The 72,089-nt window shown below is 38.3% G+C and overlaps 1 protein-coding gene across 1 annotated transcript; it reads right to left on the bottom strand.

Annotated features, from left to right (window-relative positions):
* Positions 1–26,237: 26,237 nt before the first annotated feature.
* Positions 26,238–46,331, bottom strand: GORAB (golgin, RAB6 interacting). The gene is made up of 5 exons (XM_036067871.2): positions 46,167–46,331; positions 39,829–40,186; positions 37,258–37,359; positions 34,909–35,049; positions 26,238–28,056 (listed from the first exon to the last, which is right to left on the bottom strand). The coding sequence occupies exons 1-5, from the start codon at positions 46,300–46,302 to the stop codon at positions 27,600–27,602; spliced, it is 1,194 nt and encodes a 397-aa protein (XP_035923764.1). The 5' UTR covers positions 46,303–46,331; the 3' UTR covers positions 26,238–27,599.
* Between the last annotated feature and the right edge of the window lie 25,758 nt (positions 46,332–72,089).

Here is a 72,089-nt window from a genome sequence, read left to right as displayed (position 1 = left end):
AATTTTCATTTCTGCTAAGTATATTTTAGAAACTAAAGCTGGAATTTTTTTTTTTTTTGGACATAAATTATCTTATATTTCAGCAACCATACGATCACTAAAATAACAGACAAGTTCAGAGCATTCTGGACTTGAGCAGTGCTTTTAAAATATACTCTGCACATGACTGAAACCACAGTGACAATATTTCAAGTAATAGAAGGAAAAATGGTTTGCAGATTTACAAAGAGAAATCATATACTTCTGCAAAGTTTTACTCTCGTAGGAGTTGTCAGGCTTATGGACGAGTAAGATTGGGATAATATCACATCAAATAACTAAAGATAGGAAAATCTGGCTTAAACTGGATTTTTTTTCTAAATTGGTGCTTGAGTGTGCGTTTACATGTGTGTGTTTATGTGTTTGTGTAGGATACAGGCACACGGGTGACCATGGCATCATGATTGAGCTGTTTATTTTGTGTCTCTAAGATTTACTTCTCTTGAATTATCTATTTTATATAATTTTTAAACCTTTTTTTTTTTTTGGTGGAGAAAACATATACTTATCTAGCCACTGATTATACCTACACAATGACAAATATCAGAATGAAAACTGAAAAATCTGAATTGTTTCCCTTTACAATGCCAAAGAGCTGAGTGTCTGAAAATCATCAAGGCATTGAACTAATGGTTTCAGTTTTTACCCAAGTGTTTGGCATCATGTAGACATGGCCACAGGCTTTGTTCCCTCTTGGCTGTGGGTTCTTATCATCTGTAGATACAGGATATTTCAAAAGTATTCAGCAGAGCAATTGCAGAAGTGATTGAAATGACAATCCCCAGGCTACATACTTAAAGAGGGGAAGATCTGACCACTTTTTCTTGCAATTAGCCAAGTCAAATCATTCCAATTCACGTGTCTCATCTTATACGTCAGGTGATTTTCTCCCAAATTAGTCTTTGCACTAGTGTGTGTTAATGCCTTTATTTTTGTTTCCTGAAATTAACATGACTATTTTTAAAAATTCTATACACAATGGAGATTTAAATTTTGTTCATAAATCCTATGCACATCGTCAACAAATGGCTCTGTGTTTCTATGTCTTTTTGAGAAAAGCTCCTGATAGAGTAAAAGGAAAAGAATCTTATTTCAAATTTTACCTGAAGACAGAGTGAGCTTCATTCTTCACAGGTAAGTGTTTCAAAAATACAGAATGCCCATGAACTTGGGCAAGGTCTAAACAGGAAAAAATACTCTGATTCTACTGTCCCATTAAACTACAGAGTTAATTCAAATTTACGTAATTCAGTTTGTTAAAGGGATTGATTTGCCCTTTTATTTATTTATTTATTTATTTATTAGCATTCCTGATTTGAAGCACACTTATGAATGTGTTTTGATGTTAAATGTCCTTTCAGTCTGATCACACATGATGGAAACAGTAACACGAGCTAAATCCACTCCAGCTCCCCAAACAGTCTGTAAATAAATTAAGATAGTAACCTCTACTCTTTGGGTCTCAAAAAACTAATTCTTAAAAAGCAGCCTGGAAGAGTCTTCTGAAGGAAGTCTTCCACACAAAATGGCAGTGTTGGGCAAGTCTGCTCACAAGGGAAGGTTCTGGGGGAGCCACAAACCTTCGCAGAGCAGTGGGTCACAGGACACATGCGTTTGCATTTGTGAACATGTCACGGTGCCACTCCTCAAGCCTGCTCTCTACACGTTGCCGGAGGGCCTGACGGAGGTGGGCAGAGTGGCCCCAGAGCCGCATCTTGCCTTTGCTCTGGTCTTGGCAGAGTCAGTGCAGAGCCCAGAAGAAAGAACACTAAGAAAGAACACCGAAAACACAAAAAAACTTTTTAAAGGCAGGAAAAGAAAAAGAAAGGGTGAGGGAGAGGAAAGAACAGGCCCTCTCAGCTCCAACAGAAGCTATGCCAAGAAGCAACTAACTAAAAACAGACTGAACAGAGAGGAGAAATGAGGAAAGAATAAAATGGTTTGGAGTCAGGCTGACAAACGCACGAGAGAAAAATTCACATGGCTTTAGAGCAGTACTTGGCATCTATCTCAGAATTTCGTGTGTGTGTGTGTGTGTGTGTGTGTGTGTGTGTGTGTGTGTAGTTTTTCATTTTTATTTCTGGAAGACTAGTTTGCAATTTCTTTTTACTGAAAAAGATGAGTTATTTTCCTTCTTTAGGAATAGTGCAGAGGCCACTCCCACCTTCCTCAAAAAGTCTACCTCCTCCGACTTAATGCAATTTTTGAAAATGTTTTCTTGTGCTGAATCACTAGATTGCTTCCTACTGTCTCTAACCAAATAGAGTACTAAAACCCAAATGCCTGGGCCTACTGTCTTTCAACTAGTTTGCTAACACCCCCTTATGAAGATATAGAGGACCACTGCTTGTTTCAAAAGAAGGCAGGGTGCAGCATGGGCCAATTTTGATTCTGCATTACTTTGAATAGTCGAAGCAGCCCCAGCGCTGCGGTCTGCAAGTATTTGGTTATTAGATCTAATCCACTGATGGCTTGTGTGGTAATGAATGTCTGAAATGCTTGTCTATGATTAGAAATTTTTAATGCTGTCCTCATGGGCTCTGCTGCGCTCTCCTGCTTGTAAATGGGGGCTTAACACACTCAAATCATCCGTGGAACTGTGTGAGCTGGCAACACCCAGAGAGAAAACTTGCCATTGTGATGCTAATTTCCCTCTAACCTTTGACCAGAAGGGGTAATTATATATAATTTGCAGAAACAGTTCTTCTGGAATGAGAAAACCTAAGGGAAACACGGAAGTTTGTTTAAACTAAATTGAATACTTTTTAGATATAAATGCAGTTTGAACTGGATTATTCCTCTCTGTCCTGTGATCAAAGTACTGGGGGATTTTGACAGCTCTGAAAGCCAGGAAACAGTGTGGACATTCTTATGTGGACCTCTCTCTGCAAGGCTATAAAGACTAGACTTGATCAAGCAAAGACCCTCCAAACAGCTGCCAGGGGTTTTTGTTTTCTTCTATGACTGACGTGTTCTAAAGGCACTGATAATGATTAATCATAAATGACTGTCCAAAGTAGTGGCATTCAAACATCCTTTTTTTGTGCTTCTCCCTTGCCACTTCCCTTCCCCTCTCCCCCCTACCAACCTTAACCAAGTTGTGTCAGGACAGACACACCTGGAAAGTCAGTCTGGAGAGGTGTGTAGATGACTCCCACTTCAGGTGGCCGCCATTGTTGCTGTGAGACCCTTTTTATAAGATGCATGTTCCCTGTGCCTCTGAGAGGAGTCTCTTGAAATATTTGCTCTGTCTCATTTCCCAATTTCTAGCATTTTTTACATCAGAAGTGAGCTCTTGCAAGCGGTAAACCTTTCAGTAGTGCAGAAGAAGATGAAGTCCAAGCAGACTGATGGGAATAACAGTCAGGATTCCCAGGTATAGCACTAACCCCCTTTCTGTGGTAGATGGTGGTAGCTGAGGCACATGTATTTTAACCACTGTCAAGCAAGGAGCCAGAATGTTGGTATTTTAGTATTAAATGAAATATTATTTCTACTGATTTCTACTATTGATTGAAAGTTTCAAATAAGTGAAAGTCAAATCTGGCCACTCCCATGTCTTGCAAATAACAGGAGTTTTCAAGTCAGACAGGTCTGGATTCACATATTAACTACACTATATATTAACTGTACGACCCTTGACTTCTCTGATCCTCAATATCCTCATCCCTAAAATGAACACCACCTCATGGGATGTTTAAGATAAGATACAGAAAGTGTTTGGTATGTTCAAACAAACAAACAAAAAAGAGGAAAAAAAAAAAAAAAGCCTCAACACTCAATGAAAGTTAGTTATCTCTTCCCCCCTAAAAATAAGACAACAATTTTGAAGGGAACCATTTTGTTGCAAATCATTCTAAAGTCTAATAATCATCTCTCCTTAATAATTGATGTCCTTGCTATACCATGATAGATTAGCATGGATGTAGAAATTAAAGAAGACATGATGGCCAATATCCTAAATGCTGAATCTGCTCTGTGATCTGTCTTTGTACCAAATGTCTGTAAACAGTTTTCTTATGCTGTAATAATCACAATCATATCTTTTTGAACATTGTGGTGAGAGCTATATATTTTTTCATTTACTTCATAAAACAAGTTTACAAAGTAGTTATTCCTGTTTTACAAATGAGAGAACTGAAGCTCAAAATGGTAAAAATGTTTGCCACCACACAAATAGTGAAGATGAGATTCAAACCCAGTTCTATTTGGCTCTAAATCCTAAGCTCTTTTTTTTTTTTAAATTTTATTATGTTATGTTAGTCACCATACAATACATCATTAGTTTTTGATGTAGTGTTCCACGATCCATTGTTTTCGTATAACACCCAGTGCTCCATGCAATACGTGCCCTCCTTAATACCCATCACCGGGCTAACCCATCCCCCCACCCCCCTCCCCTCTAAAACCCTGTTTGTTTCTCAGAGTCCATAGTTCTAAATCCTAAGCTCTTAACTGCCATGTATACTGCCTTATGCTATTGGATGGCACAGTACAGAACTTCACCATGGCATCAGGGCAGATAATCATTTAGACTCTACTCAGATACTCTGATGACATGAAATTCACTTTGCCATCTAGGCAACTCATTCCACTTTTGGATAGTTCTGTTTTCCTATGGTTCTTTACTTTGAATCTAATGATCAATGCTGTGAAGCTGGGAGGGACACTTGAACAACTGTCTGAAAAGAAATGCGCTGTAATAGGGAGGAAACAAGAGAAGAAGTTGTTGAATTCTCTGCAGGTCCCCTGGCTGTTACCCAGTTTCTAGAAATATTCCCCAAAGTCACTAAGTGTTATTTTTCATTTGTTGGAACATTTTCGTGGTCAATATTTTAGAACTGTCCTTGCTACATTTGGCTATTAAGAACTTGAAATGTGGCTAGTCCAAACTGAGATGAAAATGTAACATATATACTAGATTTCAAAGACTTCACACCAAAAGCACAGTAATAATAAGTTTTAAAAATAACATAAAGTTCTTTATTGATTGATCACATATTGAAATGATAATATCTTGGATATGAATAAATATATTATTAAAATTTTCACCTGTTTTTTACTTTTTAAAATGTGCCTACTAGAAAATATTCAATTACAGTATGTATAGATTTACATTTGCAGCTGACATTATATTTCTACTGCACAATGTTGTTCTGTACCCTCAGGTGTGGAATGTACCAGATGTTTGAAATGTATCATAATCCACACCTTGTACCATATAGTCTCAGAGAACAATAAAGGCAAGACCTTATTTTCCTTCCAACCTATGCTGCTTTAGTGCTTTGAGTCTAAGTTACTTTGTATGCAGAGACTGTTTATATTTTGGCATGTGGCTATTGCTAAAGTGACTCCTTTATTCACCCTTGTTTATGGTTGACAGAATTTTTCTTTACACCAGAAATATGACTCTCTGTGTTACAGGGGAATGCCTGGCCTTTGCCCTTGAAATCCTTGGAGTTAGCAATGGAAAAATTCAGGCACTCGTCCCCAGTTGTGCAGGGTACAAGTAGGTGAGTACGGAGGGGTGACAAATGCGGAGCTGTATTAAACAGACTCCGGGTATAAGGATGCTCACCTGAGCACCTATAATGAACACCAAGGTCTTTTCACATCCTGAGGTCTCCGTCTAAACACAGCATAACATTATCCAGGGTAACCAACCATGTTAAGGACCCGAGACGCCCCTAACTGTTCCCTGAGAAATCAAATGGTGTTTCCAGCGTCCCACCTAGAAATAGTCTGTTCAGGTCACAGAGAGGAGGCTACAGCTGATTTCCATCTTGGAGGAAGGAATTGTTCCCATCAGCCTGCCTGCCTGCCTGCCTGCCGCCTGCCCGCCTTCCTGGGATTGCAGCTGAGCCATATTTAGCCTCTAAAGCTAGATGTTTTAGTGCCTGGCTCTTTTTAACTGGCATATGTTAAGAGCTTTGAATTAACAGGTGCATAAAAACTGTCAAAAAACACTTAAGTCTCAAGACAGACTGTCAGTTGTATTAAAAAATATGGTGTTACATAACCATGCACTCTCAACACGTCCAGCGTGTAACAGCTTGGAAAGTCCTTTCTCCCTCTGCTAGCAGCCCAGCAATGCTAATCCATCCCATGAAACAAAAGGCCATGGTCCCTTAACCTCTTGATGGAGGATGCGGGTTGTGTGTGTGCATGTGCTCGCACGCGCGTGTGGATAGGAGAGTGGATCAGAGCATGGAAGGGAAACTTTTCCCCTGTGCGACGGAATGTTCTTTCAGCTTCCAAGACCCCCATTTGTAAACTAAGCTGATTGAAGGAAAAAAGAACTCCTAGAGTCCTGGAAGGCACCCTTGAAGTTGTTCTTTTTAAGGAAAATAAACAATTTATCATGTAATATGGTGAAATTTAAATTAAAATTAGCACAGGATGGCAGAGAGAGAGAGGAAAAATGTATTGCTTAAAGCTGGGTGAATGACAACAGTTTCAAGTGAATGTATAAAAGTCACTATGTGGTTAAAATAAGTAGAATCAAGTGTGATCGAGTTAAAGCAGAGCACAAATAATGTTTGCTTCCATGATATTAAGAGTTGCTTTATTATATTTTTAAAGACAATAGTTATATATCATTTACTCTAAAATTGGGATGAGAGAACAAAGCATTTCTGAATTAAGTACTTTCTTGCACATACTATGTACTATAAAAGCATTTTAACTTAATCAAATTAAAAGTTAAGTATGACCTTGGCTGTGTTTTATAGAGTGATGTCTTGGATTCAGCACTGGGTCCTAATCTACCAAATAGCTGGGTGACCATGGCCAAGTCTGTTACTTTAGCCTCATTAATTTTTTAAAATTGTGATATGAAGGTGGAGGGTGGTGGGATGGGAGAAAAAGAATCCTTAACATTCATTTGGATTCTAAAAAAGAGTAAAATCCTATGATTTATGAAACTCTACCTAGAATAAGAGTGTCAGTTCTGGGTATCCCTATGTAGAATACTAGAACCACTATGTTGAAATGATGAGGCAGGTTTTTGTTTGTTTATCTTTTTGTTTCTTCTGTGTCCTGGCATTACACTTGTTTTTTTGTTTTGTTTGTTTTCAAAAGCATTCCAAAAGGCCATCATAGGTCAGACTTCCCAGAAAACAGACTCTGGGTTGGAGATGTATATGCAAAAGTTGACTGGAGAGTATGTTTGAGGACAACAACGGCTAAGTGGGTCAGGGAAGCAGCACTGGGCAGAGAAAGCATCACAACACAGACCTCAGCTGGTCGAGGAGTTCTGGACCCCCGGTTTTTCCCAACTGAGACAAGGGGGCCAGTCCTTAGTGTCCCCTCAACTATTAGTCTTTGATTGCAGGCTGCCTCCCAGGAAGGGGGCACAACCTTTGGCAAGGCCACTCTCATTAGCCTAGGCCAGCTCCTGGAGAAAGCATCACCAGTGAGCCATCAGCGGCCAACACTTCCCACAGCTAGGGGACTCGACGTCTCGGTCCTGAAGGGGTCATTGGGCAGTGCACCACAGTACCCACTACAAAGACAAATGTAGGATCTCTTCTCATGGTTATTATTGGAGTTTTCTCTTACTAAATGTATGATCTTAGGCAAGATACTTAATTTTTGTCTTCTTAACCCATACTTTGCCCATTCCCAAACTGGGGATAATAACAGAACAGAACCAGGTAAAGTTGTAATAAAAACTAAAGGAAATAATATTTGTAAAGCAGGTAGCAGAGTGCCTGACACATAATGGGCTCTCTCTAAATGTGCGTTTTGCCTTCTGCTCTTATTAAGTGATAATCCTTTTTCATGTCTAGGGATAGTTTCAAGAAAGGAAGATCTAACAAACATTAGATTGTCCTTGAGGTTAGTCCACAGATGAAAATATTTTCCTGTTGTAAACTGCCTTCTTTTTTGAGGAGTGCTGACGTTTTGGATCTAGGTTGTACTTTCTGCCTTCTGAAGGATGTCACTCTTGTCAGAAAAAACATATTGAAATGATGTAATTTCCACCCCTTCCCCCTCCACCAACCACCTCATCTCAACATCATCCCAGGCGCTAGCATCCCTGAGCAGTAACTGCTAATACATTTGGGCCTGAGGTAGGATGTGTCCTCCAGAAAGGCCTTTTCTGCCCTACGTATACATTAATTTGAGAGGCCATCACGAAGCACTCTGCCAGATTCCTCTGACATCAGTTTATTAAGATGCACAGGGTTTGGAAGGGATAGAGGGGAGGTAGACAGAAGCCCTTAGTTACTTTGCCAAATCCCATTTTAAATATGAAACCAAGCCAAAAACAGATAGTACACAGTTCCGTTTTCCCATTGGAAGGTGTTAACATTATTGTTATTGTCTTATCCTTATTGATTGGCAATGACAAGTTAGGTTCTGTAATGGGTATGGAGGAGAAAGAGTTTTTGCCAAAAGGAATTACATTCTAAGAAAGATCAAAGTGTGGGTGTTTCATCTGATACACATTTCCTCTCTACTTGGATACCGGGCCTTATGGCCTGTTTTGAAATTCCAATGTGCATGTCAAATAGGGTTTGTTCCTCACTCCTGCTTCTTCCCTCCTTCCCTCCCTCTTTGCCCACAGACGGTGGCTTCCTCGCAGCTTCTCCCTTGCTCAGCGTCAGCTAGTCTGATGTAACTATTACAGCAGGCCAAAGAAGGACATGTGATGTCATAAAACCAAAACTTGTTGGTAAATATTTTGATTTCAGAAAAGCTGAAAAACAATTGTTATTTTGGAAGTTGAAGGGCCAAGTCCCAGAAGGAAATTCCTGAAAAGGGACCTGGCCCTGGCATTGACAATCTCTTGAGCTGGGAGATATTTTTATCTTTGAATATGGAACAGGAAGATCATTTTCTCCAAACATCAGAATGAAACTGAATCTTTACCAGCCTGCCAGCAATTTATAATAGAATAGAAGAAAATTACTTGAGCCCTAACCATGGAGAAGTTAAAACCATATCAATAAAACAAACTAAAAAGACTCAAACAAACAAAAACCACTTTTCATTCCACTGTGTGAGCTAAACAATGCCATCCCTCAGGGTGTATTGGTTTTTTAGTTTATTTACATTGAAGCATCCATTTTGCCTCTCTTTAAAGGAGTCTGAGGTGTCTTAGGGATGGAAATTTAGTTTTTCTAGGTTATTTATATTAGCAATTTTCATCATGCCATCTTGATGATTATCTAACACATCAAATACATTTTTTTCAATCTTAAAAACAAGTACATAAGAAGTCCCCGAGAAATATTATTCAATTAAGACTCTATTCGTTTTAGGCCTTTAGTTTTGCTATAAAGAGACACTCAATGGCCCCATAACTGATTTATACCTGACACTTTGTCAAAATTTAATGGACTGTGTTTCTGTAGCACAAACATCAAAGTAAACCAAATCTTGAACTGAATTACAGAGTTTCCGGGGGGTTCTGAATGCTCACAAGACTATGGGGAAAGAGCAGGATAGAGGTGTGAGGGAGGAACTTGGAGGTGAACTGACACTTTCTAAGCATCTCTCAGGATTACCTGGGAGCCTCTCATCTTCCAGACCCTCACCTCTTTCTTGCCTTGTGTTGCCACAGCACACCAACCCAGCTGGCCCTGCGGGGTAAGCCGTCTGCTGCCTTGTGAATGCCAAGTCTTCCCCCCTCAGCTGCCTCTCGTGTGTCCAGAGTTTCTGTCTCTGCCCACGACCTCCAGACGTGGATGGAACAGTGTGCCGCAGGCACGCTCCACACGCCGTACATATTACACATCTGACGTAGCAGCCACCACCAAGATGGTTTCAACCAGAAGCAGGGGAGCCCCGCCCCACGAGGCAAACTTCAACCAGTGAGAAAGGGAAACAGGTAGGGGCCAGCTAGACGAATTCCCTCTTCTTCTTCATACCCATGGAGTGCTCTGAGCCTCATTTCTTAACATAGCCTATCTGCAGAAGTTCCCACTGGATACGCCTGCTGTGCGACCAGATACATCTCTTTACCTTTGTGGATTGAGTATCCAAAGCAATGGCCAGTGTGATATTGCTTCCTCATCTTTCCTATCCTCCCTTGCTTCTTTCTTTCTCTCTCTGACTTCCCAAGCAAAGGCTCACCAGTTACTTAACACTTGCCTCAGGATCTATCTGCTATGGAGCGGGAGCTAAGACAGGAGCACAGCATGAAGTCTTCTGAGAAACTAGTCTTTTCAACAACCCTTGTGGACTATTGTCTGAATCTTAGAAAAAGGGCTTGCAAGTAAGAAATCTCTGTGAGGAGCTGGGAATGCTAGACAGTCCCCCTTAAAGATCCTGGTAACAGAGGGTGGCACGATACATGGCCCTGAGAGCAAGGGGAAGAGAGGTCTCTCTACTTCCTCAGAGCAGTAATTCTGCAGGATAGTGTGGGCGCCATTGGGAACTGAGGGACCCCTGGGTGACAACACCAGTAGTAGGAAATAGCCCAACCCTAGTGGCATAATGAAGAATCTTCATAGGAAGATCACTAAAGAGAAATAGAGAAGGAGAGAGTGTGGTGGGTGGTACACAGTGGTTTGAGAGAACCTGTTCGGAAGAACTTGTGAAGCCCCTCTTAGATGTTTTAGAACTCTTTGGAAATTCGGAAAAGGGGATGATTGAGGGAAGGGTTAAAGGTTCTGCCATGCAAGTTGGACCAAATCCAACTTTTATAATGCAGTTGTTGGGTTAAAATGATGAATGGCATTCTACATGAGCTAGCCACACTGTGACACATATGTGCTGTGTACCCTCGCCATGTTTGTGTAGGGCACAGTGTGACAACCATGAGCACCATTTACTAATGGGATGTATCATGACTGGCTCAACTTAGTACCTGTTTTCCTACATCCTAAGCCCAGTAATCAACCCACGAGATGTTTCATTTCTGTTAGAAATGATCATGCAACACCAACATCAAACTTTCTTAAATAGGACTTTCCAGTTATATACTCAAAGCTAAATGCCTCTCAGATGATAGCTCTGGGGAAGGTGAGATAGAAAACTGGACACTTGAAAAAAGAATGTGTTCTAGGGGTAGGGCTCCTTACTATAACCTCACTACTTATAATGAAAGGCAACTTCCAGATACTCTCAAACTATGCTTGAGAAATTATTAGTAATTACTAAGCTTGAGAAAAAAAGTGACTTCAGGAAGAGCAGACAATATGACAGCTTCCCTTAAATCTTAAATTATCTATGTCATAATTTTTAAATCCAGGAACAAATGAGGGGCCCGCCCAGTTGCACAGCACTAAGTGTCTGTCCAGCAAGGGGATCAGTATGATACAGTTGCAGTCATGTCCAAATGCCCCACAACCTAGCCAAGATAGCGCAAGAGTCCACACCAGCTATACTCATCTAATACCTATTTTGGAATCTTATGATTTTCTTTTCCTCCTAACTCTTTCTTTGAGTAGTTAGAGGGATCACTATTATTTTAATTTTTTAAAAATAAAAATAATGAATCAAAACAATAAAATGTCAGAATTATTACACATGACAAGATTTAAGGTTCAAAATCCACCTTATTGTCAGTAGCTCTATTACTACTGCTTTATACTAGTATATATTCAACTGTGATAGGTTTGTATGTATGTTATTATGTATACACAATATGAAGCACATAACTTTGAAACCTAACATTTATCCCTTTTTGTTCTTTTACCCTGAAGAGTATATTCCAGTTAATCAGGCAAGTAAGAGACCACATGTATAACCATACGAATGGGAGCAATTATGTAAGTTTTCATAGAAAAAATATACATAGCTTTTGTGTGTGTGTAATAGGGTGTTTTCTTCCTCATCATCGATATGATTATCCCCATCTTCATCATCCACTGTGAGCTAACAAACACCACAGAGGAGGCAAAGGTGGTGCCAAGAAGGAAGTCTCAGGAGACAGGAGGATGTACTTGAAAAAAAGCACTGTATTAGGAATCAGGAGATGGAGTCTTTGATAAATTACTTAACCTCTTGATCCTCTACTTCTTCAGCTATAAAATAGAAGTAATAGTAATTGCTTTGTCAACCTTAACTGGTCGTGAAGAATATTCAGTGAAATCGTTACTTGAGAACTCTGAAGTTCTATATAGCTATAAAAAAATTTTATTCACATAACAATCTACTGAGGAGGTAATGGGGCATTAGAATCAGACAGACATGGATTTAAATCCTGAGTCCCCTAACCAGAACTGTATGACCTTGGCTGGGTTATTTTTCTGAACTTCTGTTCTTCATCTTAAAATGTGGCTAATCATCCTTATTAGAGTAGACATAATGATAAAAGACCATCACGTTGCTAGATGCAGCACTTGAATACCTTGTTCATGTAAGTTTGATTTAAAATGTGATCATTTTAAATAAACAGACATTTGTGGAATATTTCAACTCAAGAGTTTGACAAATTGAAGCCTGCCATTTATTTACTAAAGTAGGTGGCAAAACTTTGATGCACTATATAAAATACCTAATGCAAACTAAATTAACTCCCTGAAGATGAAGCCATAATCTTTCTCCTGACTGGTGGTGAGACCCAGGAGAACCCAAGAAATATCAAGCAATTAGCAGTACCTTGGTCACTTGGTGCTTACAAATAGAATAATTGTTTTCCATCAGATCTCAGTAACTAAAAAGAGCAATAGCTGTATGGAATATTAAAAGAGCATATGTCAACTGAAACAATGAGTCACCCGTGATGAGTGACAAATGTTTAAAAATGGCAGAGGGTATCATAAGAGCCAACAATTTAAATCAAGTTTTAAAAATAGATAAAAGACTAGAAAGAGAGGCATATACAGTTTTTTTTCCAAGACCGCTGGATTCGGTGGGCAAAAAGTCTCAAGCCTACTTGACTCGTTTACAAAATTTGCAAAAGGGCAAATTTACCCTGGTGTCTTTTTCTGTGTCATTTTTCTGTCTCTGATGGGACTTGAAGAAAGGCATTTGCTAATGGAAATTCAGCAGGGACTCAAAGGTAAGACCATTTCTCATGAGATAGCAATAAAGAATAACACAATCATGAAGAAATGTATTAAGGGCAAAACCCAAAGTGTAACAAGAAAACAACCATAAAGGTTTTCCATGGATAAACAAGAGTCACCTGGGTGAGCAGACCCTCCTGAACCGGAAGGTTTATAGGTCAAAGAGTAAGAGAAGGAGAAAGATGAGGCACACGCATGTGGTCACAGGGACCTCCCGCCCCTGGTCAGGAGAGTGACAGCTGACACCAGCTCTGAGACACTGTGCTGAAATCTAGGACTTTATTCCCTGCTGCCTGATGAAAACCTCTCTAGTATCCACCATCAGATTCTGTCTGATCCCAGCTTCCTTGCTAAGACCCATGTAGTTACCTGTGTCTGGTGCTCCGGATTTGTGTCATTCTGGACTCTTCTATTCTCTTTGGGGGATGATTGCAACATGTTTTTTTTTAAAAAAAAATCCTCATTGCTTTCTACTTTTCTGGTTAGGAAAACATGTGAATAGAAGAGAAATAAGAATGGGTGGAGAGTGGTGAAGGGCTTTAGACCTGCTTGTAATCACAGGTGCCTTGAGGACTGATTTATGTTTGGCCAACTTAGAAAATGTTTTTACCAAAGCAATCCAGTCCTAATTCATCGAGCTATACAGTCTTTCACTCTCAATCTGATGTAAACTATTAACATGATGTAAGCTCCGAAGTGCACACACTGCCCAAGGCAAGGATTTAAAGCGAGAGTCAAGTTCGTCATCTTTTGCAAAGTATACTTTCTCACCCCGTCACTTCTCCAGTTACCAAATCATTTCCAACCTGTCTGGACCTTCTAGGTCTCAGGCATAAATCAGGAGGAGTGTGGTTGGAAATGGCTTCCTTTTCTTCAAAGCAACATGTACCCAACTCAATGGAGCATTAGAAATCCATAATGATGCATGTGGTTTCCATTATGCCAAGGGAAAGCCTGTCCGAATGCTCCAAACTGTCTCTCCCATGTACGACATCACAGCCCAAGTTGATTAAAAAAATTATGGAGAAGTCCCTGGGTTACAATCAAGAAGGGATCTAGGATCTCAGACCTAGTTTCTCATTCTCACAGAAGAGGCCGATGTATGGTGGTTTGGCATGATCTCTGAAGAAGAGACTCTGTTATGAGATTTCTGGACTTTAAATACCACTATCCTTTTGGGATTTTAGAACTCCTCTGAGGTTGTTCCCAGCCTGAGCCAGAATGATCACGAGAGGCCTGGGAACAAACATAAAACACGCAGCCTTGAGACAACAGCAATATGTTCACAGCTTTTTTTTTCTTCTTCTATTTTTCTTTTTTTCTCTCCCTCTATCTTCTTTCCTTCCTCCATTCCTCCCTTCCCCCCTCCTTCCCTTACATCCTCCTTTCCTTCTTCAATACCTTTATTATTGGCAGTTTGGCTTTTATTTTTAGTTTTATGGTATGAATCTCAGCATGCTGGGCTGGTGGAAAAGGTTAATAAATGTACATATTTGTCAGATGCCTTCTTCTAGCTCCCTTGTTTTTTTCTAAACTGATTATTTATTTATTTATTTATTTATTTTTACTCTGCTACTATATCTATCCATGAGGAGTAGCATTGAAGTTCAGAGACAAATGGGTTAATTACCATGATAAATGGATCTTCATGTGCCATTGAGAGTTATCTAGCATACAGGGAGGCCAACGACTTACGAGAAAACACTCATCAAAGCCCCTCACAGTGAGTATACCAAAAGATAGATGCATAAGCCCCATCCTCCAGAAATTATAGGCTAGTGGAGAAAACAAAACAGAAGAAAGTCAATGTTTACTATACATTGAATGTTCATTAATTCAGTTAATAAGCATTAACTGAGCATCTACTCTGTGCTAGGAACTCTTTTAGGTGCCAAAGATAAAGCAGGGAAAAAAAGAGACAAAGCTCTGACTTACTTTGTAGAGTAAGGGACTAAGTGTTCTGTATACATGACTTTATTTGATGCTACCAAGAACTCTGTAAGCTAGGTATTATGATTTCCAGATTATACATGAAAAAATGAAACTTCAGAGACGTTAAATTACTACAGTTTGTTAGGGACAGAGCCTCAATCTCCAACCAAGTCTATCTGATTCCAAAGCTTCTCTATTTTCTATTACCTTCCATGGCCTTCAGAGACTAATGAAATCATGAGAGATCTCACTGGGCAAGGTAGCCTAGGCTAAGTACCAACTGAGAGGAATCCAGATGAGAGGGATCTGGCAAAGGCTGGAGCAGCCCATGAGTCTCATGGAGGCACCCAATCTGAAGGACAGAAAGACAGAGCTTAGACAAGGAAGAAAGGGAAACAGCACACGAAGGCTCAGAGGCACATGGGTGCATGGCCAATTAGGGACAGAGTCAAAGTGGCTTAAATGAAAAGCAAGATTCTTATAGGACAGAACTGGGAGCCAGAGCCGGAGAGAGGGCTGGGACACACTGTGGCATGCTGGAGTTGGTACTGCGTCTTAGGACAGTGGAGAATGTGGAGGTTGGACTTAGACACAATAAGAGTATACTTCCTCCCACTCTGTGATTGCTGAAAATTGTTTTACCTTTACAAAGTTATTCCCTTGTCAGTAAGAGAGGGGATAAGCATGAACATGTTTTTAGGTGACTTCAAGAGTGACCCACTAATAGAAACATTGATAAATTGCTGGATAAAAAGGCTAGCATATGATTACATTTCCACCCTGGATGTATTTTTAAATAAATCCACTCAGATTCTTCTTTGGGCTGGCTTGGTGTGCATACAACTGGATACATGAGTATTTAGCTAATAAAACTGGTTGAAGAATGTGAAAAATTTATCTACTACATGAAGTCATTGTTTCATATTGGTCTGAAGCTCCCAGTGGACTCTGAACACCAGATTTTTGTTCCCTCTGCTTTCCACATTGCTCTTTCCCATGAGGAGATTCTTTTGATATCAGCATGGGGTATATGGAATTCTTTGGGGGTGAAAGGTGTTCTTTCTATTATAGTAGCTTTTTATTTAACCAGTTCATTTCCATGTAAAAGCTGCTATTAATGCAATAAAATTAGAAGGGGTGTACCAGGTTTGTTTTTTAATTTTCCTCTGGTGGGGCAGTGTTGCTGAGCATGTTTGCTGAGCAGCTGCAACTGCCAAGGTCACACTAACACTGAAGAAAGAAGGTCCTGACATCAACATACCCAAAGGTCTGAATAATTCTGGGCTGCCTCCAATTCTGAAATCCATTTCTCTGGGCTGTTCATTTCTTCTTTCTTTATCCCACCCTGGTTTCTGGCTTTTTCCCTTTTCCTAATGAACCCAGTATTACATGAATGTTTTAATTTTGCTTGCTATAATGCAAACAGTTCCTATGGTATAACCTTTAGGTCAATTCTATCAAGTATTATTTGCTTGGTCTGTTCAGGGGGAAAAAAAAATCACTTTCTTCTGCCTAGACCTTGTGTAATTGCATGAATTCTCTGATTTAGTTGGCTCTGCAAATCTATTCCAAGGTGCAGGGATGGAAGGGAACTCATTATACATTCCCTGCTGAAATGGTGACCTGAAAATAATGATGGGGAAATCAAGCTTGATCGCTGTGCTTTCTCTTTGGTCTAATTTCTGCTGAACTTTGGACTGTAACTTGTTTTTTGGCTGGAGAGCCCCAGGACATACTGGAGTCTGACCAAGGGGGTGAGGAGACCTGGATTTTCACACCATGAAGCTGGTAACAGTTTTGACTTCAATGCCTTGAAAAGTAGGTGATTTCAATTGCCCTGTTTCCTTTCAGGGGAAAATGCTTTCTTTGCACCTAAACAATCTTCCGGTGCTTTTGACTGACAAGCATATTGTTATGATTATGACTGGACTTCTTGACTCCTGCAGGGATAGCATTTAAAACTGCCTGAGACTGGCACAAATCAAAATATTCATCAACTTAAACTATGTCAGCTAAAATGGAAAAGCCAAAATTGTAGTGTTTTATATCATGTCAGAAGTCCATGAACACAGTGCAAAACTGCTTAACTCTTTCCCTGCCTAAAGAAAATTGCAGCCCATAATAGAAGTTATCTGGATATATTTTCAAAATTATACCTACCATATAAAAATGCCCTATTATTCTCCCTTTATAGTATCCATTGATTTGGGGGGCTTATTGATTTAATTAACTTTCCTTCATTCCCATTCATTGATTCATTTGATCCTTCAGTGGATACATTTGAGTGCCTATGATGTGTAGGGCACCACGTTTGCCTTTGTTGGGAAGAGAAATTAAATTCTTACCTATAGGTTGCTGGTGGTCCATTAGAAGAGAGAGACATATCCCTAAATAGCTATAAAATAAGCAGTACGGTAAGTGCTACATGATAGGTACAGCTGCCACCTTAGGTTAATGAGGGTGAAATCACCTCCATGCAGGAAACAGACTAGAGATTAAGGAACTGCTGCTCAGCCTCCACTTTTTCAAGAATTTTCCTCACCTCCATTGGTGGTGCATGGGTCCACAGCCCTTTTTAAAATGGGATTCTGCCCTTCCCTACAGGTACTCCCTCAGGTACAGTTGCTGGATCATTGACCACACTGACCTGACCAGTGGCCCTTCCACTGGAATTCAGGTAGCAGAGTGAGAGATTTCTGCCTCACCATAGCAGCGGGAGTTGAAATTTAGACCCTATCTACAGAGGGGCCAGTAAGTGTAGAGTGAAAAAAACCAACATGCAAAGAAGAGCAGAAATCAGAGAAAGCATGGTTCTGGTGGGAATTCATTGCTTCGGTGCCTTTGTAAAAGACGTTGAGTACATTTCTGTCTGTGCCTCCAGCCCTCCCTACCCCCTCTCCCAACACCTGCATTTCATTTTCAGAGAGACAGTGGGCAAGAATGAGTTGATTTCTATTACTCACATCCCAAAGAACCCTATCCAATGCAGAAGGCTTTGTGAGAAAGGAGAAGGATGGGTTTGTCTCCACTTAACAGAGAATAAGAAAGAGAATAGAAATCCTAGTGTTGCAGGATCATATTTTGATGTATTAACAAATGTGTTTTTCCCTGTGATTTCCTGTTACCCTTGACCCTCCCCCATCCGGGCAGCTAGACCATGAGTCATTCCTTGCCTCAAGGGAGGGTTGTCTCAGCAGAACCAGAGAACAAAAGAGACAAATTCTTGGCTTTTGAGTTTAAAAGGCTGAGCTTCAGGCTTCAGACAAAAAAGATTTGGAAGAATATTTGATCAATGTGAGCCAATTTTTTCCTGCCCACGTAAAATAAAAATTCCCCTGGCTGGAAGACAAGAGGCTCTTCTAAGGCAGAGCAAGAGGGTTGGATGCTGGTGAGTCCCTGAAAGCAGTTCTTGCATTCTCCTCTTGCCCGCCTTCCACAGGCTGACCCCTAGAATGAATGTGGGGTTTTCAGGTTCTAAGAACAAGGGGACCTGTGCCTTCTTTCCAGGTTAGAATCCAAAAGATGGCAAACGTCAGAGAGATCCCCTCTACCCAGCACTGTGCCAGAGAAGCTGTAGGGCACATCTCGAGCAAAATGGGATGGGTTTTTCTGAGTTTTCCATGGTCCCAGAGTGGTAAAGGAGGTGAGCCTAATATCTTCTGTGGCCCCTGGAGATACGTAGAAGGGGCCGAGAGAAAGCCAGCCCTGGAGGTCTCCCACAGTCCAGTCTAAGGGATGTTGAAGATGTAATCTATAAGGGTTGAGTATGAGGGACCAGTGGTACCATACAGACCTTAGAGGATGACAATCTGGACAAATAACAGTGAGGAATCAGATCCTGAGGGGCACCTGGGTGGTTCTTAAGCACCTGACTCTTGGTTTCAGCTCAGGTCCTGGTCTCCGGGTCATGATATCGAGCCCACAGTTGGGCTCCACACGCAGCATAGAGTCTGCTTGAGACTCCCTCTCCTTCTCCCTCTGCCCCTCCCACTCATGCTCTCTCTCAAATAAATCTTAAAAAAAAAAAAAAAAGTTAAAAAAAATAAAAAAGAACCAGATGCTGAGACATGTCAGGGCAATTTGGAGAAAGTAGCTCAGCCTCCCTGCAGGTAGCAATTTGAGCTTGACCCACAATTCTCTGTGCTCTGCACTAATACTTCCCCCAATGGATGTTCTGATCCGATGGTGCAGGCTTCATTTAAATATGGCATACACCTCCCTACATGGGACAGAGTTTCTGCTGATCCCCCTAAGAGTGGCTGGCCTCCTTTATGGCCAGCTTGTATTTTGTTGCCTCATACAAACACAAGAGCTCCTGATTCAATCTCCTGAGCCGTATCAATTATCTATTGCTGCATAAAAAAACTACCCCCCAAATTAGTCTCCTAAAACAACAACCATTTTGTTTCTGATTCTGTGGATAGCACAGCAAAAGAACTAACTGCCCATCTGAGTCAGTCCAAATTGCTAACATAGAATGGTAAGAAAATAAAATAGTTGCTTTAAGTCTCAATTTTTCCTCAAAGTCTTGTTTTTGAGGCCTGATTTATATAGGGTGAAATCTACCCTTTTGAGATGCATAGTTCTATGTAAGCCATACCTGAGTGAGATGATATTTAGATGAGACTTTGGACTTTAGACCTCAGATGCTGGAATGGGTTAAGATTTTTGGAGCTGTGGGATGAAATTTGTTACAGCAGCATCCCACTTCTTGCTACCAACATTGGTATTAGCTTGAGCTGTCATAACAAAATGCCATAGGCTAGACGGCCTAAACACCAGAAATATATTTCTCATAGCTCCAGAGGCTGGAAAATCAAGATCGAGTTTCCATCAGATTTGGTTTCTGGTGAGAGTTCTCTTCCTGGCTTTGCAGACAGGCACCTTCTTACTGTGTCATATGAAAGACAGAATGAGAGACAGACAGACAGAGGGAGCCTGTATAAGCTCTCTGTTGCCTCTTATGGGGACACTAATCCTATGGGATCAGGGTCTCACCCTTATGACCTCATTTAACCTTACTTGTAAGTAAGCCCTATAGCCAAATACAGTCACAATGGAGGTTGAGGTTTCAACATACATATTTTGGGACACAATTCAGGCCACAGTAGAGGCACTGGGTCACATGTCCCTGACATACAAAATCAATAGAGGTTTTCATAAAAAAAATAACTGTAAATGTGGCTTTGGAATTATGAGTGAACTCCACTAAGAGTCAAAGAGAACCAACAAAGTTTTAAGAGAGTTAAAATGACAAAATCACCACCAGTTTGAACTAAAAGAGACCAAGACTTTCCAAAATGAAAAGAGACCTCTGGACCCTCTAGTTTCTATGGACAGGAAGCAGGCTGATGAAGCTTCTCAGTTACAAACATGGGTCATTTCTTTTCTTTTTTTTTTTTTTTAAAGATTTTATTTATTTATTTGACAGAGAGAGACACAGCGAGAGCAAGAACACAAGCAAGGGAGAGGGAGAAGCAGGCTTCCCGCGGAGCAGGGAGCCCGATGTGGGGCTCGATCCCAAGACCCTGGGATCATGACCTGAGCCGAAGGCAGACACTTAACCGCTGAGTCGTTAACATGGGTCATTTCTTATGGAAAAGCAAAAATATCTCCAAGTACAGAGCCGAGAATTGTGGAAAATGCTGAACTGGGAAGCCATTCCCTGATATGAGAACTAGGCCCTTAATTACACTCCCCAGGAGAGGGAGACGTGACAACACGCCCCAGGCTAGATTTCAGAATGCCTTCTCTCTGCAGCGAGCCCCTCTTCTTTTTAAAAGGGAATGTCCACTGAATTTATCCTGTCCTGTCTCACACTGCATGTTCAAGTGTGGGAAGAACAGGTGACTTTTCATTTTAGCTCGCAGGTCTTCAAGAGGAGCCACACTGAAGGGGCTATACCTGAGGAGGCTCGTTCACATCTGGGCTTGATCAGATGATGAGATCGTGGACTGCATGCCTGAAACCATAATGGGATGAGACTTTTGGGGGAAGAGGTAGTACATTTTCTGTGTGGGACAAATGTGAATTATTGTAGCAAGCAGGGGGCAGACTGTGGTAAATTGTTTGCCAAGATGACAACCACAATTCCTCCCATTCCTAGATGGCTGTTCCTTTGCAATGTGAGTGTCCTACTCCTCCCATCAAGATGTGAAGTCTACTTCCCCACCACTGGAATCTGGGCTGGTCTTGTGACTTCCTTTGATCAGCAGAATGCAGCAGAAGTGATATATGTGACTGTAGAACTTCGTCTACAGCTCGTCCTGCCATCTTGAAACCCTGGGACCTCCGTGAATAGAAGTTCAAGTTAGCCCTCTTGAGGATAAGAGACTAACTGGAGAAAAAGGTCCAGGTGACAGGCATCACCAACTGCCAGAATGTGAGTGGGGCTCTCTTAGATCATGTAGCCCCAGGGAAGCCACCAAATTACTGCAACATAAGAGATCCCCAGCAGTATCAACGAACTGCCCAGCCTAGACCAAATTATTAACCCATAGAATCATGAGCAAAAAAGTGGTTGCTGTTTGAAGACACTCAGTTATGGGATGGTTTACTATGCAGCCATATACGTGGCTGGAATGTCAGACTTGGTTTCACTTCTTCAACTACATGTTGTGTTAGCAATAGGAAGTCAGGGGAGGACAGCTTGGGGTAATTTTCCTCAAATAGAGATTATAATGCCATGGGCAATAAAGGCAAATAAAGACTCATTTCTCAGTTCATGCAGTGGAGTATGATTGCAGGATCTCCTCAAGCCCTCTCCAGACAGTTCACTACAACCCCATTCTCACATCTGCTCTCTGATGCTTGAAATTTTTTTAGCTGGGGGTTAAGATTTCCACTACACAAGCTAAAATACATTGCTTTAATATATTTCATTGTATTAAAAGGGGACACTTGAGAAAAGTAACCTACTTAGTTTCCCCAAGACATAACTGTTGTCTTAGTCTGTTTGGGCTGCTGTAACAGAATAGTACAGACTGGGCAACTTAAAAACAACAGATGTTTATTTCTCACAGTCTGGAGGCTGGGAAGTCCAAGATCAAGGTGCCGGCAGATTTGATATCTGGTGAGACCCTGTTTCCTGGTTCACAGACGACTGCCTTCTTGCTGTGTCCTCACACAGTGGAAGGAGCAAGGGAACATTCTGGGGTCTCTTTTATAAGGGCACTAATCCCATTCATGAGGGCTCTACCCTCCTGACCTAATCACCTCCCCAAAGTCCCACCTCCTGATACTATCACATGGCAGTTAGGTTTCAGCAAATGAATTTTGGAGGGATGCAAACATTCAGTCTATAGCACTGTCTTCAGTACTTTTCTTAAGAGTGATTTTGGGGGAGGTGAGAACACTGGTTGCCTGGGCTATCTAAGTCAAACCACTGTTTGGCCAGAATTCTGTCCAGGGTACAACCCTAGCCTGTGCCATGGGATACATGAAGAATCACAAAAAATCTTGTTCTCTGAGGTTGGTTCAGAAGATTTTTAATGATCTTCTAAAGTGATGAATAAGAATCACAGAAACATGGAGAGGAATCTCGCAGTCAAAAACTGCCTCTCCTGGCTTTTCAGGACATCTGCTCGTCTGGAAAATTTTCATCCCGCTGTGCTTGGTGGGTATTTTGTTTCTCATCCAGGTGAAAGGCCTCCCTCTACCATAGTGTGGGGTTCAGTTGGTCACTGGCTCTAGAGTTCTCCCTGTCTTCCACCAGCAGCGCAGTGGTAAGGAAAGCTCAGACTAGAAGACCAGAGATGTTTCTGGACCTGTGTGACACTGGGGCCTTGTCTATTGGTAGTTTTGGAGGGAAATGCACAGGAGGTAAATAAGACAAAATACTGGGAAAATGACTTCATGTGGTTGCTTCAGCTATTTTTCAGTTATAAAAGCCAGGTCTAAGTTCCCGCAATTAAAATTCTACCAGACTGTAGTGCCATATATATGGTTATGCACTTCCAAGTCTGTATCTTAATGGCCTGGTTTTTGTTTGGCTGAGAAAATGAGAAGATGGACAATTCTGCAGGGTTTTAATATTAGTGAAGGCTCTGGTGTAAATTCCGAGCTTCCAGGTGCTGGATACAACTAATGGCCACATGTACTGTACACATGGATGTATTTCCCAACAACTGGAAGAATAGCTCATGAAATGCTCTTTGAACTCCAATTATTCATTTCCTTCTCCTTCTCCCTCTAACAGTGTGATGCTATACATTGCAGTGTTATTATTTCACTCATCACATGAACCTTTGGCCTAGTGACTTATCCCTTGAGGCATGCTATAATCACTGAGAAATGTGTTCCCTGTCACGTCTTATTGCTTAATTATGGCTCTATTTTAGGCTCCTAGAGTCATTTGGCTTGGAAACACCTCTTTTCTATGTGATCTTGGAATACACATCCATGTTGAGTTATCCTTGAGTTCACACGAGTCTGTTCCATTTCCACCTTGTTCTGGCTTGGGCAATAATTATTGCTCCTTGATTCAGCAAGACCTTGAGTTGTTGCAGTGAGCTCTTATATTTATGCTACTCTCCACACAAGACACTATCAACCCTCTGTCAGAAAGGCATGTACTTACTTTTTCTAATACTTGGGGTTTTTTTGCACCGATAAATCCCAGTGCCCCGCCCCCTCTTTTAAATCATGCAAAACCCTCCTCTTTTTGCAATACTCTGTGGTGGTGACTATAATTTTTTTTAACTCAAGAATGTGTACATGTTGTCTACCGGAGACTTTTTGTTTTAGTTGTGCATGTGTTGCTCCTTACTGCTAAAGGCAAACTGAAAGATATGGCAGGCCCTAGATACATTCATAGATTGCAAAAAAAAAAAAAGGGGGACAGAATATTTAAAATTAGAAGTGTTCTAAAAATTTGGGACTTCTGGAGGATGCATCCATGTTGTGTTCCAACCGCTCATTTTGCCTCCCATCAAGAAGACATTATGTTCTCTATCAACCTTTGAGTATAAATCTTGGTCCTTCAGGTAGATGATAAGCTTAAGGACAAAAGGAGCAGATCATACACCTCTCACATGGCTCTGTCCATATATGTAGCTACATACAGTGGTTTGATCAATTTCATAAAGAGATAATGTTGCATTTTCAAGACAGCTGTTTGGGATTAGGAGCTTGCAAAAGTAGTTGACATTAAGGAAAAGGCAGATGGAGAATAGTGTCCTGCTTCATCCCTCCAGAGAGTAGTTCAAGTCAGGCCTGGGGTAGATCTATGTTGAGAGAGGGTATAATTACCCTGGTCCAGAGTGGCCCCAGGTCTTGTCTGGCAGACTGAGTTATATCTATCAGGGCCTTTTAAAATGCTGACTTGGCTCCTGAGAAATACAAAACCCAAAACATCATTTATAAAGGTCACTGGGAATGGCCTGGGTCAGGATAACTTGAGTCCGTTTTGTGCCAATGTTTTGGAAGAGGAAGTTGCTGAATACTTAAAGCTTCTTGAGAGTACTATGTTGCTAAATCCAAACAAAGAATGAAAGAGGTTTATAGCAGAGTTTTTACTCTATAATTCAAATGCCAATCTAGCAATAAAATATGTTCTAGAAATTCCAATCAGAGACTTCTATCATCTGACTTGGAAACGAGCTGTGCTCTCAATGAGTACAAAGATTTACCACCTGCAAGTGCCGTAATTCAGTAGAATTATGCAGAGGTGAAGAGCGTGAAAAACTCTCACTGTATTTTAAATGCAATGAGAACTATGCTTTAAGAAATTCTCTGAAACCTATAAAAATGGTTCTGTTTAAAGAAAGTAGTGGGAATCAATGTATAAGAATTCTTAAATTCAGGAATTCAAGTTTACCCTTCAGAGTATTATTTTTTTTTAAGACAACAAGTGAAAATTACTACCAATGGTTATCTTTCAAAGAGAACAAGTGAGAGAACACAAAGTAGTTAACTCCTAAATTACACATTATTAAGAGCCCCGACAACTTTATGCTCCAACTATTTGAGAAGTAGAAGCAAGAGAAGAGGAGTTCAACTCCAGAGAGGGACAGCTCTACAAAGTGCTCCAATAAACTCAGGGCAGTAATTTTGAACCTAAGTTCCTTCACAGAAAGTAACAATTATTTGTGGATTTGTGAATCCATATATCAAAGTCTTTTGAATATGCTTTATGATTTTAAAAGATATCAGGACTATCCTGGCAAAGCCAGTGCATATGGTCCTCATACCAACGAGCCCCCACTTCATTTGCTCTTATTCCTCCCACACATGGAATACAGCTGCCTTGTACAAAACTGATGCAATATAACTTTGTCACTTATATCATCACCTGAGCACTCGGATACCACCCTGGGAAAGCCAAGCAAAGCAAGTTTTTCAAAATAATGATATCAGTGGACCTTTTATAGACATATTTGAAAGCATTTCACAAGCACAAACACAATCCCTGAATGGGTTATAAAACAAAGTTTTCAAGTGGAGGGATGCAGTGAACTTTACAGCCTGATACATGTAAGAGATACACCAAGAGTTTTAGAACTGCGACGTTACTAGCACTTTAAGTTTAAAATAAGCCAGTTGGCCAACATGCCATAAGTGAAATCTCTGGCTCTCAAATTCCTCTTCCGTAAAGATGATAAAATCAGATGATCTCTGAGGTCCCTTCCAATTCATTTATTTCATGGTTCTCCTTTCTCCATATACCTTATAAATATTTAGACTGAGAATCAGATTGTAGCTCCCTGTATGTAGCGGATCTTACAGAACCTCATTCATTGATGAATTTCCCTTAACAGAGGCTCATACAAAAGCAGATGACTGCATCTATCACATGAAAGTAGAGGCACATGACTACCACGTAGCGCGTAAGAACACGTACTAAAGTGAGATTTTTTTTTTTAAAGATTTTATTTATTTATTTGAGAGAGAGAATGAGATAGAGAGAGAGAGCATGAGAGGGGGGAGGGTCAGAGAGAGAAGCAGACTCCCTGCTGAGCAGGGAGCCCGACGTGGGACTCGATCCCAGGACTCCAGGATCATGACCTGAGCCGAAGGCAGTCGCTTAACCAACTGAGCCACCCAGGTGCCCTAAAGTGAGATTTTTTTTTTTTTTTAAAGATTTTATTTATTTTTCAACAGAGAGAGAGACAGCGAGAGAGGGAACACAAGCAGGGGAAGTGGGAGAGGGAGAAGCAGGCTTCCCGCTGAGCAGGGAGCCGGATGTGGGACTCGATCCCAGGACCCTGGGATCATGACCTGAGCTGAAGGCAGACACTTAACGACTGAGCCACCCAGGCGCCCCTAAAGTGAGATTTTTTTAACAGTAAACAAAAGACCACATTATAGATGTATCAGACTAGTTTATTCCTTAGAAAAATAAGAGTGTATTGGACAATGATGCTTTCAGTTTTTATGAATATCATTCATAAATAAAAACACAACTATCTATACAAATGCCTCTGTTTAGGTAAGTCAGTAATGGAAAGCTATAATTTTAACTCAAATTACATAATATAAAAATACACAGCTCATCCACACTGCTAGAATACCCTCAAACAAACTCATTTAAAAATAGGATGGCCCTTACTTTTTCAGCATTATTATAAATACAATATTACATTTGTCCTTATTCTCTTTTATGATAGTTCTTTTTTTAAGACTTAAAATGTAGTATTTGTATTTTTTGGAATTTCTGATAAATAGATCACAATTTAATGTGAAATTCACAGATTCTGTGACAAACCAACAGTATTTATTTACACATTCACATATAGCACAAAGTGGTGGTCAAGTATTAGTGATAATAATTAACAAACTATTAAAATACTAAGAAAATCACCATTTTAGCAATTTAAATGCTTTATGACAGGATAATTTATATCCAGCAACACATATTTACAAATACCTTTAGAAAAAAAAGTGTATCATTTTTTTTGGATAATCAAAAGTACTGATAGGTTTTCTGTATTATTTTTAGCCTCACTGTAGAAATGTTTTCATTGTCTAAATTTAATCAATGTGCTGATTAAAGAAAAGACAATACATTAATAGTAAAATTATACGTATTAGTGGTATATCTGTGTGTGTGTATGAACCAATCAAAACTCAGGTTGTGAATTAAAGCCATTTAAAAGGCAAATTGAAGACAAAAATAACGTTACTGAAGCTGTCTGTCTTTCTTAAACTGCAACTCCCAAGTTGTGTTTTGCAGCTCTAGTAAGATCCAATAGACAATTCAACATCCTACTCTTGTTAGTTTTTTTTCCTCCTGCTGACTCTTTTTTCACATGTTAACTTTGGTGTCTCTCTACTAACTACATAAAATAGGACTCTTGTCAACACCTCTCCTAGAAGTCAAATGAGTTTGATGAGGTGTTGAGTATTATTTTCCATTTTACTTTTCTATATTTACCTGGTCCAACAACACTCTTAACCGTGTAGTTTTTCTTCCATCTTATTTGGGTCGTTTGTTTTCACCCAGTCATCAGGGTACACCAAGGGAATTGGCCCTGGATCAAGGTAAACTGTGTGCCTACGTATAAAATTATTGTAATTTGAGGGTTTAGAATGTCAAACATGCTATACTAAAACTAACCAGGGATTCAAAAATTAACACCGTTTTAAAGGCACACTTATCCGAGCTCATGGCATAATCTCCAACAAAAGTGTACTCTACCGAATCCCACAACAAACACTGGCACTTCATGTGGTCGGAGCAGCTGAAATGGCCTTTACAGGAGTTCTAACTTCTTGATTTTGGTCTCGATTTTGAAGGGGAATGCTGCTGGGATTTTCACACTGTTCATATACCTTTAAGGAAGTGGCGTGTTCTTGATGATTTTTGTTCTCTTCGGCAAATCCTAATGTCACACTCTCCCCAGAAGGCTGAAATGGCCTCTCCAAATGAACCACCTGTTTCCCTGCTTCGGCTTCTTGTTCATGCAGCAATCTCTCCACCTCCACCTCAAGCTCCAGAGTCTCCTCGTCAGCTTGTACATCCAGTTGCTGCATCAACTCTTCCAACTTCTTGGCCTTGCGGAGCTCATTTTGCTGTATGATTGTACAGAGGTGTTCAGTGAGTTGCTCTTTAATTTCAGTCTTGCGCTGGAGATCTAGCTTTGCTGTAACATACTCTGCTTCAGCCCTGTCAAACCGCTTCCTGTAGGGACAGGTACAAAGATTGGTCCATTGGTTTTCCACTTAAGAAGATATTCAAAGGAGGGCCTAGAAACAATAATTAAACTCCAGAATTGGGGGGGGGGGAAGGAAGTATAATGAAGATATGGATACTAATATTTTATGCACACTTGTCCTACACGTCAGACAAACCAGGCTGCTGCTGCTCAAACTTTTACAACATCCACATTTGGGCCCTTCTAATGTAATGACATTCTTCTGCATTCATTTCCTCTTCCTGAAGCTGGGTTTGAATGAAAGCAGGCTGAGAGGTTAATTCAGTGGTGAGCTAGCTCTGGTCAGGGAGAGCCCTGATTTGCAGTGTTTGTCAATTTCTGTATTATAAATACTACCACCACTATGGCCAATTTCAGGCAGTTAATGTGCCATCACTGATTGCAGAATTGGAAAGAGATACACAAAATCTGTTCTCGTGAACCAGTGCAACCTAGCTCCAGCACACAACTGGTCAAAATGTATGAGAGGTAAAACAACCGGAGAAGGAAAAAGTAGAAAATCTGCATCTCTTGATTAGTGGATTAGAAAAGGAAGAAGAATTTTGGTGGAGAAGGATATGGACAGTGGTTGCAAGGTGAATGTAAATGGTATTAGGTGAGGCAAGAAGCAAGCATCAAGTAGAAGAGAAACATTTCAGGGTAGGTTTAGGAAGGGTTTCTCAATCTTGGCACTATTGACAACTTGGACCATATCATTCTCTGTTGTGGGGAGCTGTCCTGTACATTGTAGGATGTGCAGCAGCATCACTGGCTTTCTCCCACTCCTGCTGGTAGCACCCAATACTTGTAATAACCAAAAAGGTCTCCAGATGTTATCAAATGTCTCCTCAGGGGCAAAACTGCCCCCAGTTGAGAATCTCTGGGTTAAGTTGTTCTCTCTCCATTCTGCAACAACAGATTACTGTTAGACTTTGATTAGGGCATTTTATCTATTTACATTTGTGTAAACTGCAAAGACAGGCAACGCCAATCCTAGAAATAAGGTAATTCTACTGGGGAAGTCATCCTGTGATCTTTTTTTTTCTTTTGTATTAGGTTGACACAAAAAGAAAAATTATCATATGTCGGTTCACTGTCTTTTGCCTTTTCCATATAATTTGTTCCCTTTTTTCTTTTCTCTCTTTTTTTTTTATTTGGCCAGGAAAAGAGACTGGCCCACATTTATCAACTAATTGTTCAGTTTAATAACCACTAACAGTTGTGAAAGCCATGGTGCCTTACCTGTTATGATTGCCTACATCAACGCAATGTAGTAAGTAATTTCCGGTACTACAGTTAGAGCAAAACAGAAACAGTTATATCTCCTAACACAAGATTCTCTGTCTTGAAAAAGAATATAGTGAAAAAATGAAAGGCTTTGATTTTAGAAAACCCATGGTTCAAAACCTGCCTTTGCCTTTTACTGTGTATGTACCGGTTTTGGTCAAGGCCTTTTTTGGATGTAAAGAACAGATACCCAGTCAAACTAGCTCAGGTGAAAAGTGGGTTTTATTGTAGGATACAAGAGGCAATTTCACAGGCATGTCATCAGAATCAAAAGCTATTCTCTTTAATGCTTAGAAACCACAGTTTCTCTCATTTTGGCTTTCCAATCATACTCACAACCCAATATGGCCACCAGCTGTGGCTCTATATTAAATTCACTCTACTCAATTTCTCAGTGTTCGAATTCCAGGGGAAGGACCCGGGTTGGCTTAGCTTGGCTCACATCAGTTTGAACAGAGCTTAGTGTTCAGCCATGCCACCAACCCCTATTTAGCCTTTGGATTAAATGTTCTGGAGTTGGTAGCCCATCTTTGTTCTAATCAGGTGTGCCCCAGGGTCAGCACCATGAGTACAAAACACAGCTAGGTTCCTAAGGAAGAGGCTGGAGAATATACGTGCAATGTCTGAAAACTCCAGTATAGTGACCCTTGGTAGTATCTTCATCTGAGTTTTGGTTTATTTGTAAAATGGTGATGACACTATTACTTCAGAGGAGTGTTAAGGATTAAACGGTATAAACAGGGCAAGTGTCTCGCCCAGTGCCTCGTAGGCACTCAAAAAAGAGAACTTCTCCTTCAGAGTACCAGAATCAAAAAGCGTTGCTAGTTTATCACTAAACAAGTACTCTAACTAAAACTAAAATTATGCAAAGTTTAAGGACTCAGTATTTATACTTGAAAACTGTTATTTACATAATGTTCATTTACCGCATTTAATTTTTTTTTTTTTTTTTTTTTAGTCATCTAGTAACTGTAAGAATGAGAAAACTAGCTGTTTTTCAATTACCCTCTATGTTAAAAGAATTGTTCCAAAGGAGCTTTGTTGGACATGTGAATCCCTTATTTCCATACTTTGTAACATACGTTTATGAATGTTCTTACATCAAGCTTAAGAGCTCTAACAATATTCTCTACAGGTATATGAAAACCTTGCCCCTTCCCCCCAAGTCAAACCTCCTTTCTGTGGTCTGAGGTCCCCTCAGCCAGCCAAAGTCAGTAAAGATTTACTGACTGGGCTCGTGAATGCTGAATTGAAATTAAATTTGCAAATAGGTCCCTAGGTTTCCATTGATCTTTCACCCTGGATAAATCACTGAAGATTTTGCATTTTGTTTATTTATTTAAAGTTCTTCTGGCCAGAAACATGCATATATATTCCTGCACAGAGTGATTTATGCTTGAAATATTGATTAATTTCACAAACTGCACTATGAGCTGGAGGGTCAGGTGGATAATACCAAATCAGAATATGATGACATGTTTTGGAACAGAATAATAAGAGCATTATATATAACACAGTAAGCTAAATTGAACTGGAAATGTAATTACAAATTGTTTTGTTATTTTAAAGGGACATCAAGTGATTTAATGATATTTAAAGGGTTCTATAATCTGTCTCTTGGTTTTGGTATCCTGAAATTTTTTAAGGATTCAATAATTAACCCTTGGCATGCTGTTAGGTTTCATGGGTCCACTTTCAGTTTTTTGGTTCCTTTTCTGAGCAGTTCTAACTATTTGTAAGGATCAACATATCAAGGTTTTTATCCTAAGAAAGGATAGAATAAAACTACATTTTGCAATTACTATATGGGTCCACTGGATCCTTTTACACATCTGAGATACATTACAGAATTGTTGAGACAGGATATATTGTTCCTGTATCTTGAAACATTTTGCCATTTTGTTACCCTGGGAATTATTTCCTTATTACTCATCAATTATTCCCATTTTGCAGAAAAAAAAATAAGAAAACAGAGAATGATAGAATGCCCTAAAGGATGATGCCACAATGAAATAAATCATCATTGTTTAGTTTCCTTATTGTGTTGTTCAAAGTATCAATCATCGGGGCGCCTGGGTGGCTCAGTTGGTTAAGCGACTGCCTTCGGCTCAGGACATGATCCTGGAGTCCCGGGATCGAGTCCCACATCAGGCTCCCTGCTCAGCAGGGAGTCTGCTTCTCCCTCTGACCCTCCTCCCTCTCATGCTCTCTGTCTCTCATTGTCTCTCTCGCAAATAAATAAAATCTTAAAAAAAAAAAAAAAAAATTTCAAAGTATCAATCATCTTTCAAAAAGATATAAAAAAAGACTAGAAATACCATAGCTGTAATCTGTTCTCAGCTTTCACTGAACACAGTTCAGCATTAGTATTTTTCATTTTCTGCCCACAGTGACAAAGTAGAGAAAGTTGACAGATGAAGACATTTTGCAGCTATTAGACAAATCATAAGACAAATGTTGTGGTAGGCTAAAAACATGACCACCCATAGATACTCACTTCTTAATCCCCAGAATCTGTGAATATTACCTTATATAGTAAAAGATGTGATTAAGTTTACAATTTTGAAAGGAGTTTATTCTGAATTATTCAGTTGGACCCTAAATATAATCACATGTATCCTTTTAAGAAAGAGACAGAGGAAGTTTTGAGAGAGAAGAGGAGGAAGCAATGTGACTACAGAGGCACAGAACTTAGTGGTGCAGCCACAAGCCAAGGAGTGCCTACAGCCACCAGAAACTGGAAGAGGCAAGGAATGGATTCTTTCCTAGAGTCTGTGAAGGAAGACTGACCCTGCCAACACCTTGATTTCAAACTTCTGGCATCCAGAAATGTAAGAGAATAAATTTCTGTTGTTTTAAACCACCCAGTTTGTGGCAACTTATGGCAGCCCTAGGAACCTAATACAAAGGCCGAAACAGACAGTCTAGGTTCTAGATGGTGACACCAATGACATACATGAAATCTCAAGCGTATGAGACTTCAGAAAAACACATCCTAGATGAACTTGTTCTCAAAATCAGAGTCAGTGACTGAAAAATATATTTCTGAGGATAAAAAGGAAATGTTATTCTCATAGAATTAATAATTCCAACAGAAAGAACTCGATCACACAGTATTTTACAAGTACTTGGACCGTCTTGTGTTGTGAAAGTGTTGTGAAAGGATGTAACTGCATTCTTTCAGCTTTTTATAATGTTGGGAGTCAAGAGTTACTTGACATAAAGAGGTCTGCTATGCTTACATTCTTATTAAAATTTTTAATAAAGTTTCTTTCCATAATCCCTATTATTTTTACTTCTGTAAATTATACATAAAACATTTATGTATATATGTGTGTATGTGTATGCACATGTATGTGTACATGTTAATGGGAATGTCTATTAAACATAAATAGCTAACAGTGATTATAGTTTTTCCTGGTCCATGAAGGGTCAAAGAAATGTTCTACACACAGCCACTCTGTTTCACAAGCTGGTCTATGCAGCATACGGCAGCCTGGGAGTCATAGATGCAAATAGCAGCAATAACTTTCAATTTGGTTCACTCCAAGTGCTGGTCTCCTTAAAGGGGTCTACTCTAACAATGCTCTATAGAAGCCAATTTTAAAGCAAATTCTGGACTATTCATTATCTAAAAACCTTTTGTAGACATTGCACTGTACTATAAAACTACAGTATTATTTTTATTTAAAAAAAAATCAAGGAAATCTCCAACAGAAACTGGTTGCCCTGGGGATTAGCTACCAGTATAAATCTAAACCACAATATTGTATCACCAATCTCTAATTTCTCAATAACCACAGATGTAAATTTAGAAAACGCTGTCTTAATCTTAAGCATGAACAAGATACAATGCTGGTCCTAGTCACAATCGTCTATGGCTTCTCTTTGACTTATCTCAAGAGCTTAGATTTTTAAAAATAGCCTCACACATACAATATGGATATTCACATACAACTATGTCAATACCAGTACCATGAGAAATTGCCATCTTTAGTTTGTTAAAAGATGTAAAATTTTATGTAAATATAATATAAAAATTTACTAAAATTTCATTAAACATGTTTATATATTACGGGATGTTTTCTTCTTTAACCAGTAATCCCACTTTCTTTGTGGTTCTCTGAAGGCTAAAACTATGACATTTCTTATATTATGTTCAACATACAAATGCATCCTACTCCAGCCTCCTCTAGGACAGAATTAAAACATAATGAGATGATTTTCTGTTGAGGTATCCATAATAATCTGAATTATTCACATAAAGGGCTATAAAGGCAAAAGAATGTTCCTCTGGTAAACTTAAGTTACAGAGAATAAAATATGCTAAAAATCTAGGATTAGTTTTATCTTAATAAAATCTTGGTTACCTCCTTAATGACCTTATAAATAGAAATCTGGAACCTCCAGTTATCAGCTACTGATGGCATTAATTTAAGCAGTTAATTAATAAAAGCAACCCATTAAGTCTAATAGCATATGGTCAAACAACAATTACAAAAATCACAAGGACACCACAAACCTCTTTCTTAATAAACAGTGAATTAAAAGCCACAATCAAGCATTTCCGCTTTATTAAATTGTTATATAAACATTCTGATGCTGTGGTTTACCCTGGACTAATGAGGCATTCTGATTGATTTCTAGTGTTACAGAGAGAGATGCAAAACGGAGTCATTAACACGGCATTCCCTTGTGAAAAAAGACAAACTAGGATGATTAAAGCAACGCTGAAAGGACTGAAAACCCTGAAATTGGACCTAATTTTTTGCCCTTTTATCTGCTTGCAAAGTTCATGTAATTCTTTACATGTGTTAGTTCATTTTAAAAATACTCCATGATGAATTTTTCACTAAAAAAATTCCAGTGGTTGAAACCAAGAAAACACATGATAGCAAACTATTATATACAGAATACAATCGAAAAGAAAAAAAAAAGAGGAAAACTTCAAGCTTTCGAGACAGAGTGGTATTTTCTTTAAATACTCATATAAAGCACTGGGTGTTATACGAAAACAATAAATCATGGATCACTACATCAAAAACTAACGATGTATTGTATGGTGACTAACATAACATAATAAAGTAAAATTAAAAAAAAAATACTCATAAGGCTTTTAAAAAAATAAACTAGGTCTTCTTTCTTTGATGAAAACTGAAATGAGAACTAGGATAATCTCTAAGAACCATCTCAGATAATCAAAATTTCTTAATAGAAAGATTATGGACTTGGTGTTAGAATAATAGAATTTAGGGACAAGTCATATAGACACTTAGAGTCCCAAACATTGCATAGCTGATGGTTTAGCAAGAAAGACTAAAATGCAAATAAATAATGCAAGAAACGCTCTAACAGGAATATGAACAAGGATGGGGGAAAGTTAAGGAAGACTTCAAAAAGAAGAGACACTTGATTGAATACAAAATAGGGATAAATAGAGCACCTAACGGTATTTTTATGAGGCTTCAATGATGACACCTGAAAGCTCCTGGCCCAGCTAGCAATAAACATTAATTTACTCTGACTCCTGGTTCAGAGTGCTCTCAACTCACCGAGCATATGAATACTCGAGGCTGGCCTGATCGATCCGGTTTCTGAGGATTCCAATATCAGCTGACACCATGTCATCTAGAGCCTGTAACTCCTTTTGGATCCGCTTTAGTTTCAAGGTCTCTGCTTGAGTTCTTTTAGATCTAGAAAAATAAAGACATTTTAAAATCACGTATCTATATACAATATAAGTGAAAAAAGCAGCCTACTGTATATACAATATGATTTTAATGTATAATTTTTAAAAAATTAGAAAAAAAAAGCACAAATTGAAGTAAAACAAATGCCGGCAACATTTTGGTATATCTCTAAGACTGCATTTGTGCTGTTTTCCCTTATTATTCCAATACACAAAGGAAAAAGTAAAATTTTAAAAAAAAACGAATAGTTCACTTATAGGTCTCTATTCATTCCATGAGGATGTGAACAGGCAGTGAAAGAATATATCTGTATTCTCTTTACAAGGAACATCTAACAAACCTTTCTAAATTTCTAGCCTTCAATTCTTGCTAAGCCCATTTTCATTTGTCTGATACTTAGTGGACAAAAGAACTGATGCCTGCATTAAACACCATTTCTTTTTGTTTTTTTAAACACCATTTTTTTATATTTTTGGTTTTAACCTTTTTAGGACCCATTTCCCCCAAACTTTCATTACTTTGATTCTTGGTTTTTAGGCACTACAGATCCTCAAAATTCTTTCTGGGGCTCAAAACCAATAGTCTTTTTTTTTTCTTTGTTTAAAAGCACATTCAACCTCAGTCCCCTCACCACCTCCAAATACATGACACTTACTGAAGAAAGAGAATAAACATACAAAAGCCAACCTTCAAACTGATTTCACTTACTTCAAAATTTCATACCCATTCTCACAGAATAAAACCCCCCCAGAAAACCACTATATTGCAACTTATATTCTCCTGATTTCTACTCCATTATGCATTTTCCCTTGTTTTCTGCCTACAAAAGTTACCAGTATGAGTCTTACTTCAAGTACTTTGCTGGCGCATTTATTAATAATCTAATCAGGTTATATTTCCCTACATTTCCGCCTGTATCAATACTTTCTGTCTTCAACCAAATGCATGTAAAGAACAAGTGCTGAGCCTATAAATCTTTCTGTAAAATCCCCAGTGAACAGCCTCCCCAACCACTTCCAAAATGAAGACTACTGAAGTGATTTCCAAAATCGCTATTCACTTTCAATAATCACATTTTTTTTCTTGAAATGTAAGTGCAGTAAGTTGCATATTTCCTATGTTTCATGAAAGATCAAGGGGGACCAGCTGGAGAAAAAAAAAATCATCATTTTCAAATACATATATCCCTGACATAAAATTCTGAATGACTCTCATATACCTACCTGCCTTTCTCTCTAGCCCTGTCCCTTCCCCTCCCCTGACACATACATCAGCTTCAATAACCAATAGTTTTGCCAGGCTTTTCTGGAGATCTGAAAAGAAAATGCCAAGAATACTCGCTTGCATTTCATTCTCCCTATTCTCAATCATTGCTTCACTGACTAAGCTTGGTTTCCTAAGGCCACAGCACACTGGAAATTACAAACTAAAAGGGCAGGAAGAGTGGGTGAGGGGTGGAAAGTGGCTCAAATGGGAATGTTGCTGTTGGAGGCCAACACAGCAAAGTAAAGGAAAAGCGACTGCTGACAAACTGACACTGGGAGGTGACAGAAATATTGAAGCGCACATAATAGGGCAGAGTGCTCACAATGGTGACCTGGAGTCACTGATGAAAGGTTATATCATGTATCAGTGGGGGAGATAAATTATTCAAGAAAAATGTCCACAGAAAAACACAATTAAGATTTCTGGAAGTGGAAGTCACTTATGTGTAATAAATAATCTTACTCCTCTACATGTCACATGATTAAAACCTCCCCATGTCAAAATTAAAACCTGCACTTGTTGCTAATGCACTTATACTGATGGCTATTCACCACTTCCTTCGGATGTGTAGATGGCTAAAATTGAAAACACTGATGCTGATTCTGAAGTTTTAATTGCACCTGTATTCACAATTTTGGCTTACAAAGTCCTCCTTAATAAACATCGGAATTTCAGTATCATTTATAAAGCATAATTTGTTTAGTTAGCTTTAAAAGTAACACTGTAGAGGGGCACCTGGCTGGTCGGTAGAGTATGTGAATCTTGATCTCGGGGTTGTGAGTTTAAGACCCACACTGGGCGTGGAACCTACTTTACAAAACAAATTAAAAATGAATGTTGTAGAGAAAAACATCAATTTATCAAGAGAGACAAGGGAAAAGAAATATAAAACATGACAGAACTGATTGCAGATTACAAACAACTCTCCTAGTTCAGGTGCCTCACCTTTCTGCAATAGCTTTAGCCAAAAGAGCTTTCTTACGTTTATTTTTCTCTTCCATTAGCTGTTGTTCTTGCTGGAGGACTTCCCAACGAGATTTTTCTTGCCTAGGGAACAAAAAAAGTATAAAAAGGAGTTTCTGAAACCCCATCCTACACCTTACCAGGCTCAGTCCCCTATGTATAAAATTTAATCAAGCAGATTATGTCTATTTTCTTTCAAAAACTCTCTTAAAAGGAACCCATCTGCAGCTCATTATTTTGTTCTAATAGGAACAAAGATTATGATTTGAAGGCTTACATAAACTGGCCCTTTGAAATCCATTATATGTATATAATCTAGGAAGCCACAAACTGGAAGCTAGAGTACTATGGCATTTCTTAGGAGAACAAAGAAAGTTGTATAAGTTAATTATGTATTATATGCAAAATGGAGAGCAAAATAAATTGGTATGTAGCTAATATCATGTTCTATCTTTTAGAGTTTTCTATAATGAAAAGTCTCTACCACCTAACACCCTCAGGACAATAACCAATGTTTATTTTATTCATTTTTTTTCACTATGCTTTCTTCTTTCCAGATCTCAAACAATTTTAAACAGAGCGAAACACCATGAGCTAAGATTTGAATGCTGGGTTACCGAGAAACTTCAAAGATCTGAAATGAGTTTTCCCTCTGTTCAATTCTGAAAGATGTAGATCAAAATTTCCTGTAAATTCAACAACTGGATGTCAACTCAAACAAGGTCATGACAAAGCTATTTATTCCTTTTATTGCCATTTCTTATGGCCACTGTATCAAAATTCTCTAGTCCAAGACCTAGTAACCACTTCCAAATTTATCATTTCCTTCCCATTCTCACAGCCTCCACCCTGGTGCTGGCACTGGTCCGCTCTCAGCTTCACTATCGCGTGCATCTTGTCACCCAGTGCTGGAGGTCCAGCTCAGCTGGTGCCCTCCCCTGAATGCACCCCAACACCGACACCTGCATTTTCTCTAACCATTGTTTTGACCAGGGTATCTCCCTCTGAGAGGCCTTGGTGATACACGACCGCATCGGGGAGCTCAACAGACAGGAACCCTCAGCTTCCACATCCTTCTTCGCCCTCCCTCATTCTCTACTTTCTCTGGCCTCGCTTTTGCCTCTTCCAGAGACATGCGATGCCATCTCTGAGCATCCTATAGGATAGAGCTTTCCTTTCCCCTTCTTATAGGCTCAGAATTCCTTTTTCAATGACAGTTCTTGAGATTGCATGTCTTCTTTGAAAATTTTCCCAAGTACCTAAAAAAAAAAATTATTTTCCTAACAACATTCAATCTAAATTGTCCAGCTCAATTTAAACCCACCCTCCTCTACTTGTCTCAGGTCTATGCTGGTAAACTACATTTAAAGACATTTAAATATATGCACTTGTTCAATGTTGTTCTCATAATTCATGTGGCTTTATATCTCTTGTAAAAAAAAAAAGAAGAAGAAGAAGAAGATAGCAGGAGGGGAAGAATGAAGGGGGGGAAATCAGAGGGGGAGATGAACCATGAGAGACGATGGACTCTGAAAAACAAACTGAGGGTTCTAGAGGGGAGGGGGGTGGGAGGATGGGTTAGCCTGGTGATGGGTATTAAAGAGGGCACGCTCTGCAGGGAGCACTGGGTGTTATACACAAACAATGAATCATGGAACACTACATCAAAAACTAATGATGTAATGTATGGTGATTCACATAACAATAAAAAATTTTTAAAAAATGCTTTCTTGGTTGTGAACTCATAGTATGGAATCTGGATCAGAGAAATCCTAAGATACTGTGAAAGACTCAGAAAATGGAAAACAGAAACAAATGACATCCTGATAAATCAGGAGGAAAGAAAACATGAGTGGATATTAAAACATAAGCTCTAGGATAAATATTTTGAGAATTCACAAGTGATAGAATAGCAATTTCCATAAGAATGTTTCTAAACTAAATTCTGGAAGTAGTTTCTAATACAAGCACATTAAATAAAGAATAAAAAGAAATCAAATGATGGAGCTGAATCGTTTTATTAGTCCTCTCAATTTCCTAAATTTCAACTTTTCTTTGACCATCCCTTCGTATCTCTTCACAAACACCCTTTTCTGGGCCAATGGAGATGTAGTCTGGACGGTGAAGAATAGGTTCGATATGGGGATGGAGTGAGTACTATGCATAAGAACTGCTTCTGGTGACGGTAAAGGGCAGAGACTTTGGATCCAGAAAGACCTGTATGTGAACCCCAACTCTGCTACTTATTAGCTATGTATTTGCTTTAGGAATAAAGTTATCTTTTCTGAGTCCAAGATATCTCATCTATAGAGTGAAAATCATGAACTGGTACTATAAGCTGCTGCAAAGACTAAGTGACATAGCATGTATAACATACCCAACACTGACTGGTTTACAACACATTTAGGGGGTAGCTAATCTTTAACAGGTTATCCATTACACTTCTAGGTTAGAATATAAAAAAGAAAATGTTAAAACTACTATTTTTTCAAAGCCTAACGGAGAAAAAAAAGTAAAATGGAAAAAGTCTCATGGATATATAGACTTACTAACAATTCCACTTTCTTTTTTTCCATTTTGCAATCTGGCTTCGGGGGTAGAATCTCGGCGTTTTTGTGACTATCGTGGGAATTCTCGAGTCCCAGTTCCCTTGGTTGACTTTCAATACCCTGTGGTTTTCCATCACCAACAGGAGAGGTGAGTGTAAGAGGACTGGAAGGAAGAGGGAAAGAAGAATGTGGTTTTGGACTATTAAAGCTTGGTTTTGGTGCAGAAAGCAGCTGCTCTGAAGGTACTGAGGTTGATCCATCTTGAAGTCCAAGTTTTTGGCTTTGCTCTTGAAGGGCTTTTTCTCGCTGAAGTTGTTGTCGACTTTTCTTCACAGGAAGACGCCGCTGTGGTTCAAACGGATCTGTGTGAAAAAGAGAATGGAGAAAAATTCCCTTGTGTGAGCAGCAAATAATTAGAATTTCTCTAAGAAAATAAATTTGCATTAACATTAAGCTTTGATAATAATTCTACAGGGTTTCTCCCCTCTACCACAAAAGCCCAGGGAAAAACAGCCATTTTCCTGTAGCGTTTTAACAGTTCTCCAATCATACTGTCCCAACTCAAAATTTACCTTAAGAAGTCCATTTGTCTGTTGAGTTAGGCCTCAGAATAAAAAGCAAGGTTTCTTTTTCAACTTGAATTGAGAATTGCCTCAAGAATCAACTAATCTGACCAAACAAGGTAGACAAATGAATTCTTGATAGGTCTTAAATTTGATTTATGATTCTATCTGCTCTCCTGAAATAAAATGGTGGTTGCGTTTACAGATGGGCTGCACCTCTTAAATAATAGCAGATCTTAGGCCAATCTGATACACAGGTAGATGTAATGCATAAAGTATAACTAAATGAAATCTCTTATTTCCAAGAATGCTAGTTAACCCTCAATTGTTAGCTTTCATTTTCCAGAGCAGTGCAAGGTTGTGTTCCCCAAAGTCAGTTAGCCATTAATCAATACACACAAGCTAATTTTAATAGCAGTCTAAGCAAACCAATAGAGGAAGATAAAACAACTGGAAGAAATTTTTTTAAAAAGCACTATAAAATAAATAATATCCCTATTATACTTTTTGGGTTGTCTATGCCAGCGTTAACCTTTTAAGACAGAATACTGGAGAATTTACTCACATTCACACAATATTTAATAAGATCTGTAAATGGTATTATTTACAAAATACCTGGGAAATGAAATTGTGATAAGTCCTTGTAAATGAACTTAAATAGGGCTTTTAAAATTCTGCACGTTGACTTCTGAAGCAACACAAGCCTAGTATTTAAATCTCCCAAAGGAGAATTAAAGGCTCTGGAGTCACAGCTCTAGCACTGCTTTTGTCCAGCTCAATAACCTTAGGCAAGTCAATTAATTATTCCATACCTCAGTTTCTTCATATGCCAAAGGGGTTGAAAATTTACCTGCTCTACTTAACTCATGGAATTGGTGTAAGGATTAAATGAGATAGGTAAAGAAAATACTTTTAAAAGATAGATGTATCATCAAAAGTAAAATGTTATTAATTGTTGACTTTTGCCAGAAACACAAAGTAGCCTCGTCTATTTTAGGACAGGAACTTATTCTTAACCACTGATCTCTATTCACACCATCAGAAAATGTCTGTTTACTTCCCAGTTACACTCACTTAGCTGAATTAATAGTCCCTATGAAATCCAGTACTGCAGCTTCCAATCTATTTTGCATTTTCACAGAACCTGCCTATGAGATTAAAATTGCTACAATAAACAAGTAACGAATAATAAACCGAACAATAAACAAATTCAGTCCACTTAAAAACAGAACATATGATATAAAAACTCCTGGAACTAATAAGCCATTATAGTAAGGCTGCAGAATGCAAGATTAATATACAAAAGTCAAATGCCTTCCTATGTACCAACAATGAACAAGTAGAATCTGAAGTTAAAAACATGATACTATTTTCATTAGCACTAAAAAATAAAATAAAATTTAATACTTAGGAATAAATCTAAGAAAGTAAGTACAAGATCTATAAAGAAAACTACAAACTCTGATAATGAAATCAAAGAACTAAATGGAGAGATATTCCATATTCATGAATAGAAGATTCAATACTGTCAAGATGTCAGTTCACCCCAACTTGATCTATAGATTCACTGCAATCCCAATCAAAATCCCAGCCAAGATACCGTGTGCATACTGACACAATGCTTCTCGAGTTTATATGGAGAGGCAAAAGACTCAGAATAGCTAACATAATATTGTGAAGAACAAAACTGGAAGACTGGCATTACTTGACTTCAAGACCCACTTTAAAGCCACAGTAATAAAGACAATGTATGCTGAAAAGAATAGACAAACAGACCAATGGAACAGAACAGAGAGCACAGATATAGACAAAATGACCGATGAAATAGAACAAAGAACCCAGAAACAGGTTCATACAGGTATGAAGCACTGGTATATGACTGAGATAGCATGGCCTATCAAGAGCAAAAGGTGGAATCATTCAATAAATGGACTTGAGGAAAAAACTACTATATGGAAAAGATAAAATCAGATCCATACCTCACACCATATAAAAACAAACAAAACATTCTCCAAATGGGTTAAGAACTTAATGGCAAATCAACACTTTAAAATTCTTATTAGAAACACATTTCTTTATGCAGTGTTTTGAATCTGTTGTAGCTTATAATAAAAATGATTGTTAAAAACTCCTAAAGAAGAAGATAGTAGGAAGGGTAAAATGAAGGGGGGGAAATCGGAGGGGGAGACAAACCATGAAAGACTATGGACTCTGAGAAACAAACTGAGGGCTCTAGAGGGGAGGGGGTGGGGGGATGGGTTAGCCTGGTGATGGGTATTAAAGAGGGCACGTATTGAATGGAGCACTGGGTGTTATACGCAAACAATGAGTCATGGAACACTACATCAAAAACTAATGATGTAGGGCACCTGGGTGGCTCAGTCGTTAAGCATCTGCCTTCGGCTCAGGTCATGATCCTGGGGTCCTGGGATCGAGTCCCACATCGGGCTCCCTGCTCCGCGGGAAGCCTGCTTCTCCCTCTCCCACTCTCCCTGTTTGTGTTCCTGCTCTCGCGGTCTCTCTGTCAGATAAATAAATAAAATCTTTAAAAAAAATTAAAAAAAAAAAAACTAATGATGTAATGTATGGTGACTAACATAACATAATAAAATTAAAAAAAAAAAAGAAGAAACTTCAAAAAACCTCTTAATTGAGTATAAGGATTAATATCTTATGGTAGGGTACTACCACCTAATGGCAGGGTAGTAAATTCTTAAGACACAAAAATGTTGACGAATTTGACCACATTAAAATTAAATACTTTGTTCATCAAAAGGTAAAAGTTAAAAAATAAGTTACAAGCTAGGAGAAGATATTCAGAGGAGAAGATATTCATAATATACCTGGCAAAGAACTAGTATCAAGAATAAATAACTCATGAATATTTTCTTTAGACATTGATGGCACTGTAGTGGCACTGTTTTTTTTTTTATTTCCAGTTTTTTAGTATGAAATAAGTCATACATCAAATACATGTATGTGTTATAGACACATATCCAACCTGTATGGATTATTAAAAATAGTAACATTTTAACAAATAAAACATGACTATAATAGACATAACTGCTATTCAATGATAGACATGTTATCCTCTCTTTTGGAACACATAAGATAATTGTATTTATTGCCCTCCAAATCATACTACTTGCTTTTGTTAAATGAAATGTAAGTATGAGTGACACCTATCATTTACTGATGGAAGCATTTAGTTGCCAATGCTCAATTCTCATGCCATGGTGAATTCCTAAATGATAGCACCAAAACACAACGTGAAGTAATTATGTGGAAAAGAGTGACCTGCCAGTCCATATTAGACATGAAGCTAGAGTGAAAAATAAATCTTTATTATTTTAAACAATTGATATATTAGGGCTCTTTGTTACTGTAGCGTAACTTGTCTCAACTTGATTTCATTATTACCAATACTTTTGAAATTCCCTATGTATTTGCCCCTTCCTGATAATATTCCCTTGTCTTTCTAGTATCCTGTATTTTGATGTCCTATTTTCCCAAAACAATATACCTGCTTTGTATCATTTTGATCTTCTACAAATGTATCAGGTTGTTCTTCTGCAACTTGCTCTTTTCATGCATTATATTTATGAAATTTACACGTTAATGCATGTGGGTATACTTCATATATTCCCATAGCTGTATAGCAGCCCAATGGATGGTTATATTACAATTTATCCACTTTTTAAATGAACAATTGGTTTGTTCCCACCTTTTTAATATTATAAATAAGAATGCTAAGAACAGGGGCATCTGGGTGGCTCAGTGGGTTAAGCATCTGCCTTCAGCTTAGGTTGTGATCCCAGGGTCCTGGGATTGAGCCCTGTGTCAATCCTGCTCTGCAGGGAGTTTGTTTCTCCCTCTCCTTCTCCCTCTGCCTGTCACTCCCCCTGCTTGTGCACACGCTCTATCTCAAATAAATAAATAAAATCTTAAAAAAAAAAAGAATGCTAAGAACATTCTTGATCTTTCCTAATGTGCATATGGTTTTCTCTAGAGTACTGTCATGCTTATTTTTGCTGGCAACCAACTCCATCTTCGTGGATTACTTAATTATATTTTTAAGGCTGGAGAATTTTTAAGGAAGGAGGCTTAAAAATTAAAAATCCAGATTTTCTAGTTTTACAAATGAGAAATTCAAGGCAAAAGATTTAGAGGCAGAGCTAGGAGATCTATATGCCAATCGCTGTGTTTGGCTATGAGTGTACAAAGATGCTACGTAGGGTGGACATAGACTAGTGGTTGGTGTCTATGCTCTAACATCTCACTATGGAATGACAGGCCTTGAAGGTAACGTCCTTCCAGCCCCACTCTATCCCAAATTGAAGAGATATTTAGAAATGTACTTCTACATAACGAATCTACTGTTATAATTTAGTTGGCAAACTCACCTCTGCTAACACATAGTCCCTGTGAAATCTTCCCAAGCTCCACCCAACCCCCAGCACAGTCAGGTTCCTGCTAGCTCTGTAGTAAGCTCTTGTAAAATTTCTACTATCCATTATATTATAGTTTGTCTCATTAGACTATCAGCTCTTTGAAGGCAAGGATGATGCCTTGTTCATCTTAGTAGGTGTATACAGAAGATGATACCTCTAACTTTGGGTCAGACCAAAAGCAGGAATACTTGTACTCTGTACATTCAAATATGTGAACGGATGTTCAAAACACAGCAAAAGAATTTGAGAACATCAAGCTAAAGTCAATTAACTACACACTGTAGTATAACTTTTATGATACAATTTTTTAAAGGCCTCTGGACCAGTCAAAAATTCCTCCATCTATATAACCTACACTGGCCTTATGTTACTACTTTATTTCCTTTTCCACTTGTCAGCCTTAGATTATTTTTGCATCTATGCTAATAACACACAGACTTACCTGAGCAACATCCAATTTGATCACAAACTCTAACAAAAAGCATGCCAGGGCTCATTTAATTTTCTCCCACAAGTAAAGTACATAAATTATGGTACTCAGGGTGATGTAGTATCCACTACCAGGATCACCATACAGAATTTCACGAAATTTCAACCACAAACAAAGCATAGTTTATACCAAGAGTTTCTCACCAAATAACAGCAAAAGTAATTCCTTCATTAAAAGAAAACAAAATAGTACGAGTTCCAGCAAGGGAAGCACAAATTTTTAGCTGACAACAAAGTCAACAGGTATAATTTCACATGTAGCCTCTCAAAAACTCTTGGTTTTCTCACTCTCAAGAGTTAGAATTACATAAGTCGTCTGGCAACCAGAAGTGAATGCAAGACTCCAGATGTATTATGAAAAGCATCGTCTCTTTGCGTTTATTCAGATCCCTGTGCTTCCTTCCTCCCAACCATTGTCAACTTTGATAAATTCATCACAATTCTAATATGGTTTGTGCCCCTCCTCCTTTTACCCGACCCCAACTCTCCAGCCATTGATTTATGCAGCAGTCTTCCCATACGAGACAGCTAGGCTGTAGGCTCACTTCCTCTCCCAAGTCCTATTGCTTTCACAGAAAAAGTCAAATCCAAATCCCTGAAATGGATTCCTGAACTTTCTTTTCTAAAAGAAAATCCCAGGCCCCTGGATTCGCCCCTCCCTCCCTGGCTCCCAGTACATTCACCTCTGGAACCCCTATATCCCCTCTTCCCATTATAGCTCCTTCCCCAAACACCAACACATTACCCTCTTTCCCGCCCCCTTCTCCCCTCAAAAGCTGCAGCCCCGCCCCTTCCCCAACAGACCCAAAGATTAAATCTCTGCCGGCACGTCCCGTTACCTTTAGCCTGCTTTAGTCGCCTCAGCTCCTCCTCAGAGAAGCCGGCCCAACCCCGCGCCATCCGCCTCGGCTGCCAGCACCCCCAGAACGCCCAAACCTCAGAGCCCCGACTGCCAACACGACTACCCAGGCACATCCGGGTTCTTTCCCGGCCACGGCCGACCAACCAATGAACGCTTCGAGTTCTGGCTACAAGGTCCCCTCTCGCTTGCAGCAGGGCCCAGCTCCCTTCGAGTTGCCTCCGGCGGTGCCGGACAAACTCCCTGTGGAAATCTCGGCCGCGGGGACATTTATGTCTTTGACCTGAGTCTGATCTCTTTCCCTGTCTCTTATTCTCGTTGGGTTAGTAGCTTAACGAGATAAGGGGAGAAGTGGCGATGGGGATGAGGGTGGAGATAAACAGGCAGTTAGGAAGTGGCTACAAGTCTGTGGCGGAAAAGAGCCGTCGCAACTGTCTCCTGGGTCCTCTGGGAAGTCACTGGGGCGGAGCCCTCTACTTGCTGGGTCTGGAAGGGTGGCTTTCGGGACCTGTGGAGATCTTTTCCAGAACTGCCCTGGGATTATCCTGCAAACTGACGCAAGAGAATGTTCAGTTAGGCCTTTAGTTGTGAAAAAACATTTCAGAGGGCCGGGGTATAATGGGAAGGGAATAGACACGTGTAACAGGGTTTCTCTGCACAGCTCGGTCTCCCAAATATCCTGATTGTGGGTTGTCTCCATGTTTTGTGAATGATTCTCGCGTATCTGTAACTTTTGTCCTAAGGGATACCTGAATCTCTCTACTTTAAAATGATCTCTCATCAGTTTTTCATTCAGAGAAGACAATGTAAAACAGTGTCGGCGCTGAGGTGTGGGAAAACAGGCTTTTCTGGAGTCCTAATTTCATTGTTTGGTTCGACCTTGAACACAAGTCTGTGCTTCCATTTTCTCATTTCAAGAAAGATATCAAAGATTAAGATGCAGAATACATATAGAGCAAGACGATTTAAAAGAGACCACTCTGTCTTTCATGTTTCTCATTATATTGCATTAAAAAAAAAAACTCATTATTTTGGCTTATATTTCAAAATCCCAAGTGTGACTTTTGGCTTTAGCTTGCCAATATTTTAAACAAATTGAAATGAAGTAGAATGAAAATAAAGTGCCACACCAAGAAAAGAGTTGAAATGAATATTTCAGGTTTGGATAGGTGACCAGAAGGGGAAGGATGTTTGGAATTCCTCTTTAACTTTTGAACTTTTAAACTTAGAAGGGATTTCTGAAATTTAAGCGTTCACAAATGCTTCATTTTAAGTGTGGACTCATTTTCCCTAACATTTGAAAATTAAAATGCAATTCAAAAGGATTGGTGAGACAGATCCTTCAGGTTTGGGACATGGACTAAATATTTTAAAGATACGGATTATCTAGCAGGTGGGGATCAGTACCAATGGTAATTAATTCGGTTTCCCATTTACAAGCATCAGCCATGTAGTAAAAATGAAGCACCCTGTATGCCCCATGTTAAATTTTATACATAAACTTTCTTTTTAGCTCTGGGTGAATTTCAAGAATTATCAATAATCTTAATAGGGATGGAAATTACGGTATTTTAAAAGGTTTTGCATCAGCCTTGAATGAGAACCAAAACATTAGATTATAGTAAAAAAAACATCTGTATAAAATTACAATTTCCAGTTTGCAAGGTTCTAACTCTTATTGTTTCTGTTGGCTTTCCCTCATGGTGACTGGTTTCTTCAGATGACGTAATATTTTCATGGGAGCTTAGCTTCAAAGAAATTTTTTGCTTTGTGAAAGTCCTCTGTATCTTGGGTTGAGAGACTGTCTTTGCAGATTGGTTTTGCTGGGAGCTAGAACTTTCAGTTGCTTTAAATCAAATTTAAAGTAATTTTTTCAACTTGTGATATAAATTTGGATCTCTTCCCCACATATGATCAGGGCTCAGGTTATCAGTAGGTTGAGTTTTTTCTAACCCTCTGTTATCACATGGACCATCCTTTCCAGGCTGTGAACTTTATTTCAGCGATCTTGTCTTCAAATGTGTACAGGAATCCCAACCTCCAGCACTTAAATATTCAGGTAGAGTCCCCCTTGGGTTTGCTTTCTACATCTCTTTTTGCTTTCTTTTATGTTCTAGGATATATTTTTTTTCCTAAAGATTTATTTATTTATTTGGGGGAGAGAGAGTGGGAGAGCATGAGTGGGGGGAGGGGCAGAGGGAGAGAAGCAGACTCCCTGGTGAGTGTGGAAACAGACACAGGGCTCAGTCTCACGACCCTGACTGAGATCATGACCTGAGCCGAAATCAAGAGTTGGAGGTTCAACTGACTGAGCCACCTCGAGGCCCCTATATTTTTTCTTTTAAATAAAAACATGTTATATGTTATTCAGCAGTTTTATGTGTTTATGGCAAAAGGGAATCATCTGTGATAGCTTAGATCATTATATTCCCTCTGATTGATTCTCTACCAGAACAACTAGAGGTGATCTTTTTAAAAAATGAAAATCTAATGTGTGTAGTCTGGTTAAAACTGTAAAATGACTTCCTGTTGCATTTTGAATAAAATACCAGTTCCTGTGTGAGCCTGTGTGATCTCACCCCTTCGTACCTCTCTTAAGTGATCATTAGGCTTATCTTTCCCTTTACTCAATAGTCCCTACACTCTAGTCAAATTGACTTTCTTTGGAGGTTTGGAACATGTCAGGCTCACCCCCTACCTCCTCCTGCCCTACACAGGGCTTTCCCAAATGCTGTTCTATTTGGCCATAATAATCTTTCCCTTATCAGTCTGGTTCTTTCTGCTTCAGGTTTTGACTTGAATGTCCACTTAGACTTTCAATAACCCCCTTATCCAAGTAGCACCCCTCCCACCCACCCCCATTTCCGTGTTCTTTATTACTTTAATAGCACTAATTACAACTCTTAAGTAATTTGCGTTTGTTTGCTTGCTTGTTTATTTTCTGTTTCCCTCTATTAGGTAACAGCTTCATAAGATCAGGGGATGTATCTTTTATTCAACCAGAGCATAACAAAATGTTTGATGCCTACTGAGCCTTCAAATAAATGTTGAAAGACTAAACCTTTCCAAGTTAAGTATTGAGATGAAACATTTCCACATTTCATGTATTCTGGAGATTCCTTTTTAGTATGAATTTCTGTGATGGTGAATAACATTAACCCCATTTATTACTTATTGCTATTTGCAGCCATGGACTCATTGGTTAGTAAATAAAAAACTAAAAATAGGTTGAGAAGAGAAGAATCCCAAGATACCATTTTATTTTTTATAAAGCCTTAAAATAGTATTTCAGCAATATTCTGCAGTTTTCAGTATATGTATTTTGCACATCTTCTGTCAGATTTATCCGAATAGTTAGTAGCATGACCCATTGTAAATAGCACTTTTAATTCAATATTCAATTTTTTGTGTGTGTATCTACTATATAGAAATAAAATTGATTTATGTTTGTTGATCAACCATGATAAATACACTTATTAGTTATAGCAGCATTTTTAAGGTAAATTTCATTGGATTTTCTACATGGATGATCATGTCTGCAAATCACAATTTTATTTCTTTCTTTCGAATCTGCATGCCATTTATTTATTTTCTTGCCTTATTGGACTAGCCAAGACCCACCAGTATAATGTTGAATAGAAGTGAGATTAATACCCTGTCTTGTTTCTGATCTTAGGGGAAAAGCATAAGTCTTTTACCATTAAATATGGTGTTAGCTTTAGGTTTTTTTGGTAGATGCCTTTTATCATGCTGTTGAAATTCCCAGTTTGCTGAGAGCTTTTATCAGAAATGGATAATGGGGGGCGCCTGGGTGGCTCAGTCAGTTAAGCGTCTGCCTTCGGCTCAGGTCATGATCTCAGGGTCCTGGGATCGAGTCCTGCATTGGGTTCTCTGCTCTGCGGAGAGCCTGTTTCTCCCTCTCCCCTGCTCTTCTTTCTCTCTCTCTCTCTCTCTCTCTCTCTCTGTCAAATAAATAAATAAAATCTTAAAAAAAAAAAAAAAGAAATGGATAATGGATTTTCTTGCATCCTTTTTCTGGGTCTATTGAGGTGATAATAGGATTTTTCTTTTTTTTTTTTAAGATTTTATTTATTTATCTGACAGAGAGAGAGACAGTGAGAGGGAATACAAGCAAGGGGAGTGTGAGAGGGAGAAGCAGGCTTCCCGCTGAGCAGGAAGCCCGATGCGGGGGCTGGATCCCAGGACCCTGGGATCACGACCTGAGCCAAAGGCAGACACTTAATGACTGAGCCACCCAGGTGCCCCAGATTTTTCTTTTTTAGATTGTTAATATGGTGAGTTGAATTGATTGGCCAGTGTTACACAAATCTTGCATCCTGGGATCAACTTTACTTAGACATAATATAGTATGCTTTTTATATATTCTTGGACTTGATTGGCTAAAATTTTGTTTAGAATTTTTGCATATGTTCATGAAGGATACTAATGTATGTAATTGTTTTGTGTGATGTCTGCCTTGTTTTGGGATCAGGTTAATACTGATCTCACCAAATGAGAAACATTTTTTTTTCTTTTCCATGTTCTGGAAGACTCATGTAGCTTTAGTATTAATTCGTACTTATATACTTGGTAGAATTTACCAGCGAATCCGTCTGGAGTTTTCTTTGTGGGAAACTTTTTAATCACAAATTGAGTTTCTTTGATATAGGGCTGTTTAGATTATTTATTTTTGAGTGACTTTTCATAGTTTTTCTTTTAAGATATTTGTTTCATCTAAGTTGTTGACTGATTTGGCATAAAGTTGTTCAGAATATTTTCTTATTGTACAGTAAAGGGTTCACTTAGAGGGTTTGTGATGGTTAAACCCTGCACATCCCGAAGAAAGAACTAGCCATTGACTGGCTCCTGGGAGAAAACCTCTAAACCCTTGGAATATCCTGTGTAATAAAATTGTCTTTATATACCTAGGGCCTTTGTGTTCATCAGGTGGCTTATGCTAACAAAGTGATTTATGTGAATGACTATTTTCGTTTACCTGGATTCCTAGGCCATGCTTTATCAGTTTGGTCTCTGGAGTGGCTGGGGACTGGGTAGCTAAAGTCAGTCATATGGGTGTTCCATGCCTGCATGACTGTCAATGAGAACCCTAGACAACAAGGTTTAGATGAGCTTCCCTAGTTGGTGATACTTCATATGTGTTGTCACATACTGTTGCTGGGAGAATTAAGTGCAGTCCATACAAGTTACCCTGGGAAAGGACAACTAGAAATTTATATCTGATTTTTTCTAGACACCTCTCTAGATGAATTTTGCCTTTGCTGATTTTTTAAGAAGGATTTTATTTGTTAGAGAGAGAGAGAGAGCACATGAGCCAGGGGGAGGGGCAGAGGGAGAGGGAGAAACAGGCTCTCCGCCAAGCAAGGAGCCTGACACAGGCGGGGCTCAATCCCAGGACCCCGAGATCATGACCTCAGCCAAAGGCAGAAGCTTAACCGACTGAGCCACCCAGGCACCCCATTGCCTTTACTGATTTTAATCTGTATCTGTTCACGTAATAAACTGTAAGTTAACTGTGAGTATAACAGCTTTTCTGAGTTCTTTGAGTCTTTCTAGTGCTAATTATCAAAACTAAGGGTGGCATGGGGACCCCCCCCAATGTCTATTATCCTTTAATGACTCGGTTTTGTACTGATATCACTTCTGTAATTCCTGATATTAGTAATTTGTATCTTGTCTCTTTTTCTGATCACTCTCCTTAGAGGTTTATCAATTCTATTTTTCTTAAACAACCAGCTTTTAGTTTTACTGATTTTTCTATTTATTAGTTTTCTACATTTTTTATTTCTTCTCTAATCTTTACTACTTTATGCTTACTTTGCATTTCATTTGCTCTTCTTTTCTAAAGTAGAAATTGAGGTCCTTGATTTAAAACCTTTCTTCTTTTCTAAATAAATGTTCAGTGCTATAAATTTTCTCCTATATACTGCTTTAGCAGATTCCCATGAATTTTGATATATTGTTTTTATGATTTTCCTTCAATTCAAATTGTTTTTTAGGTTTTTTTATTTCATCTTTTAGTTACTGGTTATTTAAAATTGTGTTGCTTAGTTTTAAATATCTGGAGATTTCTAGAGACCTCTCATTTATTTTTAATTTAATTCTGTTGTGATCAAAGAAGTAGTTTGTATAATTTGAATGCTTTTATATTTAATGAGACTTGTTTTATGCCCCAGAAAATAGCCTCTCTTGGGAAATGTTTTGTGTGCAAATAAAATGAATGTATATTTTACTATTGTTAGTTGGAGTGTTCTGTTAATACCAATCAAGTCAATTTTGGCTGATTGTGATTTTTAAGTCCCCCATATCATTACTGGTTTTCTATTTATTCAGTTGAGAGAAAAGAATTGAAATTTGCTACTATAATTTTGTATTTGTCCATTTTTTTTGCACTTCTGTCAGTTTTGCTTTATGTGTCTTTTTTTTTAAGATTTTATTTATTCATTTGAGAGAGAGAGACAATGAGAGAGCATGAGCAGTGGAGAGAGGCAGAGGGAGAGGCAGAGGGTGAGAGAGAAGCAGATTCCCCCCTGAGCTGGAAGCCTGACGTGGGGCACCATCCCAGGACCTAGAGATAATGACCTGAGCCAAAGGCAGACACTTAACCATCTGAGCCACTCAGGGTGCCCCACTTTATGTGTCTTGAAGCTCTGTTATTAGGTGTATAAAAATTTAGGATTGTATGCCCTTTTGATTATTTGAGCCACTTATTATTATAAAATCTTCTTCCTTTCTTTTGCCTGGTAATATTAGTCTGAACTTAGTCTGATGTTAATATACTACTCTAGCATTCTTTGATTAATGTTAACTTGGTATATCTTTTTCCTTTTCTTGTTTTTTTTTTTTTACACTTTTAACCTACTTGTACCTTTCTTTTAGGCAGCACATAGTTGGTCTTGCTTTTCTATCTAATCTAACAATTTCTGCCTTTTAATTGGTGTGTTGATACCATTTACATTTAATGTGATTATTATGTTTAGGTCTTAAACCTCTAAGCTAAACCTAAAATCAAAACAAAACATTCCAGTCTTTGCTTTCTTTTTGTCTCATATGTTATTCCCTTTCCCTATCTTCTTTCGTATTCTTTTTTTTTTTTTTAAGATTTTGTCCATTTCTGTTGGTAACTTATTAGCTATAACTCCTTGTTTTCTTATTTTAGTGGTCAGTTTGGCATCATAGTATACATCTTTAACTTACTACAATCGACATTCAGGTAATATAACACTTAACATATAGTATAAGAAACTTACAAATACATATTTTTACTTCTTCCCTCCTGGCCTGTATGTTGTTGTTTTTATACATCTTACTTATATGTGTTACAAACCTCACAATGTATTATTATTTTTGTTGAAACAGTTATCTTTTTCAAAAATATAAATAAATAAGAAAGTCTTATATATTTACTCATATAGGTAAAATTTCTTGTACTCTTGGGGCGCCTGGGTGGCTCAGTCGTTAAGCGTCTGCCTTCGGCTCAGGTCGTGATCCCAGGGTCCTGGGATCGAGCCCCACATCGGGCTCCCTGCACCGCGGGGAAGCCTGCTTCTCCCTCTCCTACTCCCCCTGCTTGTGTTCCCTCTCTCTCGCTATGTCTCTCTCTGTCAAATAAATAAATAAAATCTTTAAAAAAAAAAAAAAAAAATTTCTTGTACTCTTCAGTCCTTTGTGCAGAGCCATATTTCCATCAGGTATAATTTTCCTTCTGCCTGAATGAAAAAGTCTTTATTTTGCCTTGTTTTTGAGGATATTTTACTGAGTATAAAATTCTAGTTTGACTTTTTTTCTTTTAATGCTTTACAGATGCTGCTCCATGTCTTCTAGCTGGTATTTTTTATGATGAGAAATCTATTATCATTATCTTTGTTTCTTCATATATAATTTATCTTTTTATTCTGTCTGCCTGTAAGATTTGTACTTTATCATGTTTTTGAGCAATTTGAGTATGATGTCATGGTGTACTTTTCTTCCTATTTCTTATGTTAAGGTTACATGAGATTCTTGGAGGTGTAGATTTTTAGTTTTCATCAAATTTGATAATTTTTTTGCCATTATTTCTTCAAGTATTTTCCATCTTCCCCACACTCTTCTTTGGGGGCTACCATTACATGTTTGTTGACCACTTGACATTTTCCTGTAGTTCACTGAAGCTCTTTTTGTATTTTAATATTTTTTGCTTCATTTTGTATAGTTTCTATTGTTATGTCTTCATGTTGACTAATATTTTCTCGTCTAATTCCATCTGGTGTGTCTTTTTCATCACAGACATTGTAGCTTTCATCTATAGCTGTTCAACGTGGGTCTTTTTTTTTAATATCTTTAGTGTCTGTCCATACTTTTTGAACATGTGGAATATAATAATGATGTCATTATTAATTATAATTAATGTCATTGATGATTCTAAAATCTGTTCTGGGGCAGTTTCAGTTGATTAATTTTCCCCATTTTGATTCATATTTTTCTCCTTCTTTGCATACCTGGTAACCTTTGATTTGATTCACATTGTGAATTTTACCTTGTGAATTTGGCTTGTTATTTTTGTTTTTCTTTAAATATTTTTGAACTTTGTTCTGAGATGCAGTTGCTACTTGAAAATAGTTTTATCTTTTTTGAGAATTATTTCTTAAAAGATCTATTTATTTATTTATTTGAGAGAGAGACAGAGCGAAAGAGAGCACACAAGTGGGGGAAGGGGCAGAGGGAGAGAGAGAGAATCTCAAGCAGACTCCACGCTGAGCGCAGAGCCCAACACAAGGCTCAGTCCCATTACCCTGAGATCATGACCTGAGCCTAAATCAAGAGTTGGACACTTAACCCCCTGAGCTACTCAGGCACCCCTTTGAAAATGGTTTTAAAATGTGTTAGATATGAGCAGAGAAATGTTTAGTCAAGACTAATTATTTCGTATTACTGGGATAAGAATCTTCTGAGTACTCTACCAAATGTTCTTTGTATTTTGAGGTTTTTCTGTCTGACTGGTGACAATAGCCACTATTCCTGCTCCTATGTGAGTATTGTGTACTATACTCTCTGGTGCTTTTGGATAGTTCTTCCCCTGGTCTTACATAGTTTCCTCACATGGCATGTGCTTATCACTACTCTGGTGAATACTTGAGGGGATACTCTGCTGATCCCCATTGTTTGTTTTTTGGAGTTTTTTTTGTTTGTTTTTGTTTTTGCCTTTTAATTTTTTTTCAACTCTCTCCTTTCTGGTACTTTGTTTTGCACTTTCTAGCCCCCTTGTTCTTCTGCTCACACTCTGAACTGTATCTCCTCAATTTAGGGAGCCCTGCAAACTTTGCCTGGATCCCCCCTCAATTCTCTTCTATACTGTGGCCTGGGAACTCTCTCAAGGCAGTGAATTAGGGCAATCATTCAGGCTTGCTTCATTTGTCTTCCCATGTCTCAGGGATCACTGTCCTTCATTCCCTGATGTACTATGTCTTGATAATCATTATTTCATATTCTATTTCATATCCTATTTGTTTGTTTTTGGTAGCTTTAGGAGGGAGCATAAAACCAGTCCCTGTTACTCTGTTTTGGTCAAAAGGGCAAGTCCCAGCACTGTTTTAAGTGCTTTACGTATATTAACTAATTAAACCTTTCAACAACCTTGTGGAATAGTTTCAACTATTATTCCCATTTTGTAGATGAGGAAACTGAGGCATCAAGAGATTAAATTAGTTGCCTAAACTTGCATAGCTTGTTATTAGTAGAGCTAGTTTTCAAATTCAGAATCTACGATCTTAACTACCCTGCCATTCTGATTTTATAGTATTCCTCAGTTTACAAAGAACTGTGCCAAACATTTCATTAAATTCTTATGTAGCTCATACAAGCAGAATGTGAATGACTGACAGCCCTTAACCCCACACCCCCATGTTATTTGTATTTTCAAAGGAGTATGATTATTCATCCAGAAGAATATTTAGTAAGTTAATATTGACAAAGAGAAGTGAGAAATATTTCTGAAGTGTAGCAGAAACGCTTTTTAGTCACTAACTCATCCAATTTCACTCTACCTTGGAATTTTCTGGCTTGGTTTCCCTAAGTTGGTCTTTATTTTTGCCAACTTCTCTTACTCCATTCTTTAGATTGTTATAAATGACCTAAAAGTTTCCCCTTTTTTTAGGTTTTGTATCTATGCCATCAGGTACTAGAAAAGATGGTGTTTATTTGTATGTTAGAGTCTTTTAAAAATGAAGTGCTATACTTTGGCATTGGCTGTAGCAACATTTTTCTAGATATGTCTCCTGAGGCAAGGGAAATAAAAACAAAAATAAACTATTGAAACCATCAAAATAAAAAGCTTCTGTACAGCAAAGGAAATAATGAACAAAACTAAAAGGCAACCTACTGAATGGGAGAAGATATTGGCAAATGGCATATTTGATAAAGGGTTAGTATCCAAAATATATAAAGAACTGATACAAGTCAATACCCCCCAAAACAAATAATCCTATTAAAAAATAGGCAGAAGATATGAACAGATATTTCTCCAAAGAAAACATCCAGATGGCCAATAGACACATGAAAAGATGCTCCACATCACTCATCATCAGGGAAATGCAAATCAAAACTTCAACGAGATCACTTCACACCTGCCTGTCAGAATGGCTAAAATCAAAAACATAAGAAACAAGTGTTGGCAAGGATGTGGAGAAAAAGGAACCCTCATGTACTGCTGGTGGGAATGCAAGCTGGTATAGCCACTGCGGAAAACAGTATGAAATTCCTCACAAAGTTAAAAATAGAACCACCCTACAATCCAGTAATCACGCTAGTGGGTGTTTACCCAAAAAATACAAAAACATTAATTCAGAGGGATACATGCACCCCTATGTTTTTGCCAGCATTATTTACAATAGCCAAGTTATGGAAGCAGCCCAAGTGTCCATCAGTAGATGAATGGATAAAGAAAAGGTGGTGTATATATATACAATGGAATATTATTCAGCCATAAAAGAGAACGAAATCTTGCCATTTTCAGCAACATGGGTGGAGCTAGAGAGTATAATGCTAACTGAAATAAGTCAGCCAGAGAAAGACAAATACCGTATGATTTCACTCCTATGTGGAATTTAAGAAACAAAACAAATAAGCAAAGGATTAAAAAAGAGAGACAAACCAAGAAATAGACTCTTAACTATAGAGAATTATAACTCTATAGAGAACAAACTGATGGTTATCAGAGGAGTGAAATAGGTGAAATAGGTGATGGGGATTAAGAGTATACTTATCACGATGAGCACTGAGTAATGTATAGAATAATTGAATCACTATATTGTATACCTGAAACTAATATAACACTGTATATTTACTATACTGGAATTAAAGTTAAAAACTTAATAAAAAATGAAGTGACATAAGTAATTTAACAACTTGCTTTTTCCTTTGGGAAGTGTTCAGAGCTCTTTCCATCAGCTTTTGGGTTCCAATTTATTACTTTGTATTAGAATTTTTGTCTATCTCCAAGTACATAACTATTAGGCAGTTAGGAGAGGTGTGTGGAAAAGTATTTTTGTTTACAGCTACATAACAAGTAACTAGCGGAGTGCCTGAGGGGGTGGCTCAATATTGTTGAATAAATGAGTGATTGGATGGATGAATCAAGGTAAGCTGGCGGCCAGCTGGAGGAACCAAAGGGAAACTGGACAGAGCAAAAACATGCAGCAGACAGCATATTCACTATGAAGTGAATACCCAGACACAGGCAATTGAATCTTGAGTACATGATGTTCTGGCTTTGGGGTGTCTTTTTCTACTTACATTTGAATACAGTTGTGTTTTGATTTCACAATTCATCATACTTAATAAATCATACTGATTCTAAGATGATACTGGAAAACTGAGTTTCTTCTTCTTTTCCATATGCCATCTTCCCTGGAATTTTAACTATGTTTCTCAATGAAGAGGCAGTTCCTTTTAACTGCCCTAGTATTTTAAGCATTTTTTAAAAATGAAAATGCATTAAAAGCATTAACGTGAATTGCTGTGCAAAATAGCTCTCCTGTTTAACAGTTTCCATCAGTCCTCAGTTTAATTACTATGTTATTCTGCCAGCTTTCTCCAGAAATAATTGACTGAATGAAGTCATTTCACTGGGTATTTACAAACATTAGACTTGTAAAGGGGGTGTCTGTCAATTCCCCTTTGGCTTGGAAATGACTGAGGCCAAGCTGACTGCTATTTTGGGCTTAGCATATTTTCATAGTCACCAACTCAGGAAGTGATGGGAAGGAAATATGGGAAGGTAAAATGTTTGGCTTTTCACTCAGTCCTGGTTTTATAATCTGGACTATAAGTTTACTTGAAAAATGAGAGGGTAAAGGCTTTATTTGGTCTAAGACACAGAGTGGTTGGATAGTGATTTGTGTGTGTGTGTGTGGTTGTTAGCGTATCTTGTTAAATTACGAACAGTCTGGAAATTTGCAAAGTTTTGAGTATCAGTAGTCAAAGCTTAAACATTGGCTTCTCAATCATGATAAAAATGAATTACCAAGGCCAGTCTGTGAATATTACTGATTTAATATTCATAATAAAGTTTTTATTTTGGATTAAATGATAAGATTTGATTTTGAAGGCATAATGTCAGACTAGAGATCAGACAAGACAAAGATTAGGCTGGAAATTATTTTATCTGAGGCAGCCTACGGGAAATTCCAAAAGACAAGATCAATATAAATTAGCTTTTAAAGAATTGAAGTAGAATGCCAAATTGCAGTACTGTAGATTCAAGTTTAACTATGGCAGCCCCCACTCATGGAAAAAAAATGATACAGAAACTTCAGATGGTTGTCAGAAGGAATTCCATCTGTGGTAATATTTACAATGTGATGATTTCAGAGTGGCTATTCATTGTCTGAAAATATCGAGAGGTGGGAGGGTGGAAGTAAGACTATTGGGTAAGGTGCTTATTTAACCAAATAGTAGATGTAATAAATGTCTTAAGAGGAATGCTAAGAAGTGAGATGGTTAAAGTTCATGTAATTATGAAGAGTATGGAAATAATGAATATAGAGTTAGTTTTTATTTAGATATACATTTTAGCCACACAGGAGGATGAATATCTCTCTCTCAAAGGTGACCCCACAGTAATCTAAAGTGCATTTTACTCTGTCATATCATTAGTAATTTAAGTTCAACTGTCTCAATCACAACTTATAAATTTGGTGAAAACTCATTGGTCTATTTTCATCTTATATGGTAGCAGCAAGTTTTGCAGGACATAAAGGCTATACAGTTTTGTGGGGCTTCCTTAAGAAAAAAATATAAATACACACTTACCTGGATGCCTCAAGAAAGCAGAAGGCCCTCGAGCTTGATATTTTGTAGCTTCAAGTCAATGCTTCTAGGTAACAAATTTCATTTCATTTATATAGGATGAAAAGCTTCCTGTAAGTGAAGAGTAGGGAGAATATCAATGTGGTAGAAAGAGGAGTGGATTAGATTTAAAACCTGCATTCTAGCCTAGGCTGGTCCATACATTTCATTTTTCATTTACTGAGTGCAGTATTATAAAAGGCATTATGGAAGTAGCTGTGAATGCCAAGAATCTGTACTTCAGGAATAAAGCATTCCAAGCCCAATTTGAATTTGGAGTGTATATGTCTTTGGTATTTCATTTTTTGGTGTAAAAGAGTTATCTCAAAAAAGTGAACTAATGACTACAAGATAAAAAACTATGGACACAAATGATACAGTAACTACATTTAAAGGCCAACAGACTCATCAGTGATGTGTTAACATCTTACTTCCTGCACCAGTAAGATGATGGTTATGGGGGTGAGAGTGTTTTTGTTTGGCTTGTTTATTTGTATCTGAGAGATACTACTGTTAAAACACACACATCACACAAAGTTTGACTTCATTTATTCCAGTTCTTAGCTCTTTTCTTTTTAAAAGTGTGTAACACTTTTATCACCTGGAGTTATATCACCTGGAAAACATTTTGGGCAACGCTGCTAAAGAGGAATTATCTCTTTCAGCCTCCTTGACTGTTAACAGGTGTTCTCAGGTTTTCCTCTGTGGCCAAGTGGGAACTGTCATTCTTAAATTCCAAGCGGTATATTTTAGACCGACTTGCACACTTGGACTCGGTCAGCAGCTCTTATTAAATGGTACCACCCATCAAGCAGAGATTGGCGATGGGCTGTGGATAAATGCGTTACTGGGACAGAGGAACTAGCCCTTCATGACCCAGGCTTGTTCTTCATGATTGCTGAGAAGACTTTCTTGTAAGCATCTTAAACGAGCTCTCTGCTTTGTCATGTTGCCTTCTGTCCCTGTGGGTAGAGTTCACTGCGCTGGACTCTGAATACCACCCAAGCAGCCTGAGCAGTGGTTGGAGGGCCAAGCAAGAGGGAGATTCTGCCCCTTCTTCAGAGTATTTCTGAATGTGGAGGCCTGAAAAGAGGCCTTTTTGCCAAGTAGGGCTTTAAATTCGAACTCAATGTCAGAGCCACCACACCTTTTTAAGGTAATTACCATTTAACCAAACATTTCTGAGTTCCTTATAAATTGGTCCCCTCAGTCACTTAATCCTTTTAGTAACTCTTCTCTGAACTTGGTCCAAATATTCTACAATTTTGGGAACAAGGGGCTCTGCAGGGAATGCAGTGTCCAGGTGGCTGGGCATTTGGTGTGGAGGGAAGGACCAAGAGAAAGATGACAATCACCCAATATCCTTTAGGCGCTCATAAACGTATGGCAGCTTTCCAACAAATGGAGTTAAGCTCACAGCAAATGTTTAGTCGAGTAGACTGGAAATTGCCGCTTCCCTGATTCAGGTGGAAGAGAAGCCAGTGGCCTGCAAAGCAAGTACTGAGTGTTTGTGGGAAGTTGAAGTTGAAGTTGAAGAAATCCTTCACTTTCCATACTTTCCATACTTGGCATAAGAAATGACATATAGCCAGCCATATTTGACAATAAAAAATCATTCTATGGCAAAGGCTTAGGGGTTCTTTTTTTTTTTTTTAAAGATTTTATTTATTCGTTTGAGACACAGAGATACAGAGAGAGAGAGAGAGCATGAGCAGGGGGAGAGGCAGAGGGAGAAGGAGAAGCAGGCTCCCTGCTGAGCCAGGAGCCTGATGTGGGGCTCGATCCTAGAACCCTGGGATCATGACCTGAGCCAAAGGCAGATGCTTAACCATCTGAGCCACCCAGGCACCCTGGTTGAGAGATTTGTAACAGGGATATTTTGAGGAAAAGTTAAGGCCTAATCTGAAAGTTACTGTTGTTCTAGCTTTTCTCAGTATTAACACCATATTTGTATAAATAAGATCATTAAAAGAGTGTTCATTATTTTTGTTTTCTCATTTTTGGGTGGATCTGAAAGGAAATCTGATGAAATCTAAAAGTCACTTGAAGTCAAGTAACTTTCTCAGGGTCAAACACATGAGTAAATGGAAGAGTCAGAATTACACCCCAAGTATGGATGGTTTCAAGCCCTATACTTTTCACTTAACGCTAAACAAACAAGCCAAACAAAAGCACTCTCACCCTCATATCCTTTTTCTAACACTGGTGCAGGAAGTAAGATGTTAACACATACTGACAAGTCTGTTGGCCTTTAAATGTAGTTACTGTATCATTTGTGTCCATAGTTTTTTATCTTGTAGTCATTAGTTCACTTTTTTGGGATAACTTTCTTTTATACCAAAAAATAAAATACCAAAGACATAAGCATCTGGTACTATGGTAAAAGTAAGTTATGTCAAATTTTGCTGGGGTTCTGGGAAACCCTAACAAGGATACTGGTGAAAGATTGTTAAGGTTTAAGTGCAAAAGTCAATAATAAATTCCTGAAAAATATGAGGTACTCTTATTTCTTGATATTTGGGACATTTAAACAAGTATTTTAACAATCTGATTCTAAGGCTAATTAAATGTATGTATAAAGGACCACCCTAAGAATATATAAATTACTCATGCAGGAAACTACATATCTCTCTGGCAAACTAATGTTTGAACCATATTTAAAATGCATAAATATTGCTATAAAACAAAACTGGGCAAGGAGAACCATACCAGAAGGAGTATAATATTTAACAGCAAATATGCATATTATTGTAGCATTTTAAAGATACTTTTTATAATCATGAAAGCTTAAGATTTCAACTGCAATGCCATTATTTCTCACAACCCTGGAAGATTGCTTGCTATTAAGATTCTCAATTCACCGTTTCTGATGGTGGTGGGGTGGGGGTGGGTGGGTCACACGCTTTCAATATTGGATTGGGCTTTTGTTCTAAGCATGCTCTAGTGTAGATTTCTCCCTGACCACTGCAGGGTGATTGTTTCATTAAGGAACCACTAATCAAGTGAGGATTTTTAGGAGCTTGAATACTACATCAAATACTACCAAAACTATCCTTTCCTTCTCAGGCCTAACAACCCTTTTTATCAACCCTATCCAACTTTGGAGGCTGGGTTCTGGAGATCTTTGAACACAGCTGGACTCTCAGGTAGTTTGGTCTTTGGGGGCTGATATACCTAAAATAACTTCGAATAGTTAAATCTGACCACGTGTGAAATGGCAGTTGCCTTTTAATTTTAATGGAATATTTTAGAGCATTTTTATGGAAAAGCTCTTAAAGTTCGTTTTTTCATTACCTCAATGAAAGGGGAAAATGTGTTGCTGTTGCTGTTATTTTTTATAATAAATTTAAAGCAGTTCCTGCAAATCTTAACAAGTAGAATCAAATATTTAATGCTTTTGGCAAAACCCCTTTATAAAATTTCCAGAACAAAATAAAATATTCTGAATTTAAACTTCTTTGAATAAAACGGACTGAATTTCGATGAGTACTTACATCATGTACCAATATTTCCAAGTTAATTTAGTATGTGGAATCAAACCACATCATTACTGTGATAGTTACTGTTGCATCTGAAAAGATTTGTGCTCAGATTTTTAACCCAGAATAGAAAGTTATATTCATGAATATGATATTCCAGATAGAAGTATATTTGTTCTTTGTTTTTACACCATATTTCTTTTATATATGCAAATCAGGGTATCTGATACCTGCTTTTTACATTGTAAAAGCTTTATCTTAAAAGATAATGTGGGTACTCTTAACTTTGGGACTTTACAAAGGCTGGTTCTTTTGGACAAGAGGTTGTGATGAGTTGGTAATTTTTAACAAAAGGCTCTCCAGGAAAAAAAAAAAAAATAAGCCAACAACCACCTTGATTTGATGATTCCTAATAGTGTAAATATGAAATGTGGAGGTAAGAAGAGATGTGTAAATCATCTCCTGCCAATCGATGCTAGCCTGCCGCAGGAAACCACTGACGATGGATTCCTTCATATTTGCTAAACATGCAGTATGGAAGCCATCAGTTATAAAAGCATGTTAATGGGAAAAATTGGCTTAATTGGGTCAGATGGACTAGTATGGTTGCTGTGGGCATAGACCACCTGGGAAGGCTTCAACAGGACTTAGTCATTTTTCAGATGGAGCATTTTGAGAAAATGCCTACTTACAAACTATCAGATACATGGTCTGACAAAAGGAATGGAAATAGAAAAAGTCAAAGAAGTAGTTTTTTAAATTTATGTTGTTATTCATAAAGAATCTGTTCTGTTCTGAATGAACTTTCAGCTGGATTGTTCAAAACAATCATCATTTGTATGATAGAATGCTAATATAGTTCTGGGAAATATGTCATTCAAGGAAATATTTTATTATAATAGTCGTAGCTAACAGTTATGGTGGTAGCCTCTATTCTAAGAGATTCTCAGGCATTATCTTACTGAATCCTCACAACAACCTTCTTATTCCCCCCCATCCCCATTTTACAGATGAGAAAACTAAACACAAAGAGTTGCTGTCAGTTGTCCAAGTTGCCACCCCTGCTAACTGGGATTAGCCCAGGCAGTCTGCCTCACAGGTTTGTGCTCTTAACATGCTCTTACAACTCAGGTATTGGTTTTGCTTTGTTTTACTTGAAAGAAGCCTACTCATTATTATAGTTAGCTGGTCACTTTGAATGTTTCAAGTTCTTCATTTAGGTAATTTAATTTACATACGGTTCTTTCCATATATGTGGTTAAGAGATAGAGTGAAGCTATCATTGATTTTCAGAAGAGTAGACGGTTTGAAAACCATCTTAAGGTTAGGACAGTTCTGGGCTAGGTAATCTTTGGATTACATTAATAAGATGGAGATTAAATAGTAATGTGTTAAACCGTACCCTTGCCTTTAGTTAATTGAAATCATCTATCGAACTATAAATGTACATTCTTTCTATCCCTGCCTAGGCCATATATATATAATATATATTATGTATACTACATATATATATATGTATCACCTAAAATTCAACATATATACACACATATATATGTGAATATGGACATATACACACATGTGCAAATATATATATGATTTTTTTAAAGAAGTAAAGAAATCCAAATTGAGGGAACATAAGAATATGAAAAATAAAATGGAGCGAAGAATGAGGATAGGACATGAAAACCATGTTTCAAGGTCTTATACTTCCTAGAGCTGCATCACAATTTTGGGTCTGAAACATTTTAGGGCCAAAGCAGAGGGGAGAAATAATAAGGGGTGTTCATGTTATGCCAATTTAAAAATATTTGTATACATTTATAGTCACATAGTGATAACAACTTTACATTAACATCCAGAATTAATCAGAATCTAAGAATCTCCTCCATCTCCCAGAGCACGCACATCCCTTAGCATACTTTTTAAATATCACACCATCAACTTACATTTTAAGATCTTTTAGAATCCTTTTGATTGATTGGGTATATTTACATACTCTCCTATTGTTGTGTTTCTGATTCCTGATTCCTTAGGAATAACTCCTTAGCAATTGAGTTAATTTTAGGGTCAATCATCAATTTCTATTTGAACTTAACTGCAGGCTTTATCTTTGCTTACAATTTTTTTTCTTATATTATCTTCTTTCTTGAATTCAGTTTTTAGTTTGCTATAGTACATTATTTTGTATTTTTTCAGAAAGGCTATATGTGTTCAACTCAGACTTTGCATATGATTATTTGCCCTGGTTTTAATTTCTTTAAATTTTTAAAATTTGCCCTGGTTTTTAAAGGATGGTTTAATTTTGTATGTAAATTCTAATTGTCCCTGGTTAAAGTATTGTTCTATTGTCTTCTAGCATCTATTGTTGCAGGTGAGAGGTCTGATGCTGTTTTAATTTTTCTTTCCACTTGGTTATACTCTATCTCTTTCATAGTCTATTACAACTTCCTACTTAATGTTGGAGTTCATGTATTTTAATATAACGTGTCTAGATGTTATTCCTTGCACTACTGAAGAGACTTTGTTCATCTGGCAGAAACTTTGCCTTGCTGTTCTTTTTTGCTACTTATTTGATTTTTTTCCTTCTATTTGTTACTTTATCTTTCTTGAATGCCTACTAGATGGATGGCAGAACTTTTAAATATACATATCTCATCTTTTCTCTCATCCTTTTAATCTCTTTGTTCTTGTCACTGAATTCTGATATGATCTTTTGGCTTACCCCTCCAGCTCACTATTTTAATCTGAAGTCTCATTCATTCTGCAGTTCAGTCACAATTTAATAATCTTGATAATTTCCAAAAACTCTGCTTCTTTTTCATCGCATCCTGTTTTGAAGTATTTTTTTTTAATTTGACATCTTTTCCTTTTAAAACTATCTGTAGTTACAAATTGTGTTTTTTTAAATTTTATTTTATGTTATGTTAATCACCATACATTACATCATTAGTTTTTGATGTAGTGTTCCATGACTCATTGTTTGTGTGTAACACCCAGTGCTCCATGCAGAACGTGCCCTCTTTAATACCCATCACCAGGCTAACCCATCCCCCCACACCCCTCCCCTCTAGAACCCTCAGTTTGTTTCTCAGAGTCCATAGTCTCTCATGTTTCGTCTCCCCCTCCGATTCCCCCCCTTCATTTTTCCCTTTCTACTATCTTCTTTTTTTTCTTTTTTTTTTTTTTTTAACATATAATGTATTATTTGTTTCAGAGGTACAGGTCCATGATTCATCAGTCTTACACAATTCACAGCGCTCACAAAAAGATACAAATTGTGTTTTTTTGATGATTCTTTCCAATTCCCTGTATTTTTCTTCCTGAGGAATTAGCTCTTTTGTGGAATATTGCACTTTTTAAAATATGTGGTTGACCTTCTCATGCAGTTGATATTTGCATGAGAACAGGTTGCCTGTTCATATTTGTTGATGAGTTACCATCAGAGATTTTTAACTTGAGGACCACAGACCAATACAGATAGAATTCAGGCTGTTCATGAATTTAGATGGGAAAAATGATATTATTTTACTGGCTTCAAAATGAAATTTAGCAATTCCTTCAATTATGAACATAGGCAACAACTATAGGAGTATTAGTACAATCTGTAACTTTGTCACTGATAGACATCAGACATTTCCATATCACATTAGTTTGTAAGTGTGGATTATAATCATCACTGTTTTGAAACTTTGGCAGTGTTTGGCCTACTGCTAGATCTTGTCATTTTGTGTGTTAATAAAGAAGAAAAAATATTTTTATATTATAATTTAAAAATACTTTGATACTTTCATTTCATTGTAATTGGTTTCCTTTATAATCATATAAATTTTTAAAATATTATATATTTCAAAACATTATTCTGAGAAGGGCTCCATAGGCTTCATCTGACAAAGAAGTCCACGTGGCATAAAAGAGGCTAAAAGCCTCAGGCTAGGCTGATCACCGTTGCTTGCTGGAACACATTTCATCAGCCTGGGGAATGATACTTGTCCCTTGCTGGTCAGTACATGAGCCCTGACTCTGTTGGTTGTGCAAAGGAGAGGTATGACATAGGCAGGCCTGGGGGTAGGAGATATTTGTTTTCTTCTATGAGATTTCCTAACCCTTATGATAGCTAGGGGCACCTAGTTCTCCCACAGCCCATTCTGTCCATCCTGGATTAGAACTCCCATTTTTATGGAACACCAGTATTTGTGCTTTCTGCTTTGGGCAACACCAAAGTGGCTCTGCGTGTGGAGGTGGGTTCAGCTGTTCTGCTGCTCTTTATTACATGTCCACTCAGGGTCCATTCTTCCTAGCCCCTGCTGTCTCTGATTCACAGGTTTAATCTAGGATTCTATTAGGTAAACTCAGATTTTCAGGAGATTCTCTCCTTCATTTGTATGGGATTAAGGTGTGTGTGTGTGTGTGTGTGTGTGTGTGTGTGTGTGTGTGTGTTTATGTGTCTTCTGGAATTTGCAGTCAATCTGATTTCATCTGCCAGAAAATTCTTTCTGTTCATGGACACTGATGATATCCTTCCTGGCATTTCAGGTTTACTGTGGATTTATTTTGACTTTTATGCTTTCTCTGATTTGGGGGGGGTAGAACAGATGAACAATTATATTTAGCTGCTCTCTTGAACCAAAAGTCCTGTCTTCTTTATATTGGCTTAAGCAAGGATTTAGAGTGTATAGCAGTGGTCCTCAAACCTCAAACTTGCAGACCTCTTTTAAAGAAAAGCCAAAGTTTTTGCAGGATCTTAGCTAGAATTTACTGACTTAGCTTTAGAAACACTGTTGTAACTCAAATCTCCACTGGGTTTGTACTCCCCCCCCCTTTTTTTTAAACAAAGGTATTTGTAAATAGGGCAGTGATTATGCTATAGTTCTTTCCTCTGACCCAGCACACCTCTCGTCCAGAAGTTCTAGTGGTCTCTGTAGTTAAAATCATATTCTTTGGTGAGACACCTATATCAGGCATTTATAACTGTGCTTTGTTTGGTTGCTGACTGGAAACAAATTTAGTAAAGTTTTATGTGTGCTTTTATCCTGGTTACACTCTTTTGCCTGCTATCCAACTATCTCCTATGTTGGAACCTTATCAGTATATACCCAGGGCAAGTCACACTTGCAGGGACTGCCAACAATAAAATTCTGTATGCTAGGTTTTCCCACATTAGAAAAATCCAAGTGATTTGACACTGACATAAACATTTAGAGGTTTGCACCAAATTAATTAATTTGTCGTCACTTAAATTTGGAGATTGAAGACATGGTCCCTGCCTATATTTTTAGCTTATGAAGTAAAGTTTTGCTTCTTAAAATTACTTAACTTTCATTTTAGAATTAACTCATAATGGAAATTCTTACTTTCAGTTTTTAAATTTTCTCAGAACTTTTTAAATAAGGACAATAATTTTGAAAATATAAAGAATTAAAAAAATCATCACATCTCCCCCAGTTTTAAGTATAAAACTCAAAATTTCAAAATATTAGTTCCATCTCAGGTTATAGTTAAACAAAAGAGTGTTTAAGAGTTGGTTCCCTATATATGCAATGCAGTCATTGGTAAGATAGGGCTGAGTTTACTGCTTGGTGTGGTGGGGAAATAAGCACCACCTCACAGAGCTTCACCCATGTCTAAGAGGGGTTAGGGGAAAGGTAAGGTCAGAATTTATTGAGGATTGGAAGTTTTGCTTAAATCTGATCTTTCAATGTGGGGAATTGATTAGGATGGGGTAAGAAGGTCAGGATTGGTAGAAAGATCAAGGGGAAGATTTTGAAGCAAGGGATTAAAAGACTCCAAGGGCACACCTGTCAGTCCATGCTTTCCATTGAAGAATTGGTGGGTCTTAGGGGAAATTCCTGTATTGAACATTCACACCATTTCTTGGTTGGGTAGGACAGTCCTAGAAAAGTAAAAAAAAAAAAAAATGCTAATGAAGACTGTGGAATAGAAAAATCACACGAATGTTGGCAGTAAGGTGTGGTTTCCTTTCTCAGTGCCCAGGTTGATGTGTGGGTAGATGATTTTACTTCTCAAGATTCTCAAGATTTATCTGGATTGTGTAACCCTGCATTTGCTCTGCAGTCAGATCTCACCAAGGTCCTCCTAATTCTCTACTCCTCACTGGAAGGTGGGAGAATAAAATTTCACCTCCAGCAGGAATACTGATGGTGTAACTGAAACATTCTGAAGTCTTTGGATCATGGCATGATACGGCGTGATTCTCTAAAGCTCGCATCCAGGAGACAGAAGACCCGAGGGTCAGTTCCTCCGCTCCCCAGCGTGGGCAGGGGCAGGACATGTGGGCTACCAGCCTCACACGGTGTGACTTGGTAAGCAACAAGAGAGCTTTAGCTACAGAGAAATAAAGGCCTAGAGGTGGATAACATATAAGCAGTTTGTTTCCAGAGTGACCAGTGAGATTATCAGGACGGATTAAAAACAGACTCTTTAAGGGTGGCTTTCAATTATCTTTTCAGTTTAGAGGGCTTTTTAGAGGCCTCCAGCTGCACCCTAAAATAGCTGTCACAATGTAAGTAAGATGAGTAAGTCGCTCCAGTGACAAATATATTCTATCTCTTCTTCTTCCCCCTCCAAATACATATCACCCTCTTACCTGTATACGAAAGATCAAAATTTCCATTTTACTAAATTTTGCACTGAGACTTCTGCTAATGTACCATTTTCTATCATTAAGGTACTTCCAAAGGTACATGATACCCAAAGTACCAGAGCACACATCAAGTTGTTTTGTACCTATGTATTGAACTGGGAAAAAAAAAAAAAAGAGGATGAGTAAGAGGAAAAAATAAACATTTCAAAATCTTATTTCAGTGATACTCAAAGGATCTCTCTTGCTTTCAGAAGTTTCAGAGCGAGATAGGGTCCTTTCTTTTTTGTAGCTGGGAGTAACTTTCCTGCCAAGCGCCCATCTAACCCCTGTCACTAGAAAGCTATGTGCTGGCAAACTGGCCTCAACAGTTCAAGGTTGGAGAACCCCAGCCAACGCCTGAGGGTGGGACAGAACCCAGGCGCCAAGCAGTATCCTCGGGCTGCTAATTTGCTGGACACACAGAGCCCTGTTCTGTAACCTCCCCCTAGGTTGTGGGTGAGTGGAACCCATTAACATTTAAAAATATTTGCAGAAATAAGAGGGGGAATAAGGTATTTCTGGAGGGCCAGTACTCAGTGCACGTTCATGCGTGCCAAAGTTTGCTGGCACGGCTCAGGCTGTGATAGAGAACATCTGGGCGACTGCTGCTGTAGCATATAGTGGGGTGGAGGGCAGGGAACAAAGGGGGCTTGTGAGAGCACGTTGGAGGGGGGAAATGCTCTTCGCAAAGGCGGCCTTACTTAATGCCTATCCCAGGCTCAGCTGGGGGAGGAGATTGAGGACAGGAATGGAAGGTTTTGCCCTTCTCTTCCCTCAGTAATGAATGCTGGAGACAGAAGCAGCATAGCACTGGCTAGTAAGGCTGCAGAGACCTTTGTTTCCACTGCTAGACAGACATGTGCCTAAGTACGAAGATGCAGCCAACAGCAATCACCCCCATTAGCCTCTTCATGCTGCTCCTTCTCTTGGAGCCACGTGGTTGGGGGGCAAGGGAGCAGGAAGTAGACTGGAGAGGAGGGAGAATTGGTAGAACATTTCCAGTCCAGACAAATTTGTCATTGTTTCCCCCATTGCCAGTCCCATCCATATGGAAACAAGATAAAATGAGTTGCATATCATGAATAGATGTATTTCGAACACAAAAGTGCTTTTATTGACTGAAGGTTAAGGTCAGACTGTTGAAAATCTGTCATTTGCGAGTAGAATTTTGTATTGGATTCTGATTTATGCATGCTGCACCTTACCAAGCATGCATATCTATGTAAGAAAAAAGTCCATGTTTAGGCATTTATTAAATCATGGAAGTCTTGACTTGCTAATATATGATAGGAACCACTACAGTTCTTTATAAGAATGAATAAAATACTACCTTCTTTACCAGTCAGATACCAGTTTAGATATAAGCTGGTCTGTGTTCCAATAAATGTGATGTATATGCTTTGTTTTCAAAGTCCTCCCTCTCTGTACCCTTTGCTCTCCAGGTCATTATTACCTTAGTGCTCAGCTCTGAAAAATGAGTCCCACATTTTTTTTTTTTTAAGATTTTATTTATTTATTTATTTGAGAGAGAGAGAGAGAGAAACAGCATGAGAGGGGATGGGTCAGAGGGAGAAGCAGGCTCCCCACTGAGCCGGGAGCCTGATGCGGGACTCGATCCCAGGACCCCGGGATCATGACCTGAGCCGAAGGCAGTCGCCCAACCAGCTGAGCCACCCAGGCACCCGAGTCCCACATTTTTAATATTGCTAAGAGCTTTCTGTCCTGTGGATTCATCTCAGAACCCAGACATAACACTTAAAAGTGCTACAGGTTTTGTCATGGCAGGGATGCCAAAACTAGTTGGCCTAAGGGTGCCAAGTTTCTGGAATCTTCACACTCCATTCATTTAACCAATAGTTATCAACTCTCTACTGTAATGGGCTCTAGGGTTATGATATTCAACAAGATAGTCCCTCCTTTCCAATGCTGGGAGCCCCAAACGATATACTTGATACCTCAAATAGTGAATTCTGGCTTGCTTGAAAATAGGTAGGCAAACTTTATTCAAGTCCCCTAATTGCTGTGATGACTTTTACTTTATATTGACTTCTACTATTTCAGATTGTTCACAACATTTTTAAACTTACACTACTAAGAATGCCTGTTCTGCTCTCCAAAACCGGCTACTAAATTAAGGCTAGGCCATGGCTTTGAATTTTAGGTGACCTGATATCCATGATCTGTCTGTCTATCTGCCTATATTTAGCCTAAAATAGACCACCTAGTGTCTTTGGCTTTGGAAAAAAGTAGTTTAAAAACTAATGTTAGTCCTAAGTTTGTTTAAAATTTGAGTTTACTTCAATTATTTGTGTTAAGAATTATACTCTGCTACTCATGGTTTCACATTTCTAATTGCTTTTTAATATTTTAAGATTTTCTTTTACCTCTAAGTCAGAAAAAGACTTTGCCCTTTCCCTCTCTTGCATTTTCCAAGCAATAGATC

The sequence above is a fragment of the Halichoerus grypus genome, chromosome 7 (assembly GCF_964656455.1).
Source record: "Halichoerus grypus chromosome 7, mHalGry1.hap1.1, whole genome shotgun sequence".
In the NCBI taxonomy this organism is placed as follows: Eukaryota; Metazoa; Chordata; class Mammalia; order Carnivora; family Phocidae; genus Halichoerus; species Halichoerus grypus.
Note: the sequence above shows the minus strand (reverse complement) of the source record. Positions and strands in the feature narration are given on the sequence as shown.

What these genes read in the sequence shown, in the direction of transcription:
- GORAB (XM_036067871.2), bottom strand. Translation starts at nt 46,302, where the DNA reads ATGTGCCTGGGTAGTCGTGTTGGCAGTCGGGGCTCTGAGGTTTGGGCG. An exon ending in GAAAAAAAGAAAGTGGAATT is followed by an intron (nt 37,360 to 39,828) that starts GTTAGTAAGTCT and finishes TTTGTTCCCTAG; the next exon opens with GCAAGAAAAATCTCGTTGGG. An exon ending in GCTAAAGCTATTGCAGAAAG is followed by an intron (nt 35,050 to 37,257) that starts GTGAGGCACCTG and finishes TTATTTTTCTAG; the next exon opens with ATCTAAAAGAACTCAAGCAG.